General features: G+C 41.7%; 1 protein-coding gene across 1 annotated transcript; it reads right to left on the bottom strand.

The window, feature by feature from the left end:
* Positions 1-14,991: 14,991 nt before the first annotated feature.
* Positions 14,992-44,420, bottom strand: LOC117033721 (uncharacterized). Its single transcript, XM_033125991.1, has 7 exons — positions 44,321-44,420; positions 39,060-39,195; positions 38,899-38,903; positions 38,232-38,509; positions 37,862-38,140; positions 37,635-37,781; positions 14,992-16,235 (listed from the first exon to the last, which is right to left on the bottom strand). Exons 1-7 carry the CDS (start codon positions 44,418-44,420, stop codon positions 15,117-15,119), a joined length of 2,064 nt encoding a protein of 687 aa, XP_032981882.1. The 3' UTR covers positions 14,992-15,116.
* Positions 44,421-72,089: the final 27,669 nt, after the last annotated feature.

Genomic DNA, 72,089 nt, shown 5'->3' on the forward strand with positions numbered 1-72,089 from the left:
TTCAAATACAATATTATCAACTATACTCACCATGTGGTACATTATATCCCCACGTAGGGAAGTTTTTTTTTTTTTTACCCTCTCTGAGCCTCAATTTCCTATCTGGACACACTTATGAGAGAATTTGAATGAGCTATTAAATCACCTAGCCCCTGCCGCAGTAGGGGTTTGATAAAGGACAACTGTTGTATTGCTTTTGCAGCTGATACTTTCCTGCTCTGCACTATCTGCCAAGATCTAGCAGAGCTCCCTCCATGCCCCAGTGGCAGCTTAGTCAAATTGCAAGCAGGAAATGTCACATCTTCTAAGGAAACTTCTTTTAGGTTCAGCTCTTCACCGAGCCTAAGGCACCAGAGAAGATGTTAGTATGAGCAGATGTTCAGAGCTATGCTGATGGATGCACAGGCATTAACCAAAGAAAAAAGTATGGGGGGGGGGCTTCGGTAGGAGGGGGCAGCACGTACAAAGGCCTGGAGGGGAGATGTGTGCATTCCCGGGGCTCTGTGGTTTGTTATTGCTGGAACTTAAGTCCCTTCAGTATTTCCTAACCAGATGTCTAGAAAAATGCGTGTAGGAGTTTAAAAAGTGCCACCATCTATATTGCTTAGAGATTTAAGTGTTTTGAAAAGTTTCTGTATGTGTATGTGGGACACACACACACACACACACACAGTAACGTTAAGACAAGAGTTAAGAGTTCAGAGATGATTTGAGTCTTAGGAATCAGAACCTATTTTACAAACGGACCTAGACAAGGAAGCCCACCGCCTCTTTAATGCGGGTGCCTCTGGGAACAATACTTCCACTGCATTTTTTAAAGTGGCAAACCTGTTAGCTCAGATCCAGGCACTGGGGTAAGCACTTTACCTTTGTGACGTCAGCTATATGATTGCCTTTATGCACTTCCTGTTAACTCAGTCTGCAGGCGATTTCATTTCCTGCAGACACAGAACATTTGATGGGAATGGATTCTGTAACAGCCTGCCCTGCCTAACGCAGTGTCTGGGATTCTGCTTATTTGTTTGTTGCTCTTATTGCTGTTGTTTTGGAAGCCTGAATGGAGGCTCTTTGTACCCATGGCTTGTGACCTGAAAGGGACAAAGACCAAAGCACTATGTACACTGGTGAAGGGGACAGAGTGCTTTCAGCTTTGGGCATTCCTTCTGGCTCTTTGATTTCATCCCCATATCGTATTTAGCTTTGTTTGCATCCTAGCTCTTTCAAACTGTGCCACAGAATGATACCATCTGAAAACAAAAGTATCTTTCCCTAGATCACCTAACTAAGAGAGAGAGAGAGAGAGAGAGAGAGAGAGAGAGAGAGAGAGAGAGAGAGAGAGAGCAACGAAGAGAGGGAGGGAGGGAGGAGGAGAAAGGAAGGAAGGAAGGAAGGAAAGAAGGAAGGAAGGAAGGAAGGAAGGAAGGAAGGAAGGAAAGAAGGAAAGAAGGAAGGAAGGGAGAGGTAAAAGTTTTTATGTTAATCAGACAAAAACCAGGGCAATGTCACTGTTCTTGGGCCTCCAGATACTATAACTTATGGGCAAATACAGCTGTAAAAGGAAGCACAGACCATCTCTACTCTCAAAGCCCCAATCAGGCCTGGCGAAGACCCCAGGCCCTCCTAGCAGGGTCAGGCTTATGGCAACGAGCCCAACCTGGCTGCCCCTTTCTCTGTGGATCATTCTGAAACTTGGGTTTCTCTGCATTTTTGTTCTCCTCTCTCTGGAATCTGCTGTTCACACCCAGGGGTTACTATGGTAACAGCAAAACCCTATGTGGTAGAAATTATGTAGGAATGAAATTTAGGCAGAATCATGAATCTGGTGCGTTTAGATTTTTATGAGGATGGAAGCCCAGATTTTGAGTTTCCAGGGAAGCTGGAGCAACTCAGGTCAGAGCACAACTGTCCAAAACTCCCTGGAAGTGGATCATCACATGGGCTACTGGACAGAGCTGGACTGTCTGTCAAGCCAGGGTGAACCAGCAATCGCTTGGGGTGGGGCAGAGGATAATAGCCCTGGTCCTCACTTCTTTCAGTGATCTGTCAGTTGTGAGGATGATGTGTGCACATCGTCCCTAGACCTGAGAAATCTTTGTGAGGGCTGGTTTTCTGTTCATGCCCAAGACTTCTCTTTCCTTCCTCATGTGTTGTGTCAATGGGAAGGGAAAAGCCTCCTGAGAGCAGGATCTACTTGGGTTTTACCCCCTCTTGCCCTGCTCCCCATCCAGCCCTGATTCTAGACTCAGTGGACAATCAATAAATGCTTATGTTAACCCTCAGCAGTGGAGAACAGGAAAGACCGATTTCATTAGAGCTGTGAAAGGAGTCAGGTAAATGGATAGCCTCCTCTGCAGAGACCTACCTGGGCAGAGTTCCTGTGATGAGAGGAGCTTTGGGTTATCATGAATCTTAGGACATCTCTCTACAGGGGTGGGAAAGTGGCCCCTCCCGCCTCCCCAAGACGACCCAGGTGAGTTGACTCTAGAGTCAGATGACTCTATTATGCCAAACATTTCTGTGACTCACAACATAGCCCCCATTTCCTCACCCCTGCTACTCATTTTAAGACTAATTATCCTTTCCCTTGCTCTGCAGCATAAATCATAGGGAAATGACATAGCTGTTCACACTAGCGTTTTATAGAAATCATCATTTCAGGGAACGTAAGCACTGCCATGGATCTTATAGATCTTCTAGAACAGTGAGTGATTCACAATCTTTTTTCCACCCAACACTCTAAAGAGATGAAACACACTTCTGTCAGCAGGTGGAATCTTCTAGAGCAGTGACTCAAACTGGGGGTGGGATGGGGGGACCACACATGGAATCTCAGTGGAGGGGTAACCTGTCAGGTTGGCTTTCTTTCATCTAGAAGGCAGAACCCTGAGGGAAGGTGACATAGGACATATATATTTCGATAAAAGTGATCAAGAATAGGCTGGACCACTCAGTTAGAAGTCCTGACCCCCCTACACGCCACGATTCTGGTACCCCTCTGTCTACACTGAAAATCACCGATCAAGTTAACACCTTGTTATTTAAATGTGGGAAGCCAGGGAGACCCAAAGAAGTGAAGGAACCAGAAACACACAGTAAAAGACAATGTTGTATGTCAAACCCAGGTCCCCGATGTACAATCCAGGTTAGTGTATAGCACAGCCCATAACTCTCTATAAAGGACTATGTGTTCTGAAGTAGAGGAGTAAAGGATACTGATCTATCGCTAGTTTAAAATGTGGGATAAAGGAGGAGTCCAGGAAGTTCTTGAAAAGAAGCTGAAGAAGGCAGGGGAAACAGGGCGTCTGCTAAAGACAGGACAAGTGAAGGCTGTGCTCAGGACCAGGAGAAACCGGCGGGTGTGACAGCAGAGGCTACTCTCCAGGATTGGCAGGCTGGTCTGGGGAAGGGGTCATGTGGGCTGGAGCCGGCTCTTGCTGGCACCTCTCTCCCCAACACCCTATTCAGTGATGTCATGTCGGTCGCACACCAGCTCTGCCACTTACCCGTTAAATGACTTTGGCAAATTGCCTAATCCCTCTGTGCTTCAATTTCCTCATTAGTTAAAATGAAGACAGTAATGAAAGTCCTCACCAGACAGGTTACTGTAAGGATCAAACAAGTTACTAAGTGGGAAATTGTTTGGAAGAGAGTCAAGTAGAAAGTGATCCACTGTATTCCATCTGATCCACTGATCCACTGTACTCCATCCTGTGGGTATCACCCTGGCTGGTTTATGGGTCCCCGGAAAGCCAAACAAAGAATGTCAGATTGTTATTATAAAACACGAGCAGTGACTATAGAGAAAATGCAACGAGGTAAACTCGGGATTAACCAGAGCCACCAGAGCCTATCAGGGAAGGAGAACTCGAGTGTTGAGGTCCATGATGTGCCTGCAAAGGTTGGTGCCAATACTTTCCATTCATGTTCTCCAAGTCCTCACTGTATTTGGAGCCTTCCTCCCACCTCCCAGGTGTGTGCTCCATCCCACGCTCCACACAGGGGTGGCTCTCCCAGTCAGAAGCCTTGCATTTGCAACTTTATTAGGGGTTCTCATCAGTTCTTCCTGTCCTCTGCTAGGTGACATTCATGGGATACTGCCTTACTGAGGGCCAGAGTAGCCCTTATAACCACTTCAAGCCATACTCACAATTTTAAAAATCAGTATTCCAGAGAAATGTGTGGTTTTGATAAAAGGAAAACAAATTGCTCATCAAGAAGGATTCCTGATCACAGTAGATCAAACTGTTGTTTTCTTAGGGTGAGCTCAACTATTCTCACAGTTTCCCCTACTCCTTGATAAATCCCAAATGCTGCTGCTCACGTCTCCCTGTAAGTGCCAAAGACACCTCAGTTTCCACCTGTGCTAAACTGAGTGCATCATCTCATCTTCAAAACCAGTTCCTCTTACGTTCTTTGTCTCAGAGGATGGCAACCCCCACAAATTTCCCACATTTGATATAGGTCATTCATTCTAAATCCCTCCTTCTTCCTTAACGCCCTGCCATCATTCAATCAAGTCTGCTGAATTTAGGGTGACCAACTGCTATGGTGTGAATGTTTGTCTTCCCCCATTATTCACGTATTAAAATCCTAATCTGCAATGTGATGGTATTTGGAACTGGGGCCTTTGGGAGGTAATACAACAGGAAGTCTGCCTTTACCCAACGACACTGGCACTCCGATCTCGGGCTTCCAGTGTCCAGAACTATGAGAAATACATTTTTGTTATTTATAAGCTACCCAGGCTGTGGTATTTTGTTACAGCAGCCTGAACGGACTAAGACACAACTGTCTCCGTTTTCCTGGGACCGAGGAATTTCATTCCAGGATGGGAGGCTTTCAGTGCAAAATTTTGGTAATTGTCAGGAAAACGGATGAATTAGTCATCGTAGATAAACTTCATCTCCCAAATGATTCTTGACTCCATCCTGATTCCCATCCTCATGCCTACCTTGCTAGTTCAGGTTATTCTTACCACTTACCTGGACCACTGCAATGGCCTCCTAATGTACCTTGCTGCTCCCAGTCTTACCCCTCTCACATTTACCCTCCAAACAACTAGCATAACAATCTGTTTAGAAGCAACTCTGAGCAGGGTTACTTCCCTTCAAGGCTCTCCTGTAACTCTGTTGGCTTCTCACTGTCTCCCCTTTTCCTACAGGATGGAGCCAAGTTCTTCACCTGGCACATGGTGGTCTCTGTGATCTGGCTGCTGGCACCCACTCCAGACTCTCAACAACCTACTGGGTACCTTTACACACAAGCAAAACAGACTGGCTTCTAGTACCTTCCATGCTCTCATCCCAAACTGCACAGGTCCTTTCGTATCTTTGCTACTGCTGTTTGTCTTAATTTGGACTCCCCCGGAAGCAGAGGCTGGGACAAGGATTTGGATACAAATAGTTTATTTGGGAGGAAATTTGAGGAGGCAGGAGTGAGAGAGTGAGGATTTTGAGATAGTGAAGGAGGAATAGCCAATCTATAAGTATGCATGGTTGTCGACATCTTTTGGGAGGACCCAGAGCAAGGTGGGGTGCTCCCCACTTCCAGGACCCCTGCTCTTAGTGATGAGTGGAGAGCTTAAGCACTTGTACCCCAGGATGCATCAGCACCCTGGGGCACCTCACTGTTTGGTCAGGCTTCTAATCTCCCTGGTGTGTATCCACATCTATAATCTAGCACCCCAAGGATGGTGCACAACATCTCTATTTTCCCCATCAATTAGTCTTTCAGACCATGTACAATGAGTGTCTGAGTATCCTTGAGTTGCTTTTCTCTCTCCTTTCCTTTCCTTTGACATCCCTCAGCATTTCTTGCCATAGGGTTTGGACCACTTTTTACATAGTGACACAAAATCAAGGTCATGGACATAATGTTCTAGGCAAAATTCTGAGAGGAAGATGACCGTTACGCATTTGTGCAGCAGTCAGTGCTATGTAGCGTCCAAATCTCTGAGGCTTTTGGGGGTACTCTAACCAACTTCCACTGCCAGTCTCTGCCTCTGAACCTAAGGGCTTCTCCTGACCACCCCAGCCCAACCTCTGAAATCTCTGTCCACCTGCAGGTAGACCAGAAGTGCTAGGAAACTGACAGCCATGGAAGCAGTCCACAGGAGTGGTGTACAAATACCCCAGCTCCCTCTCTCTGGATGGGATAATTCTGAGACGTGTAATTTACACCATCTCTCAGTTTCTCCACAGGTTTAAGCAGGTTATTAGCTGCCTGTCCTTTGTGTCACTTCCCGGCTGGTTCTCCCTGCATTTCTCAAATAAACTACTCACACTGGAATCCTTGCCCCCAATTCTTCTTCTGGAAAACCCAAACTAAAACAGTCACCATAGGAGCAGCCCCAGGCCTCTCAGATTCTTCTGAGTGGAGCTTGTAAATCAGCGCTGTCCTATAGAAGTTCCTGCGATGATGGAAATGTTCTAGGTTTGCACTGTCCATATCGATAGTCACTAGCCATAGGTGGCTATGGAGCACTTGGAATTTGACTAGTGTGACTGACAGGCTGAATTTTAAATGTACCCAACTTGAAGTAATTTGTATTTAAATTGCCATATATGGTTTGTGACTTTTGTATCAGATAGTGCGTGTCTAGAGGACAAGCACACCTTTCTCTTGCCCACCATTCATAGAATTAAATAGTGTTTTGATTTGTTAAAAATCAAAGGTTGTGGGTTAACTAGGTAAAGGGGTGGGGCAAAATCCCTGGCTTTTGACAATTCCCTTTCATCTGTTTTCCTGGAAGAAAGTTGTGCCGTCGGAGGGTCATAATTCACTTAAGCCAGGCGCCGTCTATGAGGCAGATCCCACCGGTGGAACTGATGTATCAGAGATTCACCTGCATTAATTATGAGGCTTGCTTGACTTAGGATGCTCGTAGGTCATGTAATTTTTTAAATAAAATCACTCTAGTGGTTTCTTGGTAAAGTCCTTCAAAATCCAAGCTAATTTAATACCCCTTGTCTTCCTTAAGACAAATGTTCTTCCAGACAAATTTTCCCATGACCTCGAGTTTTGTAGGTCATCATGACAGGTGAGACCAGTCCCCTTTGGAGGAACACTGAACACCTTTTCCTAGGAGAGAATTTTCCTAATAACCGCTTGTAGTGCAGGGGAAGAATCAAAATCTCTTCTGCATAAAGGGCGAAGTCAAGCTGTCCACAGAGACTGAGGGCCCTTGTAATTATGCAGTTTCCTGTTGTGACTAGATACATCTCTTGCTATTGTTGAGACAAAGGACACAGTATGGTGACATAAGTGCTTGGGCTTTGGAGTCACCCTGACCTAGGGTAGACTCCTGACTTCCTCAGTGGGATTGTGAGACTTTGGGCTCGTTACTTAATTTTTCGCCATCTGCAAATGGTCATAACAATAGTACCCAGTACCTGCCCCATAGCAGTGGTGTGAAGAATAGATGGAGCAATGAGGGAGAGGACGGCATATTTACTGGCACTTAGAAAGCACTCAGTAAATACTGTTATCTTCACCACTGTCATCAGACGGACACTAATTCCATTCCCAGCTCAGTTACTTATTGATTATGTGACCTTGGCTGAGTTGCTTAACCTCTCTGTGTCTCAATTTCCTCATTTTTAAAATGGAGATAATATTTAGCTTGGAGGATTATACGGGATAAAGATAATTTGTAAATGGTACTTGGCATGCAAAAGTTACTTATTATGTAATTATTATTATATCTTTTTCCCTATAGTGATGGGTACATGGTCCGAATGTAATAAATACTTTTCAACTTGATTATTTTTCCCCTCTGCTGAAAAATACCAGGCCCCTATGAAATCACTTTAGTTGACTCTGAAATCTGTGTAGTGTTCTATATTTTATTAAGATATAGTAAGGATATGCTCTCATTTGAGTTTTTGTTTTTACTGAATGTAACCAGGGTTAAGCTTTGTATTTTACATGTTCGTTTCAGTCATGTTTTTGTACATACTCAAGTCCATTTCAGGGATAAATCTGGGCTAAAAATAGGAATAAATTTACATTATCTGAGCACTTTGTGTCCAGCACTGAGTCCAAATTTATCCACAGAATCTCATTTTGTCTTCATAGCAATCCTTTGTTATTCCTCCTAGAGGTTATTATTAGGCACATTTCACAGATAGAGAAACTGAAGCAAAAAGTGGTTAAATAGGTGGTCCAAGATCACACAGGGCAAAACCAAGTTTCAAGGCCAGGCTGTACCTCTCCAGAGCCCTAGCTCTTCATTGCTCTGCTAACTTGCCACACTGTGTGCCTTTTCCCTCTTCCTCAAGGACCTCTGCTCTGAGGCAATCTTATTAAAATGAAACTGCCCACACCAGCCTAAGGGCTTCTTTGAGGTCTTCTGCTCTTTCCTTTCCTTGAACCACTGGGTCCCAGTAGCAGTTCAGTTTTGGGCCCTCTCTTTGGCCCTCCCTCCTCTCAAGGTCTAGGTAGAGCACAGCTGTCCCCATTTGCCACACCATGGGGATGGCTCCTGTGCTCACCTCTGTGCCATTAAAGAGCTCAATGGAGCATATAACACGATAATGGATTTCCAGTTGCTTCAGCTGACATCTTGGCAAATTGGTTCCCTGCTCAGTTTCTACTGAAGTCCATTTACCATTTTGATGGAGACCAGGTAGGTGAAGATTGGTGGGTAAGTAGGACTGTAGTGTGGATTAGTTTGTACGTTGCAAGAGGTCAGAGACAAGTGTGCTGTTGGGTCTAATTGCTGTCTCTCTCTGTCTCTCTGTTTCTTTCTCTGTTTCTGTCTTTCTCTCCAGAAAACTGAATGGATGTTACTTCACAAACACAAATGTGTTGCAAAAATCCCTTTTTAAAAGTAAGCTGGACTCTCATTTCCAGGCTTGCTGTGGTGGGTTGAACAATAACCAAATATGGACCAGATCCGGGCTGCATGTCACATAATTCACATTCTTGGCTTCCTGAGTCACTGTCATTACCTAACCTTTCCGGAGAGCCTGCAGTGTGTGGGTGTAGATGGACAGGAAATCAGATAAGCCCCATCTGTGTGCACATCTGCTCAGGGACCTCTTTACCTGATTCTGGAGAAAGAGTTTCACATTTAAAGTAACGTGACTAAAAATTTCTCGTATGAATTTCTTAATCTCTCACTGGAATCAGTGGACATTTCTGGACTGGAAGACATATGGCTTCCATGAAAGGCTGAATCAGAAGGCAGAAAGCAGCTCTTTAAATCCAAGGTTTCTTTAGCTGTGGAATAAAAATAGCGACAGCTTGTAAAATTGTTCTCAGAGTGAGAATCATTCTCCAAATCCAGCCCTTAATTCCAAACCCTTTCCTATTCTCTTTAATCTCACAGCTGTTGGGACATATTCTTCTTCTGCACTAAATACAGCCCTCTCCAAGTGGGAGGCACCTTTAGAAACTTTCTCTTGGAAAGTTATCCCTAGTGGTGAAAGACTTCTATACCCCTTTCTCCATCTGCCCACGTGTCCACTCCCTCTATCTTTGCCCCCTGGTTTGTGTGGAAAGCCTTAATAAGAGCCATCTTGGGGCTGGCCCGGTGGCTCAGGGGGTTGGAGTGAGTGCCATGCTCCTAATGCTGAGGTCGCTGGTTTATTACCCACATGGGCCAGTGAGCTATGCCCTCTACAGCTAAGATTGTGAACAACAGCTCTTCCTGGAGCTGGGCTGCTCACAGCTGGAGTTCGGCGAGAGCTACCCGGGCTGCCGTGTGCTGCAGTGAGAGTTGCAGTGGGCTGCCATGTGCTGCCGTGAGTGGCCATAGCCCACGAGAACTGCCGTGGGCTACTGTGAGCTGCCGACTACTGGTGACCGACTGCCTCAAGCCATGGGGAGCGCAAGGCTCATAATACCAGCATGGGCCAGGGAGCTGTGTCCTACACAACTAGACTGAGAAACAAGGGCTTGAACCAGAGTGGGGGTGGGGGATGGAGATGGAAGAAGGAAAAAAAAGAAAAGAAACCATGTTGTGAGAGTCTTTAAGGGGTCCACAGTGAGGATGCGGGGGAGGGGTGGTGGTGGTGTTCATTTTACCTCACAGTAGTCACTTTGTGAGGTCCAGGTTTAGGATCAGGATACCCGTGTTCTCCCGAGGAACTGGTTGGCTTCTATCCTAGGGACCTGGTAAACTCATCCCAGGGTGACACAATCAAAAGTGCATGGGGCAATGCAGGTAACAAAAGAGGAGTGTGGGCTGAGCAGGCCATATGGGGAGCAAGTGAATGCTTCAGAGGGGACAGCTACATCAGTTCCAGGTGACTGCTGCCAGGTGGGAAAGCAGGCAGTGTTGCTGTATCTTCTGATTTTTTTAAAAAAAGGTTAAGTCAGAAATACTTCCAAATAATGTGAAATATCCCAGTTTTTTAAGTCTGGGAACAAAACAACTAAAAAGTAAACAAATAAATAAAAAATAAACCAACTGAAAAATAAACACACAAAAAAATACTGAATAAAAGAGAAGACAATGGGACCACAGAGGCAGGGAGAGATTGGACTGAAGCGGCCACAAGACATAACCAGCTACTAGAAGCTGGAAGAGGCAAGGAATGGATTTTCTCCTGGAGTCTCCAGAGGGAATGCGGCCCTACTGACATCTTAATTTCAGCACAGTGATCCTAGTTTTGGACTTATGGCCTCTAGAACAGTTACACAGGCCAGAAGCTCCACTTCAATGAACCTCCGTAAGAACCTGTGTGACAGAAGCTCAGTTTCTCATTCAGGGAAGACGACTGGTGGCCTCGCTCACTGAAGGAAAAAAATCAGTGGTGTTGCTTTGGCTACTCAGGAACGTCAGAGTAATATCAGAGCCATGCTGAGATGAGACACTGATAAAAACCAATGAAAGCTAAAGAGATCCCCAGCATTTACTCTTCCATCCCATTCTCCTCCAAACCCTCATGGATGGTGGATGGCCGTTTCAAGGACAATGGATGATCTCCTCATGAATGGTGACTGACCATTCTAAAGATCTGGTCTTCTTTCATTGCTGTTTTGTTCTTTTCTCCAAAGAATTTAAAGAGAAATCCTGGACTAGAGAAGCTCTTCTATGAAATGAAAGCAAAGGGATGTTGAGTAGCAATTCTGGAGTACATGAGGTTCTCCATCCTGGGGCTCATCCCCACTCTCCTTCACAATCACCAGGAGGGACAAAAATAGATGTTCATTATATCCTTTACCCATTATCAGACTGGGCAGCTGATAACCACAGGAAAACAAGCTTACAAGGCAAAATCAGTAGAGACCTGAGGAGTAGAACCACTATAAAATATATACAACCAGCTGAACACAATGCATACCATAGACAGATCAAGAGTAAAATAAATATAAATATAACAAATATATTCAAAGATATGAGAGAATGTTGATAAAATCAAGAAGGAACAAGATACAATAAAAATAAATCCTGTGCCTCTTCTATCACAGGATTAGAACTAAACTAGGCACAGTTTTAAAAAAATATACTTGAAGATATTGGGAAAAAAACAAAGTAGTGGGCCTAGATCTTGGAGGAAATGGGAATCCAGAAAGAGACAGCTTCTGCCCTGGGAGCATTTACTAATTCTGGACAAGTAAGCTGAGAGCCTGACCAGTGTTTTAGTCCATCTCAAAGGAATGGAGTAAAAAATTAAGAGACTAGGACTCATCAAAGGAGAAAGCCTCATGTTGGGATGAGAACTCGCAAAACTGCAGCGTAGTAATAAGTTTGGGCTGCAAGTAGACCTGCTCTCACAGAGATTTCAGCCCAGCTCAGTCTCCGAAACTGGATTAAGGAAATACCAGTTTACTAGGATTTCCAAGTGCCTGGAAGGACCAAAAGCAAATCCTCCTTGGAGAAAGACTAGAGGCAGGAGAAACCACTCTAGGCTTCAAAAAATGCAAATTAAAACTACCATGAGAAATCACTACAAAACCACCAGATTATCTAAAATTAAAAGACTGACAATATTAAGTGTGGACAACGATGTGAAACATTGGAACTATCATATACCACTGGTGCTTGGTACAACTACGTTGGAAAGGTGGAAATATCTGCTAAATCTGAAAATATACATACTTCATGATTTAGCAGTCATGAAGAAATATACATTAAAAAAAAAAATACTGGAAAGGCCCAAACAGAACATATCCATGGGCCACACTTGGCTCACAAGCCACCATTTACAACCTCTGGCAAAATCTCCTTGAACTGACTGCTAAACTCATGTTCATGGCCTAACCCTTAGCAAGCCTAAATGATGCCATACATTTTTTTGTACTTAATTGTATTTTGTACTTGATCATATTTCAGGCTTCATTTTATACATCCTTGGTTTGTTTGGTCTCCTTCCTCATCACTTAATCCTATTGATTTTTAAACTGTGAAATTGCATGTTTCACTGAAAGGAGCTTTTTGGAACAAGAAAGGGAAGTCATCAATTACTTAACTACAGCATACCTTTCTCCCAGGCCCACCCATTTGGACTAGTCTTCAGGTGAATGCTGATTAGTCTAGGACAGCAATGGTAATTCCACTCCCTTTGCGAACGATTGGTTTAGGCATGGGCATGTGACATAATTGGCCAATGAGATGTAAGATGAAATCTAGGGGAAGAAGGTGCACTGTGGAAAAGTTTTCCTTGATGAAAAAATCTCCTGAGTTTTGATGCCGTTGTGATTCTCAGAGCTAACCATCTTGATTCTCCCTCCCTCTGCTTCTGGTTAGGTGAAATGATCAATTTTCCTTCTTATTCACCCTAATTTTAGTCAGGATTTTTTTTTTTTTTTGTAGTCAGTTTGTTATTGTTGTTGTCAGGATTGGACCTGTTTTTCTTACTTTCTTTCTTATATCAACATTTTAGCCATATTTGACCCTCTTACTCTACAATACACTAGGAAATGTGATTTGTAATATCTGCAGAGCCACTGAGGACTCAAACACCCTTGAAGGGTCTGCAGTGAAGATGAAGTTGAGGGTGTTCGTTACATTTCAAGTGGCCACTGTGTCCAGATGTGCCACCCTCTGGTCTGGGAGCTTCCTCCCTAATTCTAGGTCCCTTCCAACACTTTTTATTTCCTGAGTCCATTAAGGCTACAGAAAACACTGTCAATAATAATGAGGAGGAGGATAATAGTAGTAGTAGTGGTGGCTAATCCATATTGAGACTTTGTGTGTGTCAGACACTGTTCTAAGGGCTTTGTGTATATTAACTCATGTAACTCTTACAACAAACCAATGAGGTAAGTTATCCTCCATTTTACAGATGAGGGAACTAGGGCCAAAGTCACATAGCTAGTCCCCCCACAAAGCTGGGATTCAATGCCAGGCAGTCTAGTTCCAGGGTGTCAGTAGTGCTTAGTGCTGGGTGTGGGAAGAGAGGATAGGAAGATGTTTACTTCTCACTCTCTGCATGATTTGGATTTTTAAAATTTTGAACATACCCTACATTTTCCTGGGTTAAAAATATTAGACATGACAGCCAGCACACACTCTTGGGAGTATGTGTCCAAAGACTGTATACCTTAACCTCTGATGTAACACTCATAAAAGCCTACATGTCATATTCCTACTAACCTCCACCATTCTCCTCATTGATGAGACCCTGGAAGAAGAGAGAGAAAGGGTGGATTCTACAGTTAGAATTTGGGGCCCCCATGTGGTCTCCAGGTAACCTCAGATAGAATACCTCTGGCTTCATGGTTATGAGGGAGGAAACTCAAGTAAAGGCACAGGGAGGTGAGCTTGGGCATGGTGTTTATCTTGGCTCTTAGATTGCAGGGTTTATAGCTTGAGAGTCAAGGGCTACTGATATATTTTCACAAAGTGAACATATGATTTCCTTGGTTAGATGTCTTTCATCCTTTAGATGTCACTGGGTGCCTATGATCCAGTACTATGACTGCATAACAATTACCCCCTAAACTTAATGGCATAAAATAGCCATGTATCATGCCCATCGAATCTGTGGGCCAGGAATTCGGTCAGGGCAGAATGAGGATGGCTTGCTGTATCTGTTCCGCAATGTCTGGGTCTCAGCTGGAAGCACTGAAGGCTGAGGGTTGGGATTCTCTAAAGGCTCCTTCATTCACATGTGTGGTGGTGCATGTTGGCTGTTGACTGAGGGTCTCAGCTCCTCTTCATGTAGTCTCTTCACTTGAACTAGTTTGGGCTCCCTCACAGCAGTGTGGTGGGATTCCAAAAGTTCAGAATGTTGGGGAAGGGAAGGAGAGAGAGAGAGAGAGAGACATAAGTACCAGGTGGAAGCCATAACCTTCTTATGATCTAATCTCTAAAGTCGCATAGTATCATTTCCACCATTCTCCAGTGGTCAGAGCAGTCATAGGCTTGTTCCTAGATTCAAGGGGAAAAACAACAGACCCCACCTCTCAGCAAGGAGGGCATCGGTCACATTGTGAGAAGAGCATGTGGGATGGGATAGAGAACTCCATCTTTGATGGTGGCAGCAGTGGCAGCAGAATGAGCCTTGACCATCCTTCCTGCCTCTACCAGAGAAACCACCACCCCGTCACAGTTTTGAAAAGACTCCTAATGCTACTTTTAACAGTTACTCATGCTACATCCCTTTCCATCAAAGCCTTGTTCTGAGCCAGTTAATCTGAGAAACTCGTGTCTGTTAGTGGGTGCTAATGGGTTACTCATCCCGGAGACCTAACTGCATTTAATATGGAACTTCTTCATGGAGACATGATTACTTATCCTGAAAAATGACTTAAAGTTGTCCTAGAAGAGGAGAGTGGGCACAAATTGCTCTTTTGGTGCCACTCAGTTTGCACTGTGTGGGCAGCCACCTGTTTTCCCAAATGAAAATCTATGTGACAGTTCAATTAATACAAGATTGCTAAGTACAGGTATCCACTACAATATGAGCTTAGAAAAGTCATTTATTTACTGGGTCAAAAATTTCCTTTTTGACCTGAAAAATAATATAATGATATTAAAGCATAATTGCTGTTTTTTTTTTTTTTTTTTTTTCATTTTAAAGAGTTTTATTACAGGGTGTTAATGTTCAGGACACTTCAGAGCACCTTATACTTCTAACAGATTTTTGGTACCTGGTTTTAATGTGTTACTCAAGTATTTTTCACATACTGGCTTGAAGGCAAAAGTACTACTTAGTGATGGTTTAGGAGATGTTAATTTGATTAAACAGTTTATCCTTAATAACCTGAGACATCAATCCATGGATAGATTCTATGGTAGTTTTACAGCTGTCTCGCGTAGCTTTGGCAAGTTTGTCTTCTGACTTTCGGTCGTGTGTCTCTAAACCCAACATAAAACTCCCTCGTCCCAGCTGGGCTTCTGACTGTTCTAATTTTTCAGACATATCAAAGACCTGACCAGTGGTATAGTCTGCGTTAGTAAGCAAACTAGAGGAACTCAGTGTATTCACCCAGTATTTATTCCACAAAAGTTCAGGCAATTTGCGATCCACAGAGGATTTGAAATATGAGACTTCTAAGGCATAATATTGTTTGCAGTGTACACCAAAGTCTTCTATTTTATTAAGTGGGATAGTCTGGTACTCAGAAGGTCCTTCATCAGGAGGTTTGTAGCCCTTTGGGTATGTCCTGAAGGCTCCAATTTTCACTTTCCCTGCAGATATTGTTCTTGTTGGGTCAATCACCACGGCTACGAATGGTTCCTGGAACTGCTGGTTGAGCATCTGAATACTAACATCGATCCCAGAAAGCCAGCAGCCATAGCCAGGGTAGCTATGGTACCAGCCAATTGCATTTTCAAGACGGCCAACCTGCTTGCCATTTTCTATATATGCGGCCATATACTCATAGGCAGCAGCCTGAGCATTTACTCGGGTTTCAGTGCCCTCTACAGGCAAAGCAAAACTGTCCATAATGATCATGGTTTCACCGTCCACCTTTCCCAGCATCAAGCCCGTCACTTCCAGGTTGCCTCCTGATCTGGCATGCATCACCGTTTTCAGGAGGGCCAACGCTGAGAATTTGCAGTACTTAAAGTAATGGTGGTCCTTAGTCCAGGGCTTCGCCGCCAGGATTTCTTGCTGCTGTTTCTTGCCGTATTTATAGATTTCATCGAGACTCTGGGCTTCTTGCATGTTGTTGGCCAATTCCCCGGTTTTCTGGGCCACACCACTCCCGGACACCGCCGTCGCCGAGGAACCGGAGAAGTCGTCGCCTCCACAATCAAGACACAACTTTACTCTGCTAGGTTTCTGGGTGTGGGCCTCGGACCCTCCCCACCAAAGATGCAAACCCGTACTACCCTGTCGAGGCAGCCATGACACATCAAAACACAATTGTTTTTGAATGGTAGAGCTAAGGTGATTTTATTCTCTAATTTTCTCCATTTTCTCATTTTTTTCATGAGCATGTATTATTTTTATAATAAAAGAAAAAATAATTATTTTGAAAACTTTCATTAGTAAGGAGACAACAGAAGACCTGAGCTCCACTCTTCCTCTGTCACTATTAACTTGTGACATCTGCCACGGCCCTAGACTGCTTTGTGACTTTGTTTCCACAAGGGTCAATGTTGGTACCATCCGTAACTCCTGCTACTGTGTGATGTTGCCATGATTATCTCATGAATGAGCAGATGCAAAGCATTTGGGAAAAGGCATTATTATAATACAAAGGTAAGACTTATTATTTGCCCTTTGTCTTCTTGAATAAACTAGACTTTGTGAAAACAATAGAAGTGAGGCCAAGTTGTTTACCCTCTGAAGCCATTGCAAAGCCTTAGGCTGAAATATAGGATTCACAACACGTTGTGAAGTCTTACAAAGCTCCTAAAGTCTCTCTCTCTCTCTCTCTCTCTCTCTCTCTCTCTCTCTCTCTCTCTCTCTCTCACACACACACACACACACACACACACACACTAGATATGATATGTGGTTAATGGAAAGAATGATTTCAGAGACAGCATACTTGTGAACAGAAATAAATTTCATTTAGCATTTTCTTCTTTGGCCTCTTGACATCTAATAACTCTATGCAGCACCTGTGAGCTAATAAATAATGTATCCGAAGAATTCTGCAAATCCAGAAAGGTCACCGTTTGTGCATCATCTGTCTGTCAAAAGACATTTTTGGTTCAAAGCAAAAGAGCAAGTTTATTTTGGGGACTGGTGACTTGGAAAAACAGCTGCAAAAAGAAATGAGAAATAAAGACATGTCACTTAATTCTTTCTCTAAATATTCATTTGAAGTCCAACTTTGGTAAAATTTGATTGGTCTGAATGGATGAAATCTTTACAGACGGGGATATGAAATTGGGAAAGCAGCCAAACCTAGAATTCAGGACTGCCGGCTTTATACAAACATTTGTTAATAACGGAGGGTATGCGCAGCCTAGAGTGGGGGTCAGCTCAACTTCGACCCAGTGCTCCAAGCCTTGCCTGCCTTGTTGCAGAGCTGAGGAGGTTCATGACGCTGCAGAGACTCAGGACCACTCTCAGCACTCCTTCCTCGTGTCCCATAGCAACCCTGATGGAGACCCTAAGCTTTATGCAGAGCCCCCCTTGGCACCACCAAGCTGGAATGACTTGTTATGAACCCCTTGGGACCACTGGGTTTTTATGCTGCAGCAGCTCCTTTCCTCCCTTCTCTCCCAGTGCTATTAACGTGGAATCCTCAAACCACCCCACGAGGCAGACAATATCCCTATTATCCCAGCGAGGAAACTCTTAGGGAGGTCAGAGGACGTGCCAAAGGCTCACACGAATGGCCAAGCCAAGCGTGCCTGTCCTGATCTCTCCCTTCGACCCCTGCGCTGTCCTGCCTCCCCACGCTTCAGTCAGGCCCTTTCTGGGAGTCTCAGCCCAACTGTTTTCTGCCCTCACCAGCTCAGGGCCGGTTTGCAGGGTAACATCTGTGTCTCCCTCTGGAGCACTTCCCTGTTGCTGCCTGTGTTCTATGGCTTGGCCCTGAGTCAGGGGTTGTCATCCTTGGGTGTCAGGGAATTTGGTTTTCAGAAATTTCACCTTTGTTGAGAGAAAGGAACACTTCTGCTCCTCTCCCAGTCTAAACAAATGTAGATCACAGCAGGGAACCCAGTGTTGGCCATTTCCCCTTCTCTCCAGGCCAGGGGACAGACTGGAGCTCAGGCTCTGGCTTCAAACTTTGGTCCAGGATGCAGCCAGTTCCTTCCACAACAAGGGGTCCTGTGTTGGGAATACAGTGTCCTGACCTTGGAAGAGCCGTGTTAGCCGTATTTACAGTGACTCCAACAGTGAAAAGGTGAAGACTCAGACCTGGAAAACCTTGTGCCCCAGGTGACACTGATCTTCTCAGCTCTTCAAATGCTGCCATCCCACTGGGAGGCTGAGCAGAGACAGGCCTTCACTTGTATTGTTTTCAAATCCACACGTTTTTGTCTGATTTCGGTTGTGGTACTCCAGAGCAATGAGCAAAGGCTTTCCATATGGCTAAAAATATATGGAAAATTCCAAGCCAGTTTTTAAAATTCAAAATTGGACATTAGGCCCAAGAATCTTACTCTCCAAGAAAGAAACATGAGCATTTGTGTATTCTGTCTCAGTTGTTTGCGTACAGACGCCCATATCTTGTGACCAAGGCCTCAGGTCCCAGAGGCTGCGCTGGTCTACTTCCTGACAGCCTTTGAATTCCAGCTTCTAATCTTTTACAGACCTCACTATGGACAGATTAAACTAGAAATGTCTTCAAAGGCAGCTTTGGAATAGTGCATGTGCTGGCTGTTTTCTGGGCTCAAGTTCACTTCTTGATTGCATGAACTGTCTTCCCTAGAGAGGCAGACTTACTCTGCTCCAGCTCTTTAATCATTATTTTTATGAGGCTTGATCAAATTTTCCAAAGGCAGTTTATTTTAAATAAGTAGTCAAGGCTCAAGTGGCGTCTACAAAACACATTTTTATTCCACCGTCGTGGAAGGGCACACGAAAAACTGCACATGAATCAGAGAAGGCAAGAGAGAAGAGGGTCAGCTCAGGACAGGAAGAGAATACACTTGTCCACAAATTACATAATCCACAATTACATAATATATTAGCAAGTAACACATTACATCCCGAACTCTCTGGGAGGGAAAAAAATAACTTGTTTTCCTTTTCCTTTGTCCTTTTTTTCCCTCTTAGATGCTGAAAATGAGTTATGATGCACAATAAAATACTTTAAACCTGTTATCAACACCCACAGTTGGAGACAATATTAAAATAAGCAGAGAAGGATTATTCTTCATTGAATTTCTCCTGTAGTACTGTTACTATAACTACCACTACTAACTACTTTGGAATGGGCTTTCTCAGATTACAAAGCTCTTCTTCCTCTTGTCACCCCAAACAACTCTGTGACTCCCCATTTCCATGACCCCCACTTCAGAGATGAGTCAACTCATCAGTTTGTCACTATGTGGAGAAGGAAGGTCAAAATCAACACTATCTGATGATACTATGGGTTAGGAAATGTGGATGAATGCCCCCTAAATTTCTATCCTCAGACCCTATAGGAAGTGACTAACATGCAGTGTATGTGGTAGTAACAGAATTCTGCCTGGTTATCTATTACTGTATAACAGACTATCCCAAAACTTAAAGGCTTAACACTACAACCACATTCTCATATCTCACAGTTTTGTGCATCAGGAATTCAGGGAGGACTTGACAGGGTGATTCTCCGGCTCCCTGTGGTGTGGACTGAGTCATTCAGTGGTACTCAGCTGGCAGCTGGGCTGGGCTGGGCTGGAGAGTCTACAGCAGCTTGTTCACACACCTGGTGCCTTGGTAGGGGCAGCTGGAAGGCTGTGCTCAGCTAGGCCTGTCTTTTTCTCCCAGTAACCTTCAGGCCTCTCCATGGGGTCTCTCCGGCAAGGCAGTTGGACTTCTTATGTGGAGGATCAGGGCCCCCAGAGCCAGTGTTCTGAGACAGGAAGTGGAATTTGCCTGACACTTAAGGCCTGGTCAAAGCAGTCACAGAGCGTGCCCAGATTCAAGGGGGACGGCAAATTTATCTAACGTTTGCACAACCTCATATAAACAAGGGAGGCCCAAAACTGATATTATTCAGTGATGACAACTGAATAGCTACTTATGAATGAACACTCATAGTTTTGAGAAGTTTCCATTCACAGGGGAGAAAAAAATACACACCATCTACTTTAAGGCCCACAAATGTTTACCCTCTGACACATGACCAGCTCTGGATTTCCCAGAGCACAGTGTATGTAACTCTCCACTGATCACCCCCAGGGAGACTTTAAAAGAGGAGTCAGTTCTGAGGTGGTTTGTGAAGCTTCGATTTCCAATAGCTCTTTCCTCCCCTCACAAGATGTCTGACCCTAATACCCTCAACCTGTGAATGTCACATGACAAAAGAGACTTTGCAGATGTTTTTAAAGTTAAAGATTTTGAGATGGGGAGATTATCCTGCATTATTTGTGGGTGCCCAATATAATCACAAGTGTCCTTATAGTAGGGAGGCAGGAGATCAGAATGGGTCGTAGGAGATGTAGTGACAGAGCAAGAGGTCTGGGTGATGCCAGCAAGGGGCCATAAACCAAGGACTGTGGGCAGCCCCTAGAAGCTAGAAGAAGCAATTGGAACAAATTCTCCACTGGAGCTTCCAGGTGCTTGATTTTAGTCCTGTAAGATTCATTTTGGACTTCTGATCGCCAGAACTGTAAGATAATAAATGTGTGTTGCTTTAAACCACCGAGTTTGTGGTAATTTGTTACAGTAGCAATAAAAAACTAATACACTCCCCTAAAGTATAACTAAGAATTACCTATAACATCTCATGGGCTATATGTCAACAAAGGGGTCTTCCTAATAAATAATAAAATATAGCAAAATCTCTTTCTTGTCAGCGATAAATTGCAGTTCAGCTTCCTGCCTCCAACTAAGTTACTATCGACAAACTATTTGATTCTGCTCTCCATTCCTTTCTAAATGAACAGCTTCCAGGGAAAAGAATTAAAACTAACCAAGAACTAAAGACCATCATCTAATGACCAAGGGAGGGAAGAAACTGAATTTTGCTTTTGTTTAACCTTCTAAATGCAAAAGAGTGGTTTAACTTTGGTGGTGGTGGTGGTGGGAGGGTCTCTTTTAAGAAGAAGGCCATTGAATATAGAATTCATTGACTTCCTACCAGAGAACAGAGCTCAACTAATATATATATGTACATATAATATATTATATATTATATATAATCAACTAATATATGTGTGTGTATATATGTGTGTATATATATATATATTTTACAGGGAAATATGTGTGTGTGTGTGTGTATATATATATATATATATATATATATATATATATATATATATTTTACAGGGAAATACTGTTGGAGATTTGTGTAATAATGTTTATTTGCTTTTGATGAGTACTTTCATAAACCACTCCCTGAATTTTAAGGCTCATAGCAAGTAAGATTGTCTTCCACTAAGAAAGACTGATGAGGGGAGGCTCACCCAGATCCCACATTGAGTCAGAAGGAGCAGATCCAGGATTCCAGTCTGAACCCACGTCCCTAAACCTCTCAGGTCAATATCAAAGGGAAATGTTCCTACCTACCTCCCTGCTCCTCACTCAACAAGAAGCCTTGGGGAATTGAAGTGGGTTAAATGGAACATAAGATATTTTTGCCTGTATCAAGTACACTCTGATCTCAGTTTAAGATAACTTATCTTTGAGACAACAGGAGATACGAATATGAACAATATGGTATTAGATGATAAAGGCCCATTGGTAGTTCTGTTAAAAAAAAAGTTCTGTGGGAGATGAGGGTAAGGGGGATCAAATATGTGGTGATGGAAGGAGAACTGACTCTGGGTGGTGAACACACAATGGGATTTATAGATGATGTAATACAGAATTGTACTCCTGAAATCTATGTAATTTTACTAACAATTGTCACCCCAATAAATTAAAAAAAAAAAAGTTCTTTCAGTTAAAGATGTCCCTCTGACATATTTTTGTGTAAAATGACATGTTGTCTGAAACACCCTTTAAATTATCCATCCCTGCCTCGCCAAAGTTATGAGGAAAGATGACATGAGATTAGTAACCTGTTGAAACTGGATGATAAAGTTCCATGGGGTTTTGCCTTACTATTCTTTCTACTGTTGCATATGTTTTGAATTTTCCATGAATAAAAGACAAAGAGAGAACTGTGGCTTGGGTCCCAGGACAAATTCCATGGTGATGTCATTGCTGAGGGTTCTCACCGCTGAGCACGTCTGTCCTCAGCCTGGATCCTCAGACTGGCCTCCTTGAGCATTTCAGTGTCTGAGAGCAAAGACCTGCCTTGGAGCAGGAGTCTGAGGAAGGGTGTACGGCGAGCTGCTCCTGGTCAGCATTTCAGACAAGGGAACGACAATCTCCAGTTTGTCTAAAAGATAAACAGGGGTAGCCAAGCTGCATCTATCACCACCTCTCTGTCGGGCACCAGTGGAAATGGGGCCCATGTGTCCCAAGGAAGACAGAATCAGGGTCCGCAGCTGAGGACTGGAATCCATCAGGCTCCAAGAGCACAGCTGTGGCCACTTGTCAGTTCCAGGATCTTATTCTAAGATTCCCCTTTCCCTTAAAGATTCTTGACGAGTTCCAGAGCAGGAGGAGACATAGGGAGTTCAGGTACAAGGTCAGAAGAGATGGGGGTGTGGGAGAAGCGGCTGGGGTGGTCACCTGGGGAGCAAAAAGGGTGACAGAAAGATGATAGGACAGCCCTTCTGCTCTCAGGTAGGCGGGTGGAGTGAACCCACATGGGGGTGGGAGAGGGCAGTGTTCAGGTTTCCCCAGCTCTTCAGAGAAGTGAGATGATTCACCAGCCCAAAGAACTGGCAGTGTTCAGGGCATTTTCTGGCTTCCTGAGTGAGCTCTGCTGCCCAGCTCGACTGGATTTCAGGTAGAAGGCTGCTTGGGCCCAAACTCAGGGCCCAGGGCCCCTGGGCTGCAACCAGCCAAATACCAGGCAGCAGCGAAAAGAATCAACCTTGGCTGCACATTAAGATGACGTGGGAGCGTTACCCCCAGTACCTCAGTGCTGGGACCTCACCCCGACCAGTAAAGTGAGCATACCCGGGATGTGGCCCTGGGCACCAGTGTTAAAGCTCCCAGTGATTCCAAGGTGCACTTCAAGTTGGAGTCACCTATTTAAAATCATTCAGGCTCTGCTCACCTGTCGCCTCCTCAGAAAGGGCTTTCTCAGACCAGCGCGCTAAAACAGTCTGCTTATTTTTTCTTCTGAGTACCTTTCAATTGCAGGCACTACCTGATAGAGTTATCCGTGTGTTCACATTGTCTAACTGCTTAGTGAGAAAGTTCTGTATGGTTATGGACATCATTCAATCATGTTTTGCTTACCAACACATTCCTAGCTGCAAGAAGTGCGCCTGGCATGTAGAAGGCACTGAACGGTTTTTATACATTTTATGATCCACTCACAGGCTTGTGGTGGGTGAAGAATGTCTGTCAGATTGCAGAAGATAGGAGAATGTATCAGAGTGGGGGCTTGGGGGAAAGAAACCCTTCTGTTGGGTGATTTGTAGAGTCCCTCAAAATCACTTTTAGATCTCCCTGCAGATCGCGGTGCACAACGCCATCTGCTGGATAACACGTAAAACTGTTTTATTCTTCTAAGATCCTGGAGGGTTGCTTTAAAGCAGCTCTTCCTGAAAAAAGAGCAGCAGGCAAACCTCATCCTGGACACATTCTGTAGTTTGGGCGCACACCATCATGGGTATAGTGCCTGCGCGCGCGCAGGTGTGTGAACAATGATTGAGATTTTATCTAATCACAAATGCAAAAACAAATCTTACCCCTCTTTTAGGACTGATTCAGACAGTGAAGAATCTCTGGGTCTGTGCCAGAAAAGTAAAACCTAAGAATCTTCAAATAACTGTAAAAAGTTAAAAAAAAAAAAAAAAAAAAAAGCTAAGCTTGAACTTCGTGGGAGATACTGCTCTCTCTCTTTCAACATCTGTTGCTCTGAGGCCAGTCTGAGGTGACCACATGAAGGGCTAATTTGTGGTCTTTGATCAATTTCCTGGAGCTAAAATGACAGAGGGCCCAGCTGTTAGAAGAGCTATTCCAAGTGCTTAAGTGGGTTTCCAAATGCTTACCTTATGTTCATTAACCTTTAGACTGCTTTGGGAGTTTTATACTGTAACCTGATATTTAGAATGAAAGCTTCATAATCTCTCAGTCTCTCTCTCTGCCCCCCACCGTTCTCAGACACACACACACATACACACACCGCACACATGCCACACACACACAGACCACACCACACACACACGCCACACCACCATATACATACACACACCCTGCACATGTACACACATGGGTTTTAATATATTTAGAAACTTGTCTCAGACCCTTACAAGAATATTGTTTTCTATTTCAACTTGAAAACATTGGACAAGGCCAGAAATAATCCTCGGGAGAACTGAGATTATTTAACTAGGAGAGGACAAAGTTGATTTAAAAGAATCTTCAAATGAAGAGCAGGTCTTGATTAGGTAGAAATAAGACTGAAATGTGTGTGGGCTAGTCACACACATGTGGTGGGGGCTTCCACTTTATGGGGTTCTGTTCAGGGGACATGATGCTACCCAGTGTGACAGCAAATTCTGTTGTAACAGTTCTAAGGTTTACCAAGAGCCATTATGCCAAATGTGGGCACCAGCTGTTCTCCAAAGTCTGGAGGTGATAACAACAACGAAAAAAATTCACTTACAATATGGCTAGAGGAACTGAATTAAACATCAGGAAGAATTATCCAACAGTGAGTTATTAGATTCTAGACCAAGTCATGGAGAGAAGCTGTGAAGTACCTTTTTCTGTGAGTGTTTTCAAGGTACAACAGATTCTCGTTTGAGATTGCTGGGATCTTAGGAATTGCAGGCAATGAAAAAAAATAAGTAAACTCTGCAGTCATTCAGCAGATATTTAATGAGTACCTGGTTTATATCAGGGTCAATCCTGGTCCCGGGGGGGCATGCAAGCATGTACATGACTGGTCCTGCCCCTCTGGGGGTGGGCGACATGGGGAGGAACAGCGAGGAGGGATGCAAATAAGCGCTGACTGCCCCAGGAAAGGTTGCTTCTTGTGGGAGTGACCAGGTTGTCCTTGACTTGAGCCTGAAAGTTTGGGTTGGGCTTTGTTTGATGGGATAGCTGGGAGAGAGAGGTGAGGCAGGTGCAGCTAGGCCAGAACAATGCTGGGAATGAAGACCCGGACCTAGGAACACACAAGTCAAGGCTAAAGGATGGTGGGTCACGTGGGTTAGAGAAGAGGTGTGTATGGGAGAGTGGTGACAGATAAGTTGGGAAAGGTAGTGAGTGGCCTTGAAGGTCAAGCTAAGGAAGTTGGACTTTGTTTTGTGAGCAACCAGGTGCTAGTTATGAACTTCAAGATGCCAGTGATCAAAAGGAATGGTGTGACCCACATAAGTGCTATAATATATACCTCATTGCTGAATATCACTACGGTCACCTTCGAAGTACTCCCCTTGGGAAGGTATACAGACGCCAGTGCATAGACCATCCTTCAGAGCAATTTTGGAACTCTTTTTCTGGAATGGCCATCAGAGCTGTCGTCGTATTACCCTTGATGTCCTGAATGTCATCAAAATGTCTTCCTTTCAATATTTCCTTTACCTTCAGGTAAAGAAAGAAGTCATTGGGGGCCAGATCAGATGAGTAAGGAGGGTGTTTCAATACAGTTATTTGTTTACTGGCTAAAAACTCCCTCACACAGTGCCGTGTGAGCTGGTGCATTGTCGTGATGCAAGAACAATGAATTGTTGGTGAAAAGTTCAGGTTGTCTAACTTTTTCACACAGCCTTTTCAGCACTTCCAAATAGTAAACTTGGTTAACCATTTATCCAGTTGGTTAACCATTATGAATTTGATGAATAGTTCCTCTGATATCAAAAAAGGTTAGCAACATTGTTGCAACAAGTTTGCAAACTTAATTGTCAAACATCTGAGCCTATGTTTTATAACGCTGGGTGTTAGCGTGGGGGTCCCTCTGTACCCTGGCACATCTGGGAACAGGCAAGGGGGAGATTGCCGAGGGAACCTCAGCAGAAAAAGAAGCTGTGACAGGAAGATGCCATGTTCCACCAAACACTCCTGAAACTCCACTCAAAAGGCATAACCTACACAGCAGGGTGTTCAAGTGTCATAACTGGATTTTCCCTTCATTCTGTTTATAACCTGGTCCTCTCCAGACTAAGAGGTCTGTAAACCTCTTGCTGTTTTTCTAGAAGGAATACCCTTCCTTCATATTTTGGGTGTGGTTTATCTCCCTTATTTTAGAATTTTACCTACGCTGTGTTTGCTCCCTCTGATAGGCCTAGTACTATTTGGAGAAATTTTAAAAACTAAAGTTCTTCCAGTATTTCTGGGATAAGAGCAGCAAAGGGGTTAAAGTTGGACTCTTGAGTCAGACTTCCTGGGGTCATATCCTAAAACATATTGTGAGCATATTGCTGATCCTCTCTAGGCCTGTGTGTCATCTGTAAAATGGGAATACTAATGGGACTACCTGATAGAATTAAGTGACCTAATACAGTAAGTAGTATCTTGGTTTTCAAATGTCTCCGTTTACAAACATTTCGGTTTACGAACACCGTAAATTTTATAGATCTGTGGTATCATTAGATAGTAAAATTCATGCTAAATTTGCAGTTTTAGGGGTGGATTTTAAAGGTCTGGAACAGATTAATCCATTTTGCATTACTTCCTATGGGGAAACCGTGCCTCAGTTTTCGAACGTTTCAGAACTCGAATGGTCTTCCAGAACGGATTACGTTTGAAAACCGAGGTACCACAGTCCATGTCAAGTGATGGCCGTGGTGCCTAACACTGAGTCCAAACCCAGTAAATGCTCTTTCCCTCATTTTATCTCCTGTACTTGGCTCAGAATCAGCCTGTCTTTGTTAGCACCATGCCTGGTTCCCAGCTGGCTTGGTCTCTGATTCTTGCAACAAGAGCCCTGTGTTGCCTGGCTCCTGCTACCTCCTAGACCTCAAGTTCTGCCCTCTCCCTTCACACTCCATACCGCGCAATACCAAGCTCTGCCTCCTTAGGGACCTGTGCTCTTTCATGCTTAATGCCTTTGCGTATGTGTTTTTAACATCTCCTCTCCGTCCTTCAAACCCAACACACGGGACAACTCCCCTGTGAAGACTGTCCTGAAGTCCACACCAACCTCCATTACACCTCCATCCTCCCCAGGAGAGTGAGGACGCTGCCTGATGTGACGGCCTGGGCCTTACTCATATTTCTATCACTGATTCCATTTCACTGCTGGGTAATTACATCTTTACATGCCTGCGCCTGTGAGCCCCCTGAATATGGACCTCATCACATTCATTTCTGTTTGTAATACTGGCGTCACATGAGACAGAGCAGGCACCTATAGGGCCTTGCTCTCCCAAACTGAATCGAACTGAGAAGATTCAAATCCAACTTGGAGCTCCTGGGTGTAAAAGATCCTGTCTCAGGTGCTTTGGGGGAACACGCAAAGTAATAAACAGTGTTCCGTGAAGCTTGGTCAGGGACTCTGTAGGCCTGTAGGTGACAAGGTCCATGGAGAGCGAAAGAACAAGCTAAATAAGCACAAAATAACGAACAGTTTGGTAAATACCAAGCGAAAATGCTGAAGATAAAAATGGGTGAATCTGAGTCTGGAGATAAGAAAAGCAAAGACCTGGATTGGAGGAAGGAAGTGGGGCCCAGGCAGTGTGGGCAGGGCAGGGCCTGCGGACCTCCAGTATAAGGGCAGGCCCAGGAGAAACACACATGTCCCAGGGGCAGGACAATTGCCCAGTGCAGGGCAATACCCTGCAAGAGGAGCCAGGGGAGGGGAGGGCTTCGAAGTAAGAATTAGATGGGGAATATTACCATTCATTCTTGGGTTAGGGACTTTGTGATATGGGTCTTAGTATGCTAGTTTTCACGTTCCTTTAATATGAGGCTTTAATAATTACGTACAGAATGAACAGCAAGGAAGGAAACAAGATGTAAAAGAAAGAAGATGAGTTGTGGGTTTGAATCCTGGAACTATTACCTGTGACAGGTATGTTCCTTACCTTTTTTTTTTTACATTGCTGAATTGTTGTTGTTTAATTTTTATTTTTCAATTACAATTAACATTCATTATTATTTTATGTTAGTTTCAGGTGCACAGCATAGTGGTTAGATATTTATATAATTTACAAAGTGATTCCCCCGATAAGTCTAGTACCCACCTGGCACCATACTAGTTATTACAATATTATTGACTATATTCCCCATACTTGACATCCACGTGACTATTTTGTAACTACTATAAAGTTGTACATCTTAATCCCTTCACTTTCTGCACCCAGTCCCCCAGGCCCCCTCCTATCTGCTAACTACCAAAATGTTCTCTGTATCTACTAGTTTGTCTCTGTTTTGTTTGTTCACTTACTTTGTTTTGTAGATTCTACATCTAAGTAAAATCATGTGGTGTTTGTCTTTCTCTGTATGACTTATTTCACTTAGCATAATATCCTCTAGGTTGTTCCTTACCTTTTATAAGCCTCAGTTTCCTCATCTGTGAATTTAGATGATACATACAAGGTAAGTTTTATTTAGGTATAATTTACATACAATAAAAATTCACCAAATTTAGTGTTCAATTTGATGTTTTGTATTATACATATAATTATGTAAATACCACCACAATAAAAATTCAAACATTTTAATCACCCCAAAAAGTTTCCTCAGGCCCATTAGTCAATCACTTTCCTCCATAGCTGGCTACTGGAAGCCAATGATCTGTTTTCTATTGTCGTAATTTTGCTGTTTCTAGAATTTTAGACACATATACAGTACTATGACCTTTATGTCTACTTTTTTTTACTTTGTATAATGCTTTTGAAATTCATCCATGTTGTTGCTATTATTGAGAATTCATTCCTTTTTATTGCTATGTAGTTTTCTATTTTATGGATATTCTACAATACATTTGTCTATTCACCAGTTGATGGACATTTGGCTTGGTTCCAGATTTTGGCTATTATGAACAAAGCTGTTATGAGCATATGTGTATAAGTTTTTGGGCAGACATATGTTTTCATTTCTCTGGGGTAAATACCTGTGAGTAAAAGTGCCGGGCATATGGCAAGTATATGTTTAACTTTATAAAAAACCGCCAATCTGTTTTCCAAAATGGCCATACCATTTTGCATTCTCAACAGCAACGTATGAGGGTGCCGATTGCTCCACATGTTTGCCAACATTTGGTATTATGTGTCTTTAAAAATTTTATTCATTCTAATGAGTTTATAGTGGTAATTTATTGTAGTTTTAGTTTTCTTTTTTTCTGGTAATACTTTTATGTTCTTAGTGGCCACTCATATATCTTCTTTAGTACAGAGTCTGTTCAAATATTTTGCCCATTAAAAAAATTGAGTTCTTGGGCTGGCCCGGTGGCTCAGGCAATTAGAGCTCCATGCTCCTAACTCCGAAGGCTGCTGGTTCGAATCCCACACGGGCCAGTGGGCTCTCAACCACAAGGTTGCCAGTTCAATTCCTCGAGTCCCGCAAGGGATGGTGGGCTCCGCCCCCTGCAACTAAGATGGAACAGGGCACCTTGAGCTGAGCTGCCTCCTGGATGGCTCAGTTGGTTGGAGTGCGTCCTCTCAACGACAAGGTTGTCGGTTTCGACTCCCTCAAGGGATGGTGGGCTGCGCCCCCTGCAACTAGCAACGGCAACTGGACCTGGAGCTGAGCTGCGACCTCCACAACTAAGACTGAAAGGACAACAACTTGACTTAGAAAAAAGTCCTGGAAGTACACACTGTTCCCCAATAAAATCCTGTTCCTCTTCCCCAATAAAATCTTTAAAAAAAAATTGAGTGCTTTATTTCTTAATATTGAGTGGTAAGAGTTCTTATAATTCTGGATACAGTCTTTTATCAAATATGTGATTTGAAAATATTTTCTCCTGTTCTGTGGCTTGTCTTTTGATTTTTTTTTTTTTAAGATTTTATTGGGGAAGGGGAACAGGTCTTTATTGGGGAACAGTGTGTACTTCCAGGGCTTTTTTCCAAGTCAAGTTGTTGTCCTTTCAATCTTAGTTGTGGAGGGTGCCATTCAGCTTCAAGTTGTTGTCCTTTCAGTCTTAGTTGTGGAGGGCGCAGGTCAGCTCCAGGTCCAGTTGCTGTTGCTAGTTGCAGGAGGCACAGCCCACCATCCCTTGAGGGAGTCGAAACCGACAACCTTGTGGTTGAGAGCCCACTGGCCCATGTGGGAATCGAACCCACAGCCTTCGGAGTTAGGAGCACAGAGCTCCAACCGCCTGAGCCACTGGGCCGGCCTCATCTTTTGATTTTTAACATGTCTTTTAAAGAACCAAACTTATTAATTTTGATGAGGTCAAATTTATTAATTTTTCTTTGTGGTTCATACTCATTGTGTCTTATTTAAGAAAAATTTCCCCAACCCAGTCACTAAGATTTTTCCTATGTTCTTTTCTAAAAGTTTTGTAGCTTTAGCTCTTACCCTTAGGTTTATGATCCATTCAGAGTTATTTTTTATATATGGTGTGAGATAGAGTTAAGATTCATTTTCTTACATATGCATAACCAACTGTTCTGACACCATTTGTTGAAAAGATTCTTTCCCCATTGAATTGCTGTGAATTCTTTGCCAAAACCAATTGGCCATATATGTGTAAAACTATTTCTGAACTTGCTAGTTGTTCTGTTGATTTATATGCCTACCTTTATACCAACACCACTCTCTCCTGATAGCTGTGATTTTATAGCAAGCCTTGAAATCAGGTAGTGCAATTCATAAATATTGTTCTTCTTTTTCAAAATTGCTTTGCATATTTTAGGTCCTTCATACTTCCACGTGCATTCTAGAAACAGCTTGTCAGTTTCTACAAAAAGTTCCCCAGGATTTTGATTGGAATTGTGTTGAACCTATATATTAACTTAGAACTGACATCATAACAATATTGAGTCTACTGATCCATGGCATATCTGTCCTTTAATTTCTATGTAATGTTTTATGGTTTTCAGTGTATATGTCTTGTACATATTTTGTAAAGTTACATCAAAGAATTTAATATTTTAATGTTTATTGTAAACAGCATTTTTATATTTTCAATTTATGATTGTATTTAAAATACAAATGATTTTTCGATATTGACCTTGTATCTTGTGATCGTGCTAAATTCAGTTATTAACTAGTAGCTTTTTTTCTAGATTCCTTAGAAATTTTTGCATCAACAATTATGTCTTCTGTGAATAAAGACAGTTCTCCTTCTTCATTTCCAATCTATATGCCGTTTCTTTTTCTTGCCCTATTGCACTGAGTAGCACCTCCAATACAAGGTTGAATAGCAGTGGTGAAAAAATATCCTTGACTTGTTCCCAATCCTAGGCATACAGTCTTTCACCATTAAGTGCCGCGGCCCGCGCGGCCAGGAGGGCTTGGCCTGAGGGGGAAGGGTGAGAAGATAAAGAAATGACACAAGAGACAGGAGAGCGGGGATTGGGAGGTCCACCGTCCAAGGATGGCAGAGCAATGGCGCAGTCTTTATTTCACACACGGTTTATATACAGTCTTGGAACAATTGTCTAATACAAGCAAGTATTAGCAGAACAAGCAAGTATCAGTAGAACATTCTGTTTCACGTATTGGCAAGTTTGTATGTCTATGACTGCATTAGTGTTTTCTTGTTCTTTCTGGGAAGATGCTGGGGCGAGGCTTCCCATGGATGACCTTGCAGGCTGCAAGGCGCTAGTCAGCTTACAGCCCTCTCTCTACATCTCCCCCTTCTCTTTTTGATTTAAGCCGTAGCTGGTGTTGATTAAGGAGGTCTACAAGTCGGTGTTGGATGACTCGGTAGCTGACTGAAAAGATACAAAACAAAGTAAATACCAGAACAGAGATACCACATAGAAACCAGAATGAATGTCAGAGGAGGTTAAACAGGTTAAACCCCATGAGCTGGGTAAGCTACTGTTGAGCTGTATTGGCTGGGTTGAGAATGGGATCGTGTGCATGTTGAATGTCAAGAATTTCTCGATGGAGGTCACTAAGATCAAGGCTAAGATTGTTATGGCTCTAGATACCTGGTATGTGGTTAAGAATTTTGTCCCATTGCCATTGTGTCCCATTGTGGGGAGCAAAGGTAACAGATCTTTTGGAAATTGGCATGGTAACGTAGGCTTAGTCTTAAGCGTAAAGCTTCTATTTTGTTGCCAAGAGTTATTGTGTTTCTAATGCATTTATCTTATATTCTATCTTTAAATCTATTTTTTCTTGTGTTTTTAGTGCAATGGACGAGTTTTGCACCAAAACATTGACAAAGTGGGCGGTTTTTATGCCCTGGGCGGGGCGGTGGTGGCAGTCACAGTGGTAGCTATTACTGAGATGATCGCCACTATGTCAGCTATGACCATGCCAAAAACTCTTTTTTCCCTGGTTAGTTGGTTTTGAATCTCTCTTAAAGACACTTTGGAGTCCCTTGTCGTCATACCAGGGGCCGGTCAAATTGGTGGGTATTAAGAGATAAGATGGTTGGTACAATACCATGACTTGGGACCCTTTGTTGTATGTTGTGACACAGTTGGTCAAATTACAGTCCAAGCACTCAACGTGTAGCTGTTGTTGTTTGATGGCACTGACATTCAAGCCTCCTACCAGGAATACATAGGGCGGCCGGGTGCAGGCCCAAACCCCATATATGTGTTTTAGCCCCAGGTCCTGAGTGGATGATGAGGAAATGTTTATATAAAGTCTGTGGTCGCGAAAGCTCGCCAGAGCTCACGCTGGATATTATGTTGTAGGGTGGTCAAAATGGGAGTCACATATCATCCGGTAGTCATCCAATCTTGATGAGGGCCAGTGAGACGATGTGACCAGTCCCATATGATTTGGACTACTCCAATGATGTTGGAGTAGTCCACAGCCAGAGGGTGAGCACATTCTAACCAATTAGCAAATTTGGATACTTCCACGGAGGAGGAATTAGGGCAACATGGAAGGGGTGGATGGGAAGCGGGAACAACAGTGGAAAGATTAGTGAGTCCCAAAAAAGCAAGTTGTAGATATTTGTACATATCCCACGGCCCAGAGAGGTTAGCTATATTTGCTACCCTCATAGCAGTCTTATTGACAGGCTGGATTTTTAGGCACCCCGTTTTATCTTGGGGGCCTGTGCAGAGGGGGGCGCCAACGGCTGTCCAGGTGTAGTTAAAGGGGGCCCACTGGGGCATAATGTGTCCCTTGGGGGTCCCACCAAGGATCTGTGTGTCGTTGACGAAGACAGGGACTCTAGGGTCATTCCAAGTGACAGGGTGAAGTGCAGGGGGGTTAGGAAAAAAGGTCCAGAAACTTTGAGTCTCTGTCTGAGCTACATTTGGCCTGTATTGTTATGATGGCCAACATGGCGAAAAAGAGCCGCTCAGAAGTTATGGGCAATCCTTGTCGCTGAACCATGTTTTTTCCTTCAGGTGTCAGGTGCTTGAGCTGTTCCCACGTAGGCGGCTGGGCTCGGTGGGTTCCTCGAGGCCGAGGGATCACCACAAGTGGTATTACTTGGAGGCATTTCATGGGCGGCGTCAGGAGTCGGGATCTGGGTTCTGATCCATCACAACGTCTCACTAGTTGTTCTGGTAACCACCAAGGGCCTTCCGCGTTCCTAGGGAAAACACAAACATGACCCTTCCCCAGACCAGCACAGGATCGAGCCCATGCCAAACATTATCAAGAGGGTCTTTCCATCATACGATGGGCAGCGGAGGGCGCTCTGGCGTCCAGAGCCATTCGGCTGCCGTGCGGCGAGAGGCATCCGTGTTTAAAAAATTGAGGGTAAAGAGTGAATAAGATATTATTGGGTGTAGCCGGGGTAACTCCCTTGGTTTGTTTTTGTATTTGTGTTTTGAGTGTGCAGTGGGCACGTTCTATGATTCCTTGTCCATGGGGGTTATAAAGGATCCCCGTAGTATGTGTGATCTTAAACTGAGAACAGAACTGAGCGAAAACTTTACTGGTATATCCAGGGCCATTGTCAGTTTTTAATTGTTGAGGGAGGCCCATTACTGAAAATGCTTGGAGTCAATGACTAATGACGTGAGTAGTCCCTTCTCCTGGTCGCGCAGTAGCAAATAAGAACCCAGAATAAGTATCAACAACAACATGAACATAGGGGACATTTCTGAAGGAGGGAACGTGAGTGACATCCATCTGCCAAAGTTGGTTGGGGAGTAAGCCTCTAGGATTTACTCCGTAGCAGGGTACAGGGAGATGGATCTGGCATGTGGAGCAAGTTTTGACAATATGTCGGGCTTCTTCTCTGGAAATTCTAAACTGGAGCAGTAAGGCAGCAGCGTTTTGATGATAGGTTATATGGGATTGTTGGGCCTGTGTGATGGGAGTGGATTGGGATACCTGGACAGCCAGAAGGGCCTAAGCTTGGGATTGTGTGGGTTGGTCAGCAATGTCATTGCCTAGTGCTAGGGGCCCAGGGAGTCAAGAGTGGGCTCAGATATGGCCAGTATAGCACGGTTTTGGCCTGGCCTGAATTAGCGTTTGGAGTTGACAAAACAGATGAAAAAGTTCTTCATCTGAAGTATGGCTGCTAACAGTGGTCTCAATTACCCTACCGACCGTGTACAGGTAGGAGCTATCAGAAAAGATGTTAAAAGCCAGGTAGGGATGGAGCTCTAGGACCCAGATCAGGGCAGCGAATTCTATGGGCTAGGCAGAGGCAAAGTGTGTTTGTTTGGAATGTGTCTGTGTGGGAGTATGTACCATGGCTATGCCGTTACTGAAACCATCTGTAAAAATGGTAAGCGTGTTAGGAAGAGGATTGGGGGAAATTACCTTGGGGAAAATTACCGGGTTTTGTAGCAGGAACTGAAGGAGCTTATTGGCTGGATAGTGGCAATCAACACTTGCAGGGAATTGGGCAAGCGCCAGCTGCCAGGTATCTGGGTATGGGAATAACCAATGTTGTTGTTTTTGGGTATAGGATACAATTATAGCCTGGGGGTCATAACCTATAAGTTGTCTCGGTCGTTTTCGGCCTTTGTGAATTAGGGTGCCAAGGAGATCATAATAGGGAAGGAATACTTTGGGGCCTGTATTGGGCAGGTGGAGCCACTCGATTGGCCCTTAAGCTTGTCATAAAAGGCCTGTAGGTTGTGGCTTGGTGGGGCAAATAATAAGCTTCATCGGTATGGAAAGGTCGAAAAACCTGGGTTTGTTGAATGGCTTCGTTAACTAGTTGGAGAGCTTGGCGGGCATCGGGGGACAACTGTCGAGGGGACATGGGGTCAGGATCTCCTTTTAGAATATCGAAGAGAGGCTATAATTGACCTGTAGTTATGCCTAAATGTGGACGTAGCCAACTGATATTCCCTAATAACTTTTGGAAGTCATTTAATTACCAAAGGGAATCCCCTTAGATTTGGATTTTTTTGTGAATTTTTTGTGGCTATACTGCTCTTTGAAGAATAGTTGTCCCGAGATAGGAGAATGGAGCAGCCTGCTGCACTTTTCTGGGGGTGATGTGAAGCCCATGGGTTGTTAAGGAGGCATTTAGTTCTGAAAATGCCTTTTGTAGGGTCTCTTGATTTTTATGGGCAATTAGAATATCATCCATATAATAAATAATATACGCATCGGGAAAGCATTTTCTAATAGGATCACTAGCTAAGGCAACAAAGTTCTGGCACAGAGTAGGACTGTTGGCCATCCCCCGAGGGAGGACCTTCCATCGGTACTGTTTCATGGGTTCTTGGAAGTTAAGGGCTGGTAGGTACGCTACGGGCAAAACGTTTTCTGTCCTTAGGGTGTAAGGCAGGGGTGTCCAAACTGTGGCCCGCGGGCCAACTGCAGCTCGTGATCCATTTTCAATTGGCGCGCAGCAAATTCCAAAAACATATTTAGTTTACTTAAATAAACCAGGTGAGGCAATAGGTACTTCACCTCGAGTGAGTGGCCCGGCTGTTTGTGTATGTTACCGCATATGGCCCTTGGTGAAACACGTTGAAAAAAGTTTGGACACACCTGGTCTAAGGGGATAGTAAAGAAACAGTCTTCAAGGTCAATAATGAATAAACAAAAGTCCCACGGTATAACAGTGGGCGTGGGAAGACCAGGCTGGGTGGCTCCCATAACCTTCATTGTCTGATTAACCTTGCGGAGGTCTTGTAACAATCTCCATTTACCTGATGTTTTCTTTATTACAAATATTGGAGTGTTCCAAGGGCTATTGGAGTGCTCAATATGACCAGCAGCAAGTTATTCAGTAATTAGCTGTCGTGCTGCGTGGACTTTCTCCTGAGTAAGGGGCCATTGGTCTACCCACACAGGGGTGTGACATTTCCAAGTTATTTTTTTCTGCGGTAAGTCCAACTGGGGTAGCAGGAGTCACCACGGTCCCTCTTCTAAATTTGGATGTCCTAATCCTAATTTGTCATTTTTTGGTTTTACCTGTATGGTGGCTGTTATTTCCTGATGTTTTTTTCCCTAGCCCCTGTGAGGGTAGAAATCCCTGACTGAACATCATATGGGAGACCTGAGTACTTGGGCTGTACATAATAACGTGCATCTGACTCAATACATCATGTCTCTAGAGGTTAACAGGTAGTCCCGGGAGGACATAGGGACAAAAGGTTCCCTGTTGTCTGTCTGGGCCTGTCCAGTTAAGGATCTTTGAACTTTGTCAGGGGCCTTGGGTCTGTCCTATCCCCTGAAGTTCTGCCACAGTATGAGTGGTGGGCCAGGATGTGGGCCAGTGTTGGTGGGCAATAATGGAAACATCAGCTCCCATATCTAGGAGACCTGAGAATTGTTTTCCTTCTATCCATAGGGTTAATTTGGGTCTTTCCTTTTGGATTTGTTGTATCCAATATATATCAGAAGAGCCAAAGCCTTTAGCGCCTCGAGCCTTCGATGAGAGTACTTGCCCTCTTTTGATAGTGGGAACTAAAACCAATTGCGCGATTGTGTCGGTGGACAGAACCTGGACAATATTTTTATGGTATGGGCCATGACCTTGATTTCTTCCTCATAATCCTCATCTATAACTCCGGGTAGTACATGAAATCCCTTCATAGTGAAGCTGCTTCTCCCTAAGATTAACCCCACTGTGCCTGGGGGAATAGGCCCCCATATCCCTGTGGGAATTGCTTGCGGTCCCATTTCGCGAGTCAATACATATCAGGAGGCGGGATTGAGGTCCAATCCTGGCTCCCGGGCGTGGCCCTGCATAGCTGTTGGATTGGGGGTCGGCTGGGTTTTGGAGAATTACTGATGGTGTTGTTGTCAGGGCCCCCATTATTTGACGGGGCCGGGTCGGCCCCATATCCGTTTCCCTGAATCGGGTTTCCGAAAGCATCATGTAGTAACCGACAGTCACCGGACCAATGTCGTCCGCGAAGACATCGCGGGCACAACCCGAGGCTGCGCTGGTGGGCCCCCTGTTTTACCCTAGGGGCAGATGCTGGGGAAAAGCGGATTGATCCTTTTGAGGGCATTCTCTTGCAAAGTGGCTGGGTTTTCCACACATATAACATTTACCCATCTGTCTGTTGTTTTCTCAGGCTTGGGCTAACCTGTCTATAGATTTGGAAAAGGCTGCTGCCAGAGCGGCGCCCTGGATGTGGGCAGGGCCAATACCTGAGCATAGCCGAATAAAATCTGATATAGTGCCCTTTTTCGGTAGGGTCTCAGTACCGCCTGACAGGCGCTATTAGCATTTTCATAGGCAAGTTGTTTAGTAAGGATTTGCCCAGCCTGGGCATCTGAAATTACTCGAGAGACAGCCTGTGAAAGGCGAGAAGCAAAGTCTTGATACAGTTCAGCAGGCCCCTGTCTAACTTTACTGAGTATTTCCCCTTTTGTACCCGAGGTGGACAGGCTGCGCCAGGCTTTAGTTCCGCTATGTTAATTTGTTGATATGCTTGCAGGGGATAACCCAGCTGGTGGTCCCGGGGGCTGAGTTGCCCTTCTCCTACCAGCATGTCATAGGTAATAGGCACTTGATGAGCCTGATTTCTCCGTGCTCCTTGTTCGCACAAGTCAGTCCATTCACTCTTCCATAACAGATAATCCCCTGCACTAAGGCAAGCCTTAGCCAGCCATAGTCTTCCAATCATTGGGTGCAAGGGCAGCAGTTTGTAAACCTTCCAGCAAGGCAAAGGTAAAGGGGGCCGTAGGCCCATAGGTGGCACATGCCGTTTTGAGGTCTTCTAGCATCTTAAAAGGAATAATTACATATTCTCTAACTGGTTGTCCGTTGACTATGCGTTCTGTTACAGGGTACAATTGAAAGCCGGAAGTGTCTTCCCCCTTTTCCTGGGCCTGGAGAACACCCCTTTGTAAAGCAGAGAGCGCAAGGGGGCGTCTTTGTTCAGGATCTGGGGCGGCATCTCGGGGCAGGAGGGGGCCCCCGGCTGGCGGTGCTCCGCAAGAAAGCTTAGCAAAGGCCACCAGGAGGTCAGCGGAAGGGGAAGACTCATCATCCGTATCCGAGTTCTGGGGGCCGGAGGTTTCTGGGAGGGTTATAATATTTTTTGCTCCTTATCATGAAGTTCTTTCTCGTAATGGGGGGGAAGGGGGTAACTGTTTATCTCCTACTGGCGGCGCCGAGAGAGCGCCAGAGAGCTTCAGCGCTTCATACCCCTCCACTGCAGAGTGAAGACCTGAGAGACCCCTCCCTGTGTTGATGGGGACGGTAGTCTCGAAACCACGGGGAGGGGTCAAGTGACTCCTTCACTAAGTTCCAAAGAACAAAGGTGGGGATGGGGAACTTAGAGGAGCCTTCAGCCATGAAGCGGTCATGGAGCTGCTGCCCAACTCTCTCCCAAGTAGCGGGATTGAGTGTGCCCTCTTCATGGAACCAAGGGCATATATCCTGTACAAAAGATAGGAATTCCATTACCTGGCCTGAGCAAATATTACAACCGGGAGCGTTAAGCATAGCCTTTAGCATTTGCACAAAGAGGTCTCTTTCTTTGGACCCATGCTGTCCCATGTTTTACTCCCGATTACACTTAGCTGGCTCCCCTCCTCTACCTTTAACCTTGAGAGGAGTCTCCTCACCTGTTTGTGGCAGGTGCCACGCCACTCCACTTGGTAGCAGAGGACGGTCCTCTACTTGTCCGTTTTTCGCTTCCCGTACTCAGGTCCCTGTTCGGGCGCCACTCTGCCGTGGCCTGCGCTGCCAGGAGGGCTAGGCCTGAGGGGGAAGGGTGAGGAGATAAAGAAAAGACACAAGAGACAGGAGAGCTGGGATCCGGAGGTCCACCGTCCAAGGATGGCAGAGCAGTGGTGCAGTCTTTATTTCACACACGGTTTATATACAGTCTTGGAACAATTGTCTAATACAAGCAAGTATTAGCAGAACAAGCAAGTATCAGTAGAACATTCTGTTCCACGTATTGGCAAGTTTGTATGTCTGTGGCTGCATTAGTGTTTTCTTGTTCTTTCTGGGAAGATGCTGGAGCGAGGCTTCCCATGGATGACCTTGCAGGCTGCAAGGCGCTAGTCAGCTTACAGCCCGCTCTCTACAATTAAGTATGATTTACTGTGGTTCTTTTCATAGATGCTCATTATTAAATGACAAATTTTCCATCTATTCCTAGTTTTTTAGAAGTTTTAATTTTTTTAGACATGAGTTGGTGTGGAGTTTTGTCAGATAATTTTTTTTTTTTTTAAGATTTTATTGGGGAAGGGGAACAGGACTTTTTTGGGGAAGAGTGTGTACTTCCAGGACTTTTTTCCAAGTCAAGTTGTTGTCTTTTCAATCTTAGTTGTGGAGGGTGCCATTCAGCTTCAAGTTGTTGTCCTTTCAGTCTTAGTTGTGGAGGGCGCAGCTCAGTTCCAGGTCCAGTTGCCGTTGCTAGTTGCAGGGGGCGCAGCCCACCATCCCTTGCGGGACTCCAGGAATTGAACTGGCAACTTGTGGTTGAGAGCCCAGTGGCCCATGTGGGAATCGAACCGGCAGCCTTCGGAGTTAGGAGCATGGAGCTCTAAATGCCTGAGCCACCAGGCCAGCCCCCATTGTCAGGTAATTTTAGTTCATCTGTTGATATTATCCTGTGGGTTTTTAAAATTCTTTTATCAGTTAATATGATGAATTATATTGATTTTTTATTTTTAAACCAAACTTTCATCCTTGTAAACTCTACTTAGTTATGATGTATTATCTTTTTTTTGTATATTGCTGGATTTGATTTAAGTATTTTTGCATCTATGTTCATGAGGTATATTAGTCCCTACTTCATTTATGATGTCTTTTGTTTGGTATCAGCTCTGTCTTCTCACTCATGTAGTCCACTAGGCTCCATCTGGGTTACTCCTCCTGGCACTGTGGCCTGCAGATTTTCTCAATAAGCTGGGGGCAATTGTAGGGCTTGCCTTGTTTATTTCCTGTCTCTCAGGGATCACTGTCCTTCATTCCCTGATGAAGTCTGTTGTTTCATATATTTTGTCTGGTTTTTTGTTTGTTTTTTTTAAAAATTGTTTCAAATGAGAGGGTAAATCCAATCTGTTACTCCATCTTGGTCAAAAATGAAGTCCTCTGGTGCTTGCTTCGGCAGCACGTATACTAAAAGTGAAGTCCTCTAGGTGCTTTTAAGATTTTCTCTTTATGACGGTTTTTTCAGCAGTTTGATTATATGTACCTTGGTGTGTGTGCTTTTTGTTTTCATGTTTCTTCTACTTTGGGTTTGTCGATATTTTTGCATCTGTGGATTTATAATTTTCAACAGATTTGTAACATTTTTGCAGTTATTATTTCTTTAAGTATTTTTTTCTGTTTCCTTTCCATATTACTTTTTATAGGGCTACCATAACAAGTACTAGAGACTGAAAGTCTTATTTTCTCACAGTTCTGGAGTCTAGAAGTCTGAGTTCAAAGTGTCAGCAGCAATGGCCTATAAACAGCCATCTTCTCCCTGTATCTTCACACAGTCATCTCTCTGTGTCTGTGTCCAAATTTCCTCTTCTTATGTAAAGATACCAGTTGTATTAGACTAGGGCCCATCCTAATGAACTTATTTTAACATATTACCTCTTTAAAGATGTTATCTCCAAATACATTCACATTCTGAGGTATGGGGGTTAGGATTTGAACATATGAATTTTGGGGGAACACAATTCAGCCCTTTCCTCTCCTTCAGGTACTTCAATTACATGTATGTGAGGTCACTTTGTATTGTTCTATAGATTATGGACACTCTGTTCTTATGTACTTTTTTCAATCTTATTTCTCTTTGTGTTTTATTTTTTTTATGGTTTGCATGTACTTTTTTAAAAAAGATTTTTATTAAAGATATAGCTAACATACAATATTATATTAGTTTCAAGTGGCATACCATAGTTATTCAATATTTATATATCTAAAGAAGTGATCACCATAAGTCCAACAACCACCTGACACCGTACTATGCTATCACAGTATTATTGACTATATTCTCCATGCTGTACATTACATCCTCATGACTTGTTTGTTTTATACCTGGAAATTTGGACCTTTTATTCCCCTTCAGCTTCCCCCCCTTTTTTTAATTTATTAATTACAGTTGACATTCAATATTATTTTATGTTAATTTCAGGTGTATAGCATAATGGTATGACATTTAAATAATTTAAGAAGTATCCCCATGACTAGTCTAGTACCCACTAGTCTAACACTATACATAATTATTACCTTATTATTGACTATATTTCCTATGCTTTACTTTATATCCCCATGACGATGTTGTCACTACCAATATGTACTTTTTAATCCCATCACCTTTTTCACCCTGCCCTCCAACCCACTCCTATATATCACCCCAACAAATCTTGTACCCATCTGACACGATACGTAGTTATTACAATATCATTGACTATCTCCCTTATGCTATATCCTACATCCTCATAACTACTTTTAAACAACCAATTTGTACTTCTTAGTCCCTTCCTCTTCTTTCATCCACACCCCCAACACCCCTCCCATCTGGCAACCATCAAAATGTTTTCTGCATCTATGAGTTTATTTCTGTTTTACTCATTAATTTTGTTCTTAGATTCCACATATAAGAGAAATCACATTACATCTCTCTATCTCTCTGTCTGATATACTACACTCAACACAACACCCTCCAGGTCCAACCATGCCACTGCAGACGGCAAGTACCCATTTCCTTCCATGGCCGAGGAATATTCCTTTGTATATATGGACCACCTCCTTTTTATCCATTCTTCCATCAGCGGACACCCAGGCTGCCTCCATATCTTGGCCATTGTAAACAATGCTACAGTGAACATATGGATGCACACTCATCGAAGTAGCTTGGGTTTCTTTGGATACATACCCAGAAGTGGGATTATTGGGTCCTTCATTGTCACTTTTAATAGCCTTTGTTTTAAAGTCTCTTTTGTCTGGTGTAAGTATTGCTACCCCAGATTTTTGTTTGTTTGTTTGTTTTCATTTGCATTTTAATGAATATCTTTTTCCATCCCTTTACTTTCTGTCTGTGTGTGTTTTTCAATCTGAAGTGAGTCTCTCGTAGGCAGAAGATGTAAGGGTTTTATTTTCTTATCCATTCAGCCCTCCTACATCTTTTGATTGGAGCATTTAATCCATTTACATTGAATGTAATTGTTGATAGATATGCAGCTATTGCCATTTTATTATTCATTATTTTGATTTTTTTTTCCATCTTAAAGAAGTCCCTCTAACATTCTTTGTAACACTGCTTTGGTGGTGATGAACTCCTTTAGCTTTTTCTTCTCTGGGAAACTCTTTATCTGTCCTTTGATTTTAAAGGATAGCCTTGTTGGGTAGAGTAGTCTTGGTTGTAGGTCCTTACTTTTCATTACGTTGACTATTTTGTGCCAATCCCTTCTGGCCTGCAAAGTTTCTATTGAGAAATCAGCTGACAGTCTTATGGGAGCTCCCTTATAAGTTACTACTTGCCTTTCTCTTGCTGTTTTTAGGAGTCTCTCTTTCTCTTTAACCTTTGCCATTTTAATGATAATGTGTGTAGGTGTTTGCCTGTTTGGGTTCATTTGTTTGGGACTCTGTGCACTTCCTGGAATTGTATGTCTATTTCCTTCACCCTGTTAGGTTTTCAGTCTTTATTTCTTCAAATATGTTCTCAATCTCTTGCTTTCTCTTTTCTCCTTCTGGAAACCCAATGATGTGAATGTTGTTATGCTTGATGTTGTCCCAGAGGTCTCTTAAGCTATCCTCATTTTTTTGGATTCTTTTTTCTTTTTGTTGTTCTGATTGGGTGTTTTCTGCTACCTTGTCTTCCAAATCACTGATTCTATCCTCTGCTTCATCTAGTCTGCTGGTGATTTCTTCTAGTGCATTCTTCATTTCAGTTATTCACTTCTGACTGTTTCGTTTTTTGTGCTTGCAATCTTTTTGTTGAAGTTCTCACTAAGTTCCTTGAGCATCCTTATAACCTTTTTTTTTTTTAACTCTGTCTCTGGAAGGTTGCTTGCCACCATTTAGTTATTTTTCTGGATTTTTCTCCTGTTTTTTTTTTTTTTATTTGGGATGCAGTTCTTTTTTCCCTCATTTTGGCTGCCACTCTGTGTTTTTTTCTATGTATTATGTAGATCTATTATGTCTTGGCCAAGTGACCTTATGTAGTAGGTGTCCTGTGGAGCCCAGTGGCACAGTCTCCTTGATCACCTGAACCAGGTGTGCCGGGAGTGTCCCTTGTGTGGTTTGTGTGTGCTCTCCTGTTATGGTTGAGCCTTGATTGCTATTGGCACTCAGTGGGTGGGATTAACCCTCAGGTTGACTGGCTGTGGGGTTTAGCCACGTCCACAGATTATGGACTGCTGTGCAGGAAGCTTACCTTATTGAGTGGGATTTGCCCCAGTGGTCTCTGGTGCCTGTTGAGACCGCCCTTTGTGTGTGCCACTTCTGGGGCTAATTGGGTGGTGCTTTGCTGTGGTTTGAAGCCAACCTCCAAGTATGTTCATTCTGGGGCCTCTTGGGTGCAGGCTCAGGTCAGCCATTGCCTGTGACTGTCTGGGAGCTACATGTTGGCAGATACAAAGCGATCTGCAGGGGACAGGCCACTCCACAAACTGATGATGGCTGCCACCAGTACCAGGCCTGGAGTAGCTGCACAAAAAACCAGTATACCCGGAGGCCTGCTGTCACCTGCCGGCTCCTTTAAGGTTCAGTCACTGATAAAGGCTCATGGAGTATGTGAGTTAAGTGAAGCAGGTCTCAGGAATCCACTAGAGTGTGAAGAGTTGTGGTCACCAGGTTAATGTAGTCTCTGATTTGGTGCCAGTGCTGAGCCTGGAGCAACTCAGCAAAAGCCTCAGAGCAAACTGTGGCCAGTCACCACCTGCCTGGGGTCCATGGACTCTGATAGTTTTCCTAGAAATAGTGCAATCAGAGAGGGGCCGGTTGTTCGTGGAGAAAGTGCCTCCGGTGGTGCTCATGTTGGGTGGGATGGAGTCCTAGCTGATTTAACAGGACAGAGCAGCAGAGCTCACCAGGCCAATCAGATTTAGATTTGGCCTGTGGGGGCAGGCTCAACATAGGAAAGATGCCACCCGCCTGCTGGCTGCACAGGAAGAGGACCCCTCACCAGGAAAATGCTAACTATCCTCCTGAAGCCGCACTCCGCAGTCTGCCCTCTCATATGTCTCCAAGGCCCACAAGTCATCATCCCTCCACTGGAGCTCAAGGTGAGTGCCTGCGAGCAAGTGAGTCTGTGTGTAGGCTGTTTAAAAGGACATCTGGGTTTCCCTCAGACTTCCGGCCCACCCAAAAGGTCAGAATCCCCAGTGCTTTTCACAGACAGATGTTATGGGGGCTCCTCTTCCCAGCACCAGTACTCCAGGCTGGGGAAACTAGTCTGGGGTCTGGGGTCCCTTGCTCCTTTGGCTGGAATCTCTGCAGCCGAGGTATCCCTCCTGATTCTTAACTGCCACAGAGAGGTTTAGGGCCCATTCCACATCTCCACCCTTCCTACCAGTCTCCACATGGTTTCTTCCTTATATTTTTAGTTGTAGGACTTCTGTTCAGCTAGATTTCAGATGGTTCTCCAGGATGATTGTTCTATAATTTAGTTGTAAATTTAATGTGCTCACAGAAGGATGCAGACACAGTGTTTATCTACTCCACCATCTTGGATCTCTATGTGTTTTATTTTATATAGTTTCTATTCTACTGTTTTCAAATTCACTATTGTTTTCTTCTACAATGTGTAATTTGTGATTAATCCCACCCTGTGTATTCTACTTTTCAGATAATTTTTTTTCAACCTGTAGAAGTTCCATTTGGGTCCTTTTTATATCTTCTATTTCTTTCATTATCATGTTCACATTTTCTTCTAACTTTTTAAAAATATGGATTTTATATTTTTATATAACAGCTTACAAGTTATTTTTATAACAGGTTACTTATCCATATCTGCTAATTCAATTCTGTAACCGTGTTTCCCCGAAAATAAAACCTAGCCAGACTATCAGCTTTAATGCATCTTTTGGAGCAAAAATTAACATAAGACCTGGTATTATATTATATTATATTATATTATATTATATTATATTATAGTATAGTATAGTATAGTAAAATAAGATTGGGTCTTGTATTAATTTTTGCTCCAAAAGACACACTGGAGCTGATTGTCCAGCTAGGTCTTATTTTCAGGAAACCACGGTACCTCTGTCATTTGTCTGTTTTATTTAATTGTTTTATTTTCAGTTATGGAATGTATTTTCCTGCTTCATTCTAAGCCTGGCAAATTTTGATTAGATGCTGGACACTGTAAATTTTACATTTGTTGGATGCTGGATGTTGTAAAATATTCTTTAAATATTGTTGGGCTTTGTTCTGTGATGTAGTTGTTATTTGGGAATAATTTGATCCTTTCAGTGCTTGTTTTTAAGCTTTGTTAGGAAGGGATGTTCAGAACAGTCTTTAATCTAGAACTTATTTGGCTCCACTATGAAGCTATACCCTCTAATGACTATGCAGTGCTTCATGCACTGGGAGGCTTTCCCACTCATGGTTGTGTACATGAACTATTCTAGTCACTTTATAAACTCTTAGAATTATTCCCACTACTTTTTTCCAGTGATTCTTTTCCCATCCTCAGTGATTTCCTTACATATATGTGGAGATCAGTACAATGCAACCAAAGATACAAGAGGATCCCTCTGCAAAACTCTGAAGTATTGTCTCTCTGTCTCACTCTCTCTCTCTGTCTCTCTCTCTCTCTCTCTTCATCTGTGTCTTCTCCAGTATTATCGCTGAAAATTATAACAATTTTTGCCTCCCTATACTCTGAATACAGTCTTTTCAACTCACCAAGATCACTAGGCTCTGTTTGGAGACACTCTCTGCAATGCAGCCTATAAACTTGTTCCAAGTCCTGAGCCAGAGCATTCATAGGACTCACCTCATTTATTTCCTTTCTCTCAGTGATCGCTGTCCTGTATTTCCATTGTTTAATGTCCAAAAACATTGTTTCACATGTTTTGTCAATTTTTCTAATTCCTTAAGGCAGGAGGGTAAACCTAACTGGAAGCAGAAATTCTCGTATGTTAAAAATTTCTGTTAAACCTAGTGCTGTCATGAGTATCTGAAACACCTAACATAGTACCTAGTACTTGAGTAGCAATTAGCTTCTTCTTTTCTTTTCTTTTTTTTAATTTCTATTTTATTTTATTAAGTTTATTGGGATGGGATGGCTGGTTAGCTCAGTTGGTTAGAGCGTGGTGCTAATGACACCAAGGTTGCTGGTTGAATCCCTGCATGAGACACTGTGAGCTGCGCCCTACTTAAAGAAAAAAAAAATTACTGGGGTAACATTGGTTAACAACATTATATAAATTTCAGGTGTACAACTTTATAATACAACACCTGTATACTCTACATGTGCTCACCATTCAAAATCTAATCTTCTGTCACCTAGTAATTAGTTTCTTTACGCCTCCTCATTTTCAAATGGTACAGGAACAATCTGAGCCATTTGAGGTGGTACAGAGAATGAGTCTTTGTGCTTTAGAAATGTAATTCAATTCCAGATGCATTCATTGAGCACCTAGTGATGTCAGTTGCTGTTCTAAAGCAAAATTTTTGCCAACAACAACAACTTCAGAGCTGTCAGCATTCTTCCTCATGAGACACTGCTTAGATTCCCTTTTATGAGAAACTGAGATTTGATGATAAAATAGGGTATTTCTTGGTGAGATTTACTGCTAACGACTGTCAGAGTAGATTTCTTCTAGTTATCAGATACCTCAGTAAAATGTAAGTTTTACATTTCTAATTATAATTGAACAGGGAAATAAAAAAAGTCCTAATCAATTTGTGTGGCAGTTGTGGTCTACTCTGCCATAATTTGGCACTTGTTTTTCATGCCTCCCCATCTAGAAAGCTTGGTTATGTCTGTGTGATACCAGCATGCAGTGAGTCATGCTGTTAAACTCTCTGTACTTCAATTTTCTCCTTTATACAGTAAAGATAATTATAATACCTATTTCACAAGATTGTTGGGAGGATTCAGTGCCTTTGTATAAAGAACTATGAACTGTGCCTGGTCCACATAGTGAGCCCTCAATTAATGTTTGCTATAATAATTATTATTGATGTTATTGGTGCATTGTTGTTTTATTATTTTTTAATATTACCCAGGGAGAGCAAGATATGCTGAAGAGGATCCTTATTTTCACTGGACTGTGATTTCCCTGAGGGCAGGGTCTGTTTAATTTATCATTGTCTCCCTAGTGTCCATCCAGTCTGGAGCTCTATGGTGAAATGGTTAAGGGCAGGAATCAGCAAACTTTACCTGTAAAGAACCAAATAGTAGATATTTTAGGTTTTATGGGACATCTTTCCTTGTAGCACAAAAGCAGCCATAAACAATACAAGTAGGCCTGGCTACATTCCAGTAAAATTGTATTTACAAAAGCAGGCAGTGGAACAAATTTGGCCCACGGGCCATAGTTTACTGACACTTGGTTAAAAGAGTTGCTCTGGAACCAAACTGCCTGGGTTCAAATCTCAGCTCTGCTACTAACCTTGTGACTTTGAGTTACTCCATCTGTCTGTAGTCAATTTCTTCACCTGTAAATTGGAGGTGAAATGAACTTAGAACTTTGCCTGGTGTGTCGATAATAAGTGTTAACTTATTACTGAAATGCCTGACAGAGAGTAGATGCTCAATAAATATTGCCTAAATGGTGAACAAATCCTCTCTTTCCATTTAAACCTTTCTCATCCTTCAAAGCCAAACTCAAGTCTTCTTCCTTTGAGAATTCCCTCCTTGATGTCCCAGCTTCAGGCCATCTCTTCTTCTTCCTATTCATGGCAATTCATTTGGCATCATACTCTAGGTGGCCTTGGGTATTCCAGAGCACTTTTCACTATCGTAAGTTGTTACTTCTCCATGTTTGTTTTGTTTGTTGGCTGTCTCCCTTAGAAGAATGTCAAGACCTCACCATTATTTCTCCAGCATACAGCACAGTGCCTACCACATCACACACCCTTGATATATTGTTTATTGAATGAACAAATGAATAAATAAATGAATCCTTTGTATTGTTGTACTCTATTGTTTTTATCATTTAACTTTTCTCCATTATGTTTTATCTTCCAAACAAGAGCCTAAGTTTCTTGAAGATACCTCCATGATCGTCAGTTCAGGATTATGATGAAGATTAAACTACATTACATGTGAAAGTGACTCACCCAGAATTTGGTATATAGATGCTCAATAGATGCCATTCACTTGTTTACTAATTCACATTTTCTTCTACTCATTTAATGCATGTTTACTTGCCAGGTACCACAAAAGGAATTGAAAGCAAGGTTCTCAGACAGATATGGCATCTAAGACACCAGCTGACGTATATCATTAGTGTAGCTACATGAAATTGCTATGTTTTAAACTCTGCCGTTCTGCAGGAAAGTGGTGGTATTTTTGCTACAGCCCACATTAAAATCCAGATGGAGTGAGGGAGGGATGGAAATGGGGCCTCATAACCCCCAGGAACTCTTAAGATTTCATCTCCTGAGTCGTATGTCCCATCTGTTTCTGCAACTTCCTTAGCAACTTAGCCAGTAAATCCTTAAATAGTAACTGGCAGTAAGATTTCAGTGTTTTTGTATTTCTCATTAGATATGAGAACCATACAGGTGCCACTATTTGAGTTATTCATCGGGCTGCTCTTCTAAACCCATGTGCCCTTCCACTATGTCTCGAAGGGGAGGTCTATACTTGTTCATAGGGAGCCAACACTCGCAAATCCTGTTATGCGCACCCATTGTTTTTGTGCCTGTCCAATATCCAATACCCTTTCTTGAGTAGCAACTTCCTGGTTTTCCCTGGACCCCTCTCAGCCTCATACGACATAGTTAGGGTGACGATGATGCCCCTTGGATAATTATTTATTTAGGGAAACATTCTGAGAAGCATGTGTTTTTTTAAAGGAAATATGTAAAAATAATGTTTGTGTTTGTTCTTGCAACTTTGATCTCCTGGATGGTTCTATCTTTGAAGAGCTGTTAAAAAAATACATAGAAAACATTTTGTTATACGTCGTGGTTTGATAGGAAGTCTGCTGGTGAGACCTGGGGGGATGATGAGTGTGTTCAGACATCAAACAGATTTCTTGTCTCAGATGATGTTTTTCAAATCAGAGCTTTTCATTTTTATTTTATTATTATTTTTCATATGAGTCAAGTTTCAGTTACCACCAGAGTGTTCAGTGCTATTTGTTATTCAAACTTCCCAGTAGCTGGAATCCAAACCTTGGAAAATGTGTGTTCTAACATTGCCGATAATCATGCAATGACATTAGCAGATTGAAATAAGCGATTTCGTCTTACTCATCTTGGTTCTTAGGCTCTGTCATCCAGGTTCGCAGTTCATGTAAAGCCCAGATATGACAGCCATACATATTTCCAGATTTTTTCAGTCCTGATTTCAAATGTGTCCCTTTGTCCCAAGCCATATTTGGTTGGCCAGCTGTCTTAATTTTTGGATTGGTATCTAAAATCACTGTAGGACTAGAATGCTTGGTTTCATCACCCGAATTCTTGGCTCCTCCACCCCACTTCTCTTTTTCCTTCCTTCATGTGTTCCGCTTATTCTTCCTGCTTCTGGAATATGGGTCTTAGACTTTCGGCCATTCTTTGTCAGCCAAACTGCTGACATTCTGCCTAATAAGCATTGTGGTGGACAATGTCATACTTCTTGATCCCCATGCGTCCCTTTTAAAAAATTATTTTTGTGTATTTTTAACCACACAAAGCTTCTAGCACTGGGAGTGCCTGTCTCCTGGGAGTTTCTGTCTCCAACTCCACAGCGCCAAAGCCATTCATTGTACAATGACAGCTCAGTTCAGATTGGGACAACTTTGAGGCATCCTTTCCCTTTTCCTTACTGGTGCCACCCTTCACCTAGGACAGGTAGACAACCACGCCCATTACTCTCTAGTGGCAAAAGAAAGACAAGCTTCCTTCCATGGCATCAAAGGTTACGGATGCCTTCTTAAGTAAGTGACGAGGGTGAAATCAGAACTCAGGAAAGTGAGATTAAGCAGTCATTCTTTTTCTTTTTCTTTTTTTTTTAGTATTAACTATTGTTTTAATGTAAAAGTTTCAACCCTTAGAGAAATGAGACATCATCTGGACTTTGAGAATAGAATACAGGTAATAAGTATCCTCAATGCAATACTCATACACAGAGCATTTTATTTTTATTCTCACAGAATTTACACTGACAAATGTGTGCTCTGTGACTCTCTTATGTAATAGTCATTCATTTGGCAAGCATTTACTGAGCCCCTACTATGTGTCAACCACTGGACTAGATTCTGAGCATGCCAAAAAATGCTGCGTTTCCAGACAGACACCGAAAAACTACAGAGAACTCAGTGTGCCTGGCAGATGGCCAGTTGTTCCCCTGTTTCCCTTTCCCCCTTCTTAACAGAAGAGCTTTCTAAGCCCCTTTGGGTAGCTGGGACAGATAGTGAGAGAGAGGCTAGGGCTCTGAGAGGCCAGGAGGAAAGAGCAAGGGTGGTGGCAGGTGGTGGGAGTGGGGGTAGTTTCCAAGAGCGGAGAGGAAGGAAATTTACAGCCATAACATGTGACCCAGGCTTCAGATCTACAGGTCCTGCCCTTCAGACCCATTCCATAAATGTCGGTTCAAATTTATCTTACAAATCCTCAATTTTATGCTTATGAAAAGTCATGTGGCAAGCTTACATAGTTGAGTGGTCATGAGAATGACTCACAGACTGCGTTTGTTCCAGAATCAACTGCAGCTCAGCTGGGCCATCCAGGCCTGGTGCTTATGGTAGACCAACTATTAGCTTTGAAATAAATAGAGAAATTGGAACTGCAAAGAAGTGCAAATTCCAGGGGACCTCCTGAGAACTCCACCTTGTATCTTCTCTCTTCCCCTTCAATGTTCCCTGTGCTGAAAAAAAAAAAAAATTGTTTCCTATACTTAAAAGCTTCCTGTAAAATAAATTGCTAATAGTTATTTTGGGGTCTGCATTCTCTAATTCCAGATCTGGGTTTCCTATTCAATCAGGCTGTAATATCTTCTTTTATGTCTTCTTAAATGAATGAGAGGGCATTTGGATCTTTGGAGGTAGCGGTCTCTCCTCCAAGTTAAGGAATCTCTATACAAGGAATCTCAGCGTCCCTGCCTGTCTATCACGATTTTCCTTATTGGAACCCATTTCCACCCTAGCTGTCAGGCAACATTCCTGCCACCCTTCTCCCCAAGCTCAGTGAGTCAGAAGTAGAGAAGTCTCTCAGACCACCTACTACTCCCTTCTCCCATCTCCGTTCTAGTTGCAGGAAGCAAATCCCTTGCCTCAACCACAGAAGGATTACTTGGTGCTTTCTTTCATTCTTTATTTTAATTTTCATTTAAATGCATTAAAACTCCACCATCTGAGGCTTTGGTTTTCTTTTAACTGCTCTTCAAGGCTGTTCAGGTCTTAGAGACTAATCTTTCTGTCTCCTGCTTTTGTTTTGCCATTTGGATTAGTCAGACAAAGTCCTTTCTTTGTAAGGAAATTGTCTTTTTAACTCTGGTGTTATTCATCTCCTAAAAATATTCTCGGGACCCATACACAGCTATAAATGTATGCATGATATGCCCAGCAAGTTAAGTAGAGGGCTATAGAATTTTTGCACAGAATTTCAGTCATTTAGCTATTTATAGTTTCATGGTTCCTTATGATATTTTAATTTTCATTAGCCACGCTATGGAAAAGTCCCATTTCTTTTAATGATTGAGAAGTGGGGTTCCTAGTGAATTGTTTCTTCAAGTTAAGTTGAAAGTTACCAAAGTGGCATCAATGATGGTCAATGTTCAAATAAGCCTACAGCAAAGTGTACTTAATCCTAGATTCATCCAGAACATTCCTGGGTCTTTCTTTAATGATTCAGGAGTTGTTCTCGGTCTGGCAGTATATTACTCAGGACATCATTAGGTTATTGATTATCCATACTGGAAGGAATATCCTAATTATTTGAGCTTCCTAGAATTTAGCATTCTGGATGCTAAATTCTAAAACTGGTAAGAAATGATTTGGCCTGAAAATTGATAAACAGATATATATGATCAGATTCAGTAACTTTATTTTTTTTCTAGGGTGGAAAGCAGCAAGAAGGGGCAGCATGGAAAGCAGCCACTTAACCATCCAAACTCTGGAGTCTACCTTCTTTGTTTGCAGGAAATTTTAAGTATAGGGGCCATGAGCTCAACTTATAATCAACCTGGCTACTTATTCATTTATTCTGTCTTTCAGAAGATGTTCGATGAGAACATTGTTCTTACAATATGCCTGGGCTCTTCAGGGGATACATCCCTGCATGGCATACCAGCTGATACTCTTTTTTGATATTTGTTGCATATCTGTTCTGATTAGTTGGGCTCATGCAATGTCCTCAAAAGGAAACTAGAGTTTCATTATGAGAAGAAAAGAGAATGGATGCTGGGTGACCAGAAATAGTAAATATCCACTACAGCCTGTAATCGGGACCTCTCTTTACTTCTTACCCAAATCAGATGTAGACTTGGTATTATTTCTTCCTTAAGTGTTTGATAGAATTTACTAATAAAAAACCTGGGCCAGGAGGCTTCTTTGTAAGAAGGTTTAAGCTACAAATTCAATTTCTTTAGTACATTTACGGCTATTCGGTTCATCTATTTCTTTCGGAGTGAGCCTTGTTAGTTTGTATTTTTCAGGGAATTTGTCCATTTCATCTAAGTTGTCAAATTTATTGACAAAAAGTTGTTTATATCATTCCATCATTATCCTTTTAATATCTGTAGAATCTGTAGCAATGTCCCTTCTCTCATTCCTGATATTGATAATTTGTGTCTTTTTTATTTTCTTTCTGATCAGTTTAGCTAGATTTATCAATTTTACTTATCTTCTCAAAGATTTTGGTTTCATCATTTTTTCTTTACTATTTTTCTGTTTCCTTTCATTGATTTCTACTCTTTATTATTTTTTTCTTCTCCTTACTTTGGTTTCATTTTTTTTTACCCTCTTTCTTCCGCCTGCCCGCACTCCAGTTCAAACCGTTGTTTCTCAGTCTAGTTGTTTAGGACACAGCTCACGGCAGCTCACAATGGTTGCCGGCCACTCATGCTGGCACTCGGCAGCCTGCGGCAGCTCACGCCAACATCCAGCTACTCATGGCTGCCCAGCTCCAGGGAGAGCTGTTGTTCACAATCTTAGCTGTAGAGGGCGCAGCTCACTGGCCCATGTGGGAATCGAACCGGCGACCTCGGTTTTAGGAGCACGGCACCCCAACCACCTGAGCCATCCAACCACCTGAGCCATTGGGCCAGCCTATTTTTCTAGTTTCTTAAAATGGAACATGAAGCCACTGATTTTGAAACCTTTTTTCTTTCCTAGTATAAGTATTTGGTGCTATAATATTCCTTCTAAGTGCTTCTTTAGTAGAATCCCACAAATTCTGTGTTTTCGTTTTCATTAAGTTCAACATTCTTTTTGTTTTGCCTTTGGATTTCTTCTTTTATCCATAGGTTAGTCAGAGTGTGTTATCAAGTTTCCATATCCTTAGGGTTTCAGAGATCTTTCTGTTATTGATTTGTAATTTAATTTCATCATGTTCAGAAATATACTTTGTATGACTTAATGCTTTTTTTGTTTACTTAGTCTTATTGTCCAGAATATGGTCTATTCTGGAAAATGTTCCCTATGCACTTAAAAATGATGTGTGTCTTACTGTTGTTGGCTATTCTATAACTGTCAGGTCAAGTTCACTGACACTGTTCAAATCTTCTATGTCATTACTAGTTTCTGAATACTTGTTCTATCAATTATTGAGAGATCAATCTGGTTTTGGCTTGTGTATTTTGAGTCACTGTTATTAGATATGTAAACTTTTAGGATTGTTATGTCCTCTTGATGAGTTGACCCTTTATCATTAAGAAATTACCTTTTTCTAAAATCCCTGGTAATGTTCTTTGCTCTGAAATATACTGTTTGATATTAATATAACCACTCAAAATTTCCTTCAATTAGTGTTAGAATGGTATTGCTTTTCTCATACTTTTACTTTTAACGTATTTGAGTCTTTATATTTCAAGTGTATTTATTAAAGGCAACATATAGTTGGGTCTTGCTTTTTAATTAGAGTATTTAGACCATTTGCATGTGATATGATTACTTATATAATTTGTTTAAATCTACTGTCTCACTGTTTTCTAGTTTACCTATTTTCTTTTTTCTGCCTTCTTTTTGATTAATTGAATATTTTTAATGATTCTACTTTTGTCCTTTGTTGGCTTATTAACTATAACTCTTTGATTTGTTTTATTAGTGTAAGTTTTAGGGTTTATAAGATACATTTTAATTTATCACAGTCTACCTTCCAGTGATAATATACCAGTTCATATATATAGTACGCAAACTGTACAATAGCATATTTCCATTTCTCCTTTCTAGGACTATGTGCATCTCGCACAAGCCAGGCAAATGATTCTCTGTTTCAATTTATTATTCATAATAATACCATTATTTATATAATAATAGCTAGTATATTTTGAGCACTTTGTATATAGGTCAGGCACTAGGGAATGCACTTTACATGTATTATTAGCTCATTTTCACGTGGGAACTTGTTTCATCTAAGTAATCTCAGTGTCATTTCCCTTGTTACAAAACAACTTTATATAAACAACATTTCTGAACACTCATTCTGTGCCCAGCACTGCTCCAGCTGAATGCAATTGCATGCATTAATTCATTTAACCTTAGTAATAACCCTACAAGGAAGGTGGAGGGAATTTAGGTAGTTTGCTCAAGACTGGGATTTGAGTATATCAGTCTAACTCTAGAATCCACTTTCTTAACTGGCAGGCTATAAGTAGGGACTATATTGACCTATTAAATATAAATAAGTAGTTGTAATCCTCTGAGAAGGAGGCACTTCATGTTAGGATAACAGATAAATAAAGATAACTAAGAAGAATTATCTCTGCTCCCTGAATGAAATGTTTTTCTTTTGAAGGCCCACATACTAGTCCCCCCTTTGAGGCTTGTTTTGACAATTCATAGAGATCATATACTCCGATCTCATTAGCCATCTGCTTCCTCAGAGAAAAGTGTTGGGTTCTCTTTAAAAATCAAATGTATGTTTTTAAGAGCATAACCTTACTGCACTAAATTTTATTCCTTTGATAAGTTATTCAGTGAAAATCATTGTCCATGAGCCACGAAGTTTAAAAAAAAACACCAAAAACTATTCTCCCATATAAGTTCTGCTTTTACTTTTAGAGTCTTGTATGATATTTATGCTTTGAAATCATATTTCTCTTATGAAACTTCTAGGGGAAATATGATGGATGAGTGTGTATTTAGTTAACAGAGTGATTGTTCTTTTAATAAAAGGAGACTAAATAAACATGCACTAAACTAATCAACATGTATTAAACTACTTGTGCTCTGTACCATATATTTGCTATTTATTTTTCAGGACTGTACTCAATGGTAGGTATTCTTATTTCCATTTTACAGATGAAGAAACAGGCTCAGATTTATACAGCTAATACATGGGAGGGGGGATTGTGAGACTAGATCTCTCTTCGGTACACACCATGCTCTCTTTAGTTCTGTTTATCACTAGATAATGAATCTGTTATTATTTTCTTTCGATAATTCTTGTTTATTAACTGTAAAGGCCAGAGTAAATTTTTTTAAAAAGTAAAAGACTTAACCTTGTGGTTTCTTATTTTAAATGGAAGTATATTTCTGGAGAACTCAAAAAAGGAAATGTAATCTGAAGTTGATGCTTGCCTGAGTGAAGTTAGGAAAATACCATAGTTATTTCGGATCAGAACACAATTACCCTAACCCATACTTAGTGTAAGGGTGGTGGCTAACAATATACACTCTGCACAATTTTAACACACGATTGCTCTGTGATGTTTTGGTCAGCAGGTGGCAACATTGGGTCACAAGGGACATTTAATGTACTTAGATGAAGTAAATGGTGATTTGTTTTCCATATCAATTGCTATATTTTAAAATAAAATAAAAGGTTACTATTTGATCCTTTAAATCTTGTCTCTTCACATAAACAAAGCAACACAGATATTTCAGTGTTTGACTGCTTAGACATCAGGTTACTCTCCCAGGAACCTCAATGAGGAATGGGATGAGCATTCTCTTGCATTAGAGCCACTGGACTACTGATGGCATCTTCTTGGTTCCTGAAAGCAGATGCTCGTCACAGAGTTCAGAGTCATCTAATAGTAGGGTGTGTTCTTCAAGTGACGGTTGATACTACAGCAACGTCTCACTTCTTTAGAGATTCCCAGTCCAATAATTTCAGCTCTTTGGATCCCATTCAAAAAGTGAAGCAAGGTGGAGGGAAGGAGGCGAAAGCATTTATACCAATAAAATGGTTGCAGAGTTGACACACAGACACAAATTCATATAACTTATACCTGAAAGAGACCCCAAGCTCCTGACTTAGGAGCTAGAGCTATTTACTCTTATTTTAGACATAATTCTAATCTGGCTATTTCATTTTCTGGTATATAACGGATTAAGAAAACCAATATTTGGAAGAGGGAAAAATTATTAGAGGCAGGTGCAAAGATGGACTCAGTTTCAGAAAGCAGGGTAGTAAGACTGGGAACAGAAAGATGAAAAGAGCAGAAAAAACCTGAAGGCCTGGGACTACAGACAGCGCCTGAGGGCATCACTCTCACAGAGCTCAGACCAGTTGTAAAGAAGGTCCCCAAGTCATCCACCTGAGTGCAAGTTACATTTGCAATGCCCAGTTTCATAAGGCAAGTGAGTCCGTGATGAGGTAGAGATGAAGAAATTTCTAGGAAAATGAGTTTGCTGCAGAGCAGTTTCAGTGAGAGGCAGTGAGAGGCAGTGTGAGCTCTTGCGCTCTGGAGGCAGACAGACCGGCGCACAAATCCTAGCTGAGATATGTTATGGGAGCATTAAACTCTCTGAGCCTCAGTTTCCCCATCTGTAACATGGGGAATAAAAGGGTTCGGGTGAGCATGCAAAGTGCTTAGCCCAGGCCAGGCATATATCAATCCCTGTCATCAGTTTTCATTCCAGGTAAGCCAAAATGGAAATGTGTGGTCATGACATTCACCACGGTTGGGATTCCTAGGGCCACAGCTACACCTTGGGTTTCCCCTTCCTGGGACAGGTGTTGGGCTTGCTCCCACATCTGGGTCCAGGACACTGTTCTCTGTGCTTGCTACACAGCATGGGCAGTGGTTCCCCCCCAACACACACCTCTGTAGTTGGGGATCCCTGGCCATATGGCTGTATACTGCCACCTGCATCCCTGGTCACTCTGCCCCCACACTGGCCACTCTTAGTACTGCTTTCACCTTGTGCCCGGACACTGCCTCTCCATCCCATCAGCCAGGTCCTCCCTGAGACCATCACAGGTGGCCCACACTTTCAGCTTCCAGCAGAGGCTCAACACAGCTAGTGTCTCAAGGTCTAGCCCAGACAGCTCATGGACAGCACTGATCTCAGGGTGAGTCCTTCTGATCCAGGTAGTCCCTGACAGGCTGGGCCTGTCCCCTCCTTTATGTGAAATCCTCATCCCCCGCATTACCCCTCCCGCTTTCCCTAGGAAAGTATTTTTAGCACCTGGTGGCTTTGATGACAGCTCAGGTTCCCACACTGGTCTACAAGTATATCCCTGGGAGTGCTTGGTTCCCAGACACACTTGGTATTCATTTCTTGTGACTGTTGTGACAAATTACCACGAATCTGATGGCTTAAGATAACATAAATTTATTTTCTCACAGTTCTGGAGGCCAACAGTCTGAAATCAAGGTGTCGGCAGGGCAGTGCTCCCTCTGAAGGCTCTAGGGGAGAATTTTTCCTTGCTCTTCCAACTTCTGGGGGCTCCAGGCATTCACTGGCTTGTGGATGCATACATACCATGTTTCCCTGAAAGTTAAGACCTACCCCGAAAATAAGCCCCAGTTAAGATCGTCAGCCAGACGGACGCATTTAGTACGTTATGATGATGATCCAGAAGATGACATGACTGTATTTGAATAAAAGTAGATTGTAGTACTTTGAAAAATAAGACACCCCCTAGAAATAAGCCCTAATGGAGCAAAAATTAATATAAGACCCGGTCTTATTTTCGGGGAAACACGGTAACTTCATCTTCCCCTCCATCTCTGCCCCCGTCTTCACAGGGCCTTTTTCTCCGCGGTGTCCTTCGTCTCTCATAAGGGCACTTGTCATTGGATTTAGGGCCCATCAGAGTCATCCAGGATGGTCTCATGTTGACATTCTCAATTACATCTGCAAAACCCTTTTCCCAAATAAGGTCACATTCACAAGTACCAGGACATTGACAGAGTTTTTGGGGGCCACCACTCAACCCACTACATCCTCCGTGCCTTGAAGACCACTGAAGATGGGGCGAGAGCAATGGAAGATGGCTCTAAAGTTTCTGGTTTTGAATGATTTTCCAAGGCTCTGATAATAATCCCTTCGAGAAATCTACTCACCGTTATTCCACCCTCTTTCTTCTAACTCCCAATGCCCTCCACCAATCCAGGCCATTTTTATGCATGCTAGGAACTAACTGGAAAGTTCTTTAGCATCTCAAGGTCTGCTCTTCTCATGCCACACAGTTTGTCCCAAAAAGGGCCCTGTGAGTTCTACTAGAAGAGCCCCCAGACCCCCTCAGTGCTCTAAACGTATGAACCCTGGGCTGAGGTCCCAGTGCTCTTCCTTGGATGTTGACATTACACTGTGAACATCTAATTCTAGGCTCTGGGTAATAAACTGGCTCCAGCCAGTTCAGTCCTATCGAAAGTCCCTTAACACCTAAAGTGTACTGATTACTCATGTGCACACACACACACACACACACACACACACACCCCAACTCAGTGCCTGAAGGTGCGAGCAGCACTGTTAATTCCCACCAGTATTCTGAAAAGATTATATCCAAATTGAACTTTGAGAAATTACCTTCTATTTTCCTATGGATTTTCAGTATTTTAGTGATGACCCACATTTTCTTGTTCATTACTTTTCTCATAATTTAAATATTTCTGTGCAGCTCCAAGTTGTGATTTGTAAAGTGAACATTCAAACGTCACGCAGAAGGAAGGACAATTCTTCATCTGACAGGCCCATCCCACACAGTGCAGGATGTCTCCAAGCCCTGCCCCTCTTAAAAGCCAGCAGCCCTCTTATCAGTGACGACCAAGAGCCCGTCTAAAGAGTAGACTGGACAGGCACACAGGGGTGTGGGCCTAGGAACAAACGCTCCTTCCCTCAGAGGGGAGCAGGGTGAGCCATCCTGTGTGGAGCTGTCTGCCGAGGCTTGTACAGGGTCTTCGGATTTTTTTCTAAGCTCCTATCTAAAAGTATTTCCTACCATTAAAATAACTACATATCTTGGTTCTCTGATGTAAATCTTGATGCCTATTAGTTGGTTCCTCTGATGGGTCCTAAACAGACTTTAGGTTTCAATCTTACTAACGTTAAATCATTCAGAGACCTGGGAGATCTTTCTGTCTACACATGGAAATTTACCTGTATGGAAATGATCACATCTGCTGCGCCCACAAGCAAAGCAACCCTTCAGGCCTTTCAAAGGACTGCCTGTGGGAGAGTCGAAGAAGATTCAGTAGATGCTTGATTATATTCCCTATACTGTATTTTATATTCCCGTGACTATATTGTGGCTACTAATTTGTACTTTCTAATCCCTTCACCTTCTTCCCTATCCCCACTCCCTCCCATCTGGCAACCATCAGTTTTTTTCCCTATATCTCTTAAGTCTATTTCTGTTTTGTTTGCTCATTTATCTGTTCTTTAGATTCCACATAGAAGTGAGATCATATGGTATTTGTCTTTCTCAGTCTGACTTATTTCACTTAGCATAATATTGTGTTGTAAAGACTAAGTAGGGTGCCAGGTGGGCACTGGACTTATCAGGGGGATCACTTCATAGACTGTGTAGATGCCTGACCACTGTGCTGTACACCTAAAGCTGATATAGAATAATATTGAATGTCAACTGTGTGTGTGTGTATATATATATATATATGTATATATATATATATATATATATATATATACACACACACATATATATAATCACAGGATATAAAGTACAGCATAGGGAATATTGTAACAGTTACATATGATATCAGAGGGGTAGTAGATTGAGAGGGTTATCATTTTGTGAGGGGTGTAAATGTCTAACTATTATGTTGCTTTGTACACCTGAAACTAAAAAAAATAAAAAATAAAAAACCATCAGTGGGCTCTTGCCTCAACAACTGCCGGTCGTTCTTTCCAACTCCATAAAGGCAAGGTGTCTAGTCCCCTAGTGGAGACCTTCTAATGAGGTTCCTAGCTTTTTCATTATGCTCTCCAGTGCGCAGCTAACTGCACCTCTGCACCGCCAACGACCCACATTCCCAGTGGGCCTGTATTTTCTTGGAATTTGGAAGAGCCCTTAGAAGTTTTACTTTTTGGAGCAAGAGTATCAGGCCACCAGCAACCAGGTACTCCTAAACGCACCACTAGGAGCTGCTTTCACCAGGCCTTGCTCAGCCAGCAGCTGACTCCCAGGAGTTGTAACTGGAGGAGGAGGAAACCAAGCTCTGTCCCGCTGGGGAAGTATTGACTGGTGGTTTTGTCTGATGGCAATCAAGGCCTTTCCTGCCCTGGCCCTGCCACACTCTGGACTCCCACTCCCTTCTGGACACTGCCCCCCCCCCACCATTCTATTACATAGACCATCAGATTTTCCATAATACCCTGAAAAATTAGCTAAAAAATCTCTTTGTTTTGTTCACTGAGATCCTTCTCCTGGATTGTCTTTCCTCTACTCTACCTGGTAGAAGTTTCCTTCTGCTCCCAGGCCTCGATGAAGCCTTGCTGGCTCAACCTGGGTAACATTCTGTCCCATACAGCAGCACTTCATGCAGCCTAAGTGGGACCAGGTTTCCCAGTTTGGGGCAGAATTCCTTTGGGAGTCAAGGTTAGCTGCTCCTCACAGGTGCTGTCTCAGCATCTGTCTCACTCGATTGTAATGGTCTCTTTGCTGTGGAAAGCCTATGAGCTTCTGGAGGGAAGGACCATGTTTTTGTTTGATTGCTTGTTTTTGTGTTCCTAATCCTTAGCAAAATAACTAACACAGATAATATGTGCTCAGCTAAAGCTGAGTGAACTCATTAGAATTTCATAGCTGAAGGGAAGGTCACCTACTTCAGATCAACTACTCCGGAGATTATCACATGTCCAGGGAGGCAGAGTGGCTTGATTGACATCACCAGCAAGTTGTGGAAGAGGAAAGACTAAACCAAGTTTAGTGAAAACATGGTTCCAGAACACTTGCTTTTTATTTAGCCCTCTGCACAACATATGGGGTCAAAAGAAAATCAAGAACTTTTTTTCCCACAAGAAACCTTTACCACAGCTCACTAACAGCTACAATTATTTTGTAGCCAACTCTCAACAAAGGTTTATAGAATGTATACACTAATGAATGAATGAGTGAATGACCTATCTCTATTATTTAAACTCTTTAATGTGAAGTACACACACGTGACAGAAATATGCACAAATTATGAGTATATAATTATGAGTATATAACACAAAATTCTCATAAAATGAATACTCATTTAACTACCACTCATGTCAAGAAATAAAACTATGTCAGTACTCAAAAGCCCACTTTATTTAGAAAGCAATCAGTAACCACAAGATGGCCACGGGGTTTTGAAAATTAATCTGGGGAACGTAATTTAGTGGTTACCAGAGGGTAAGGGGGGTGGGGGGTGGGAGATGAGGGTAAGGGGGATCAAATATACGGTGATGGAAGGAGAACTGACTCTGGGTGGTGAACACACAATGTAATTTATAGATGATGTGATACAGAATTGTATACCTGAAATCTATGTAATTTTACTAACAATTGTCACCCCAATAAATTTAAAAAAATAAAGTAAAAAAATAAATTAAAAAAATTCTAAAATAAAAAATAATTAATTAAAAAAAAAGCCCACTTTATGCTTTCTCTCATTTACTGCCTAGTCCTTTGTTTTAAAAAATAATCACTTTTCTGACTTAACCATAGATTTATTTTGCCTGTTTTTGATCTTTATGTAAATGGAATCACACAGTATGATTCCTTTGTCTCTGGCTTCTTTGCTTAATGCCATGCTTGGGAGACTCGAGTATGTATATAAGCTGTGGTTCGCCCGTTTTCATTGCTGTGTAGAATTTCATTGTAGGATTACACCGTGGTTTATCCGTTCTTCTACCAATAAATATCTGGGTTCTTCCTGGTTTGAGGCTATTATGAATAATACTGCCTATGAATATTCTTGCCCAGGGATTTTGGTCCACATTGAATATATGTTTCCCTCTAGAATATTCATAGGAATAGAATTGCTGTGTCATATATTTAACTTTAATGGATAATACCAAAATATTTTCCAAAGTGGTTATATCAATATTCGTACTCATCAGATGTGTGTGAGCATTCTCATTGCTTCATATCTTCACCAACATTTGGTATTGTCAGTATTTTTAACTTCAATTACTTTAATGTGTGGATTGTGCTAATCATTGTGCTTTAATTGTTTTTGCCTTACTAATGAATCAGTTTGCTGACCATTTGAATGTTTTTGTCTGTGTTGTTTATGTGTTATAAGTATCTTCTGCCATTTGGCCGCTTGCACGTTTTCCTCTTTTATGCTGTCTTTAAAACAAATTATGGAAATTTGCTATATATACAAAAATAGAGGAAACCCCATTGCCCATTGCCCAGTTTCTACTCAAACAATCTCTTTTCATGTATACCTTAACCCATTTCCTTACCATCTCTTCCATCTTTACCCCTACAATTTCAGCATATTTTGTAGCAAATTCCAGATATCATATCCCTTCATGTGTATTTTAGTATGCACCAAAAAGAGATAAGGACTCTTTTTAAATATAGCCATACCATTATGAAACCTAAAAGTATTAGCAAGAATTTCAAAGTAACAATAAATAGCAGTTTGTTTCCAAATTCACTTGATCACAGTTTCTCCCCTTTACACACGATTATTTTGTCTGAGAATAAACGTAGTGTCTCCATTTCCCACCTGTATGTGCTTTATATCTTTTTCTTTCCTCATTGCACTGGCTAGTTATTCCACTACAATGTTGAATAGAAGTGATGAATGTGAATGGCCTTTAGTATTCCACTTTATCTTCACTGCTGGCTTTTTAAAATTTACAATATACACCTTGAACTTCACTTTCTGTGCTTCAGTTTGGATAGTTTCTATTGTTATGTCTACAAGTTCAGTATCTTTTCTTTGGCAATGTCTAATCTGCTATTAATTCTATCCAATGAAATTTTCATTTTAGATATTGTTAATCTCTGGAATTTCCATTCTATTTTGTAAATCTCTTTCATTTCTCTCATTATATGTCTTTGTTATTTTCTACATTCTTGAGCACAAGGAGCATATTTAACTAATTGTTTTAACGTCCTTATCTGCTAAATTCATCGCCTCTGACATTTCTTGGTCTGTTTCTATTCATTGACTTTTCTCCTGATTATGGGTCATATTTTCCTGCTTTTCATAGGTCTACTAATATTTTATGAGATGGTGGACATTGTGCGTCATGTTGTTGATAGCTTTTGTTGTATACCTTTAAAGAGTGTTGGAGTTTGTTATGGTAGGCAGTTTGATTAGATTGAACGTGTTTCATCCTTTGGTGGATTATTTCTGAACTCTCTCAGAGTAGATCTACAATAGTCTTTATTCTACAGCTATTTTAGCCCCCATTTCTAAAGTGTGACTTTTCTGCCGTCTCTCCTGAGTGGCCCATGAATTCAACAAAGCCTTTCTACTCTGGCTGGTGGAAACTCCAACATTCTCTGGCCTAAACTGAATTCAGAATTATTTGGCTAAAAGCAATTTCATCAAAGTTTGAAGAAATTTCAAGTTATTACAAACCTTTTTTCATTTAATATTCCTAATTTCTTGGGCTAATTTCTGGGGCTGGGGAAGTTGGGGGGATAGTAGAGTGGGATTTCCAAAACCAGAATTCAGATGGAAAGACACTCACCAATAAATTTGAGACTCATTCCTAACACATCCTTCTTATTTATCCCCCACATTCAATCCTGTTGATTCTAATGTCTCTCAGCTCTATTTCCTCATCTCCATCCTCACCATCACTAACTTAATTTGAACCCTAAACTGCCTGGTTTTAAACACTGGCTCTACCACATTGTGCCTGTGTGATGTGGGGTAAATTGATGCATTTCTGGTATCTTAGTCTCTTCATCTATGCAATGGGGATAATAAAAATATATAATATTAACAAGGATTATACTATGCTCACAGATCTGTACCTTGCTTCTAAAACACAAAATTTTGTTTTGGTTATTTTACTATATCTGTACAGATCTTGCACAGATCTGCATCTTTTAAAAGATGGCTATATAGTATTCCATTGTATGAATGTATCGTAATTTATTTAAGCGATCTCTTATTGATAGGCATTTTAAGTTGTTGGCAAATTTCGCTGTTACAAACAATGCAAGAATTACTATAAGTATACTTTATTGTACTTTTGCAAATATAGATTTTGCAAAAATAGGTTGAATTTCTAGCAACAGTATTGCCAGATCAAAGGGCATGTGCATTTTAAATTTTGATCAAATTTTTATTCCAAGAGGTTGTACCATTTTATGATTTCAACAACCATATGTGAGACAACTTGATTCTCATCATCAAAGAACATTACCAAACTTATTGATTTTGATAAATTGTATGGGTATAACATTTTTGTCTTCTTGTTTGCTTTGACATATAAAAAATTATAAGAAACATTTGTATCTACCTGCTCTTATTTTTAGTTAATTTTTCTACTAGATTATCAGTTTTGTAAGAAATTTTTAAGTCTTTGTAAATTAGTTTACACATTAAAGAAATATATGTGTTACATATAGTTTCCTCCCAACTTGTCATTTGTCATTTGATTGTGTTTAACGTACATAATTTATCAATATCATACTTTATACTCTAGCTCTTGTATTTTCCTATTCCACTCTGAGATTATATTTTATTTGTGTATGTGTGTGTGTGTGTGTATATATATATATATGTTTGAAATCTCTATCTTATTTAGTTAGCATTTATTTTGGTGTGAGGAGTAGGCAGGAATTGAGATTTATGTGGTGTTTTGTTTTTCAAACAACTAGTCAGTTTTCCCACAATTTCCTGAATAATCTAACGCCCAAGTGGTTTGGAATGCAACCTTCACAAGACACTAAATAAGTAGATGTGTTTGAATTTCTTTGTGGATTCTCTTTTCCATTCCATTGAATTATGTGTTTATTTCCTCTCCAGAAGAAAATGGGACTCTAGTCATTCATAGACTTTAATATCTGTTAGGGTCACTCTCCCCCAGTTCTCTCACCTCTTACTCTCCCTCTCCCAGTAATTTTCTTTGCATTCATTCCTTTGAATTCCAGTATTACTTTGTAAAATTCCTTCTTTTATAAAATGCTATTTTATTGAAGTAACATAAAATTTGTGGACTAATTTAGAGAGACTTGACTTTATATTATTGTTTTCTAAGAATAAGAGAAATCTGTTATGTCGCTTGATCGTTTAAAATTATTCTGTGTATAGGCTTTGATATCTTTTTATGTAATTTATTTCTTAATGATTTTTACTTGTTTTGGTAAAAGGAGATATTCGGTTTATTATATTTCCCAGTTGATTATTGTTTGTTTATATTAAAGTTATTATTAATTTGTATACTTTAAAAAAATAACCACCTTTTAATGCTCTCGTTAGTTCCCCAAATTTGGGATGAGCATCTTGAGCTCTCTAAAAATATAATCACATCATCAGTAAATCATGATCATTTTGCCGTGTCTCCAATATTTATGTCTTAGTTTTTTCACTAACTGCATTGGATCGTGCTTCCAGAACTCTGTTAACTAACTGTAGGAGAATGAGCACTCCATCTCATTCCTGATTTTAATGGTGTGCTTCTCTGCTGTATGGGAAGACCTGTGGTTGAGTTAAGATCTTTGCTGTATTTCTAGGCCATGCAGAGAAATTAAACTTTGGTAAGGGAATTCTTCAGAGGGCCCAGTCACTCCACTGGAGCTGTGTGCTAGAGTTTGAGGTCAAAGCCCCTTTAGTAATAAAGTACGGGTTGTCTTGCTTTGTTTACCAAGTGTGTTTCCCTCTATTAGAGTCTCTGTAGAGCTGCCTGAGACAGGATTTAGGCTTCCTGGTCTCCTAGTCAAGGAATTTCCTACCCTATTATGTCATTTCCAATGATACATTTCACTTATTGACTATAACTCATTTACTTTTTGATATTTTTACCTTATGTATTTATTTATTCAAATAGGCTGTTTTCCATTTACACTTTAAGCATTTAAAATTTATACTTTTGTACTTTATAGTATAAAATTTGGTTCTAGAACTTTTAATGCTTAAAGTACAATTGGAAAATAGATTATTTGAATGAACATATACATAAGGTATTATAGAGAGAGAGAGAGAGAGAGAGAGAGAGAGAGAGGAAGGAGGAAAAGGTGGAAGAGGGGAGGAGAAAGAAATTTCCCAGGTGCCTGAAATCCAGAGTTGTAAAAGAAAAAGAACTAAAACAATTGTGAAAAATTAACATTTGTTTTATCTGGTTGCTGAGTATGTGAGTGTCTGTTATATCATTTTCTATATTTTTTCCATTGGTTTGAAATAGTTCATTACTAAAAATGGTGATTTTAAAAAAGAAGAAGAGAGAAGCGAAGAGGAAGCATTTGGATTTGGATTTGGACTTAGTACATCTGAGTCTAACCTCAGCAGCATGACCTTGGACAAAGGATTTCACTCAGTCTTCTTATAAGAAGGATAATAATGACACTTACTTCAAAGGATGACTGTGAGCATGACAAATACAAGGCTACATCAAATGCCTGGCATCTAGGCTCTGTGTCCTCAGTTTCCTACTGTCCCTTCCAACCTAACAAATAGCCTCGCGAGACATGACTCATGTTCTTGGTGACCCTTGCCTCTAACACTTATGACCATCGAAAGTCATTGCAACCTTCCCCACCCTTTTAATAATACCAATGTTTTTGAAGAGTCCAGACCAATTTTGTAAAATGTCTTTCAGTTTGGTTTATCTGGTTGTTTTCTCACAATTAGATTCAGGTTAAATGGTTTTGCCAAGCATACTACATAGTGATATTGTCCTCCCAATATATTAATGTCCTCTTAGACATTACCAGGAGTCACATGTATACTGTTCGCTCCTTTATTGATGATGTTGCATTTGATCTCTTGGTAAAAGTGGTGGTCACTGGATTTGTCCATTGTAAAGCTAGCTTTTCCTCTTTATAATTAATGAAGAATCTATGTGGTTAAACTTTTAGACTGTAGTAATATATTGTTCCCAATAGCCTTTCACATAATGGTTTTAACATCAATTGATGGATGATTCTTATATGAATTTTTATAATGGGTTGTAACATTCTCTGGCTTTTTTTCTTTTTTTTTTCTTTTTTTTTTTTTTTTGTCTGATTGCCCTTTCCTCATGTTATTTTTCAGTTTCCTCTTTGATTCAATGAGTCCTTTATATGTCAGCACTCCCTCATCCCTCACTCTGGGATTTATTTCCCATTTTGTCTCTTTGATTCACCCGCTCTTGTTGCCTTCAATTCATGATCTCATTTTGTTAGTGGTATGTCTCCTGGGGAGTTTATAATTACTCATCTTGTCTACCCAGTATTTTGACCTGCACTCCCTCTCTCACGAACTGTACCTCCAGTTTACTATGGACATCCCTAAACAATGGAAAATGGTACTTGAGGGACCCTGTCTGGATTTCAGGCCTTCAAAAAAATCTTCCCTATATTCACAGTGAATAATACACACACACACATGCAAACACACACACACACACACACACATTCTCACACTAATCCTTCCTGCTTGTGTGATTCATTCTGTTTTTATTCCATTTTTTTACAATGTTAGTCAACCCACTTGATTTCATAAGCTGAAATGGCTGGCAAACCTATAGTTTGAAAAGCACTGCCTTAGAGATGAATGAGACAGATGGTCAGTGATTTCTCCTTCCTGTGAATACAGAGCATTTCTTTTGTGACCACTCTGTCCCTGTTTTATGTGCGTTCGAATAATGGAACCTTAGGTTTGGAAGAGCCCTTAACAGTCACCAGACTCACCACCCATTTGGTGGCTTGAATCCCTTCAACAGTGTACCTGTAGTATTACCAGCAACTCTTTGAACCTCCAATGATGAAGAACTTACCACCTTTTCAGATCTTGGATAAGGTCTTCTTTATATTTAGGGTCCTGGAGGCCACATAGAACAAATTGACTTCCTCTTCCACTTGACAATTGACTGGAGACAGCCATCATGCCTTTGGGTCCTCCTTTCCCCTTTTTCCTCAATGGATTCCTCCAGCGATCCGTTTAGTTTCTACTCCTTTTGCCTTTGTGGTCACTCACCTCGAAACACTTTGTCAATAACCTCCTGAAATGTGACATGTGCATTTGACGCATTGTTCTAGCTCTTTCCTTCTCTTGTTATAATTTTTCTTATATTGTTAATCTAACTTTTTGTAGTTTTATGCTTTGCCTTATTGAGTTATATCCTTTATAGATGGTGACTATATCTTGTAATGTGTGACTCTAAATTAAGAAAGTTTTTTCGGGCCGGCCTGGTGGCTAAAGTGGTTGGAGCTCCGTGCTCCTAACTCCGAAGACTGTGGGTTCAATTCCCACATGGACCAGTGGACTCTCAACCACAAGGTTGCCGGTTCGACTCCCCCAAGGGATGGTGGGCTGCGCCCTCTGCAACTAGCAACGGGAACTGGACCTGGAGCTGAGCTGCGCCCTCCACAACTAAGACTGAGAGAACAACAACTTGAAGCTGAACAGCACCCTCCACAACTAAGATTGAAAGGACAACAACTTGACTTGGAAAAAAGTCCTGGAAGTACACACTGTTCCCCAATAAAGTCCTGTTCCCCTTCCCCAATAAAAATTCTTAAAAAAAAAAAAGTTTTTTCTCCCAATCAAACAAAAGTACATCCAAATGAATGATCTACTTTAGGGGCTACATACTCATTCCAACGATGCCTCAATCACCCAAATCACCCTTTGTATTTACTCTGGGAGAGAAAGGAGGAGACACATTTGGAGCAGGGCACACAGAGAGCTTCCAAGTTCAGGGCTGCCTTCAGAGAGAGCAACCTGTACAGTCGCACAGAGCCCCACGTCACAACAGCTCTGCACTTAGTTTAATGCTCTGCTGTTGTGGTTGGAAATTATTGATAAAGTTATCTTTGAACTTATGTTTTGTAAGTGAAGTCTGATGGGATAATGGAGTGTGCACATAAGCAGAGGAGAAACATGGAAGAAAGAAAGAAGAAGCTTTCTATTTTAGTACATTTAATAGCATTTTATTTCTGCTTTTGAATAAGGGGATCTTCATTTTCATTTTTCACTAGGCCCTGTAATCGTGTAAGCAATCCTGGGTAAGTTTCTATTTATTAACCTAGGTGATAAGTATAAGATGTTTCTTTTATTATAATCCTTAAATGGTTTATATTTTCTTTATACTGTCCTGAATGTATGATACTTTCCACAAGAAAAAGAAAAAAAGAGAACAGGAAAAATTTTTAAATGTTTTTAGAGACTGAGATTCTCTTTTTTATAATCCCAATGAAGCTGATCTTTGTTAGGAATATTGATTTTATTTTTGGATGTAGCCAAAATTAATTTGGTGATGAGTCTGATTAATGACTTTGCTAGGTAATGCCACTTTAATTCACACATTAAATCATTATTATGACTGATTTTATTATATAGCTCATAAAGTAGTGCTAAAGAAACTCTAAAGAAATGCTTTACACATACGTTTTAACACATAAACATCACAAAATTGCTTAGATGCTTCTAAGTTGACTCTTTTGATTAGATCAGCAATCTTGGAGAGTCCTGATATAACTTAAGAAATTAGGCAAACTACTTTAAAGTCATATCTCTACACAATACTTGAACACTGTGAAAGCACAATATAGATTTATTTCACAATTTGTTCTTCCAAATAAGTTAGAGAAAATTCACCCATTCAAAGCAGCATAAATGCATCTTTTACTGATGAAAAAAGGTATATTGATTATTTAGCTATAATTAGGGTGGAAAACATGAATATATGATGGACGGGCTGTCCTTACTCTACATTCCACCTGTAGATTTGAGATGAGGTTTGAAGGTAAAGTTCTTTATTTCTAATTTATCAACACCTTTTCCTCTGCTCTGCTTGACATTTGGTAAAACTTTACATTTTGTTTTATTTTCAGTACTAATTTAATCATTCTTGTTTATTAATTTAGATCAAAATGGACAAGCCAGTTCCATTCTGTCTGAATTCTTTTTTTAAAAAACGATCTTTCTTGTCCATTATTAAACTACATCATTTTTTTTTTTTAAATTGGGAAACAGTGTGCTTTTCCAGGGCCCATCAGCTCCAAGTCGTTGTTCTTTCAATCTAGTTGTGGAGGGTGCAGCTCAGCTCCACGTCCAGTCGCCGTTTTCAATCTTTAGTTGCAGGGGGCGCAGCCCACCATCCTATGCGGGAATGCCCCTCCGGCAGCTCAGCGGCAGCTCGTTGTCTTCATCTAGTTGTGGAGGGTGCAGCTCACTGGCCCAGGTGGGAATTGAACTGGCAACCCTGTTGTTAAGAGCTTGCGCTCTAACCAATTGAGCCATCCGGCCACCACCCATTCTGTCTGAATTCTATGTAATTTCTATCAGTTTAACCTTTCAGTGATGCTTTGGGTAATGATTTCAGCAATGGTAACACAGTGGACAGAATTACGTGCTAACGGCACTCATAGGCTACATTTTCCATGATGCTGGTTTCTTATTTTCTCTGGGGAAGGAGTAAGACAGAAGAGTCATTAAGGTTGCAACATAAGGCACCACAGCCCATGATATTTGCCATCTGTCTCGGGCACTTCCCTGATTGGGCAAGTGAGCAGTGGGCCTGCCCCCGACCTCCCTGCTGACCAGGAAGAGAAGGTGTGCAACTCCAGTACAGTCACCAGGGGGCTAGTGTCCAGGGCTAAAGCCAGAGGTGTGCTGGAGCCAGCTCATGCCAGCTTTCTAGAACTTACTATGCACACCTCTTCCCAATTCGGTATTCAGTGACCTCATACTGATAGTTTGAAATCGGCCATGGTGGCCTTATTTACACTAAGGGAATTAAGAAATACAAAGTTTTTATTTTTGGAGAGCCTATTGTTAAATATTTACCAGCATAGCACTCGCTGAAGCCCTGAGAGCTGCAGAGCCTGCTAGGAAATGAGGAGTGGCTGGCCTCGTTAAAGCTGAGCTGACATCCCTTCAGTCATGATTTAGCTGGTCACACTTCAGGAACAAAAACCAACACAGGGACAAAATTGACAGGACAGTTGTAGAGAGCACAAACCAGCAGGTTGGCTGACCCTTACAGGCTAAGCAGAATTGAATTTATTAAATATTCCTCTCACTTTCTATCCAA

Source organism: Rhinolophus ferrumequinum, chromosome 14, assembly GCF_004115265.2.
Source record: "Rhinolophus ferrumequinum isolate MPI-CBG mRhiFer1 chromosome 14, mRhiFer1_v1.p, whole genome shotgun sequence".
Lineage (NCBI taxonomy): Eukaryota > Metazoa > Chordata > Mammalia > Chiroptera > Rhinolophidae > Rhinolophus > Rhinolophus ferrumequinum.

What these genes read in the sequence shown, in the direction of transcription:
- LOC117033721 (XM_033125991.1), bottom strand. Translation starts at nt 44,420, where the DNA reads ATGAGCACCACCGGAGGCACTTTCTCCACGAACAACCGGCCCCTCTCT. An exon ending in GACAACCAGTTAGAGAATAT is followed by an intron (nt 38,141 to 38,231) that starts GTAATTATTCCT and finishes CCTTGCTGGAAG; the next exon opens with GTTTACAAACTGCTGCCCTT. An exon ending in GCGCAGCCTGTCCACCTCGG is followed by an intron (nt 37,782 to 37,861) that starts GTACAAAAGGGG and finishes CGCCTTTCACAG; the next exon opens with GCTGTCTCTCGAGTAATTTC.